We start from the raw sequence: 72,089 nt of genomic DNA, 5'->3' as shown, positions 1-72,089 counted from the left end.
CTCTGTCACACCACACTAACACACGCATGCAATTTCATCAATATTCTGTTGGTTGAGTGGGAAATGTTAATATGTTTGGAAACTTGCATTTTTTGGTTGACTCTCATTTTCATTTTGTTGCCTCTTCTTGGTACAGTACATCAAGTTAGGGCTCGCTGCTTGCTCTGCCCCCCTCCCCAATCCCGTAATGCCATTGCTATTTCACTCTTTTCCTTTCTTTATCCCTCTGCTGTTCCTTATTTTATTTGATGTTGCCTCCCTATTCATCCCCATCCTTCACAGGTTGCGCCCATGGTCCTGCGGATCATCACTGACCCTCCTCTGCCTTTTGTCTGTCCACTCTCCTGCTTTAATCCCCCTCCTTTTACCTGTTGGGCTCCTTGCCCATGACCTCCTACCCTCCCCTTTTGTTTCCTTTATTCTGTGTCCTAGCCCTCCTGGGACTGTTCTTGTTGTGTGTAGTCCTAGTGTCATTGCTTTTCCTGCCTGTTTGTCATTTTGCCTTTGACAAAGATTCTGCTAGGATCAAAAGCTCAGGCCCCTTTTGACTCCATTTTACTCCATTGGCTAGCAACTACTGGACAAGCAGTTTTCAGCAGCATTTTTTTCTTTTGGCTACACTTTATTCTGTCGGTGTCAAACACTGGGTTTTTGCCTGCACTGTTTAAAGTACATACCAATGTGAACTTAAGATATTCTGAAATGACAAAGATCCATGTCTTTTTCCTCTTCTAGGCTGATTCAACTGACATGTCTCACAATAGGGTTATCATCAAGTATCCACCAGTCCAGTCCACGCACATCCAATGACAACTTACTGACAAATACTAAGTAAAACCATTTTCCTGCCCAGATGCAAGGTGTAGAAATAAAACCCTAGACACCTACTCTGAATGATTTGCCCTTTGGTGTAGTACATAGATGCCAAGTTCAAAAAATTTTTATGAGTGAGATTTTCATGACTCGGCGTCTCGGCACGCATGCATGTGCATGAGCGAGGGAGTGAAGTGACTGATCGAGGGGAGGGTGTGGGAGGGGGGTGTCCGCCCTCCCACAGTAGGGAGCTTTTTCAATTTTGAGCTCTTAATGGTGCAAGCTGGAGCATACTTAACCCTAACGGGACTGGGGGGAATCCGCCCCCCCCCCCTTGACGTTTCGTGCTATAATTCTGTAACACGAGAAGACCTCGTCGCGAAGCTTCTTGACTTTCTTTGTTCAAATCTCGCGCAACTTTTGAGACCAAATTTGCAACGTCCGCGTATATTTTTACAAAGCCACACCCACTTTTGTAATGGCATGTCGCCCCCAAACGGGCACAATTTTGTGATTTTGTGTACATTTCCTATGGAAAACAGTGCTCTGTCATGAAAGTCATAAAAACCTGATTATTTTTACAATTGATCACTTTCATTGATTAATTAATTAATTATGGTAGAAAAGTGGTCAGTGACAATTTCCAATAAAAAAACAAAGAAAAAACAAAAGTTGAAAAACATAGAAATACATAAGAAATTATGAAAACAATAGAATACATAAGAATTGAAATGACTTTTGGAAGTTTTTGTAATGTACAATTGTTGAATATGCCAAAACAGATTTACAGACCAAAAAGTAGGCTCTAAATGCTTTTAATTAGGCTAAAATATGATCTTGAGCTTAAGGGGACTGTACAGTACTGGTTGAAATGAGGATTCATGTTTTGAACATTCCTAAGTGAGATAATGAAAAGCCTCTTATGAAATATGAAAGAGCATGTAATTTTAAGAAGGATTCAACGTTTATTTGATGAAAATTGGTTTTCAAATGGCTGAGATATCCAAAAAAGTGCTAATAATAAAAGGCGACATGCCCCAACTTTATTAGTATCTCTTTGTTTCACCCTGTTTTTGGATATCTCAGCTATTTCAAAACCGATTTTCATCAAATAAACTTTTGAAACCCCTTAGAACTGCATGCTCTTTCACATTTCATAGAGTGGTTTCTGAATATCTCACAAAACGTTAAAAGCTAGATCTCCACCTCGACCAGAACTGTACACACCCTTTAATTCATATAATTAATTAAAATAAAAAATTGACTGTTTCAAAAAATATTATGGCACAATCTTGTAGATTATGACGTGGGTGTCACGCATGCCAAACTTTGTCACGATTGCACCTTTGATGGCCGGATAGGGGGGGGGGGGGGGAATCCGCCCCCTCTGGTCTTAGCATAGCCAAACAAGCCCGGCCTGATTACGGTTAAATGACTTATTTTTTACTTATTTTGAAAGACAAAGGGAAATATGCCTTCAACTGCAACTCTCACTTTAATCCTTTAAGCTATGCTCACGATGCGTGAGAAAAATGGGTGCCATGCGTGAGATCGTGAGACGGACCCTAAATGCTTGAGTCTCACGAAGAATGCGTGAGACTTGGTAGCTCTGGTAGTATTGAGACTTTAATACTGGTATTTTGTTTTGGCAGGATCCCGTGATATTAGAATGAGGACAGAATTGTTCAATTGTTTCATCAATGGGTTAGTGTAGTACAATCCTTCCTAATCTGAATGCAAAGTGAGGGTGGATTTCTGGTGAGTTATTGATGTCTGCTCTTACCTAAGAGTCTCTTTCCTGTCAGGCTGTTTTTGAATGACCTTGGCCAGAGTGTCATACTCCTGTCTGTTTTTCCTCTCTCTCTTGGCATCTTGGAGCTCTGCCTTGCAGTCAGCAATCTGCCTGTGTGCATCTCGGATGTTTTGCTCTGTGTTTCAAGAATTTTAATGTATCTTAGTCAGTGGAGAATATTCACCTTTGGCAATGTAGAATTACAGTCAAACCATCCTGCCCTAGTGGCCATCAGTCTATACCTAGATAATGACCATCTGCCCATACTGAAATGGAAAATTCCTGGCAAAAAAAAAAAAAAATGAAAAAAAAAGTGTGATTTAGAAACCCTTAACCCGTTGAGGACGGACTGAATTTGGTACAACAAGCATTTCCCATAGACATTTGTCAGAGTATACTCGGGACTCGTCCTCAACAGGTTAAGGACCAACCACTCAACGAAACCAGCAACCACAAATTAAATTGGTTTCTGCCAAAAAGCTGAAATATGCACATAGCAACTGCCAATGGGGGCAACACATGCAGTGACACTGTGATAATCCCAATACAGCTTTGCTCACTGTTGCGTCACACAAATGCTGCTGGAGCATGCTGAGTTAAAGGCCAAGGCAACCAATGATCATTTCAAGGGGCAGGGTGTATACCAGCTAACACAAAGGCCCATCTACCCCTAATGTACACTGTAGTTTGAAAACATAACTGGAACCCATTCATTAATGAAACACTTGAATACTGACACAATGTTTTTCACTCAATGGCACTGTCAGATTCCAGCCATTGTGCATACTCAACAATAGACATAGCTATTCAAATTTGTCAATCAGTTGCAATATAGACAGAGCTGTTGACTATGTCATAGTAATCATGACATGTACAAAGTTGTACAATGTGAATGCAGTGGATTGTGAGCTTCAAGGGAATTTGGAAATTTGAACTGGAATTAGGTTAAGGTAGAGATAGAAAAAAAGACAGTTTGAATTTTGACTTTTCATAGGTGCATTATACAGTCAAACCTGTCTTAGTGGCCACCTGTCTATAGCAGCCACCTGCTTATAGCGGCCACTGAATAATCCCCAGCACGGAATTGCTGTATTAAAGACCCTTTATATAATGGTCACCTGCCTAACGCAGCCAGTGGCCACTCATTTTGTATCCTGTGGTGAATATCTAACTGCATACAATCTGTATAATGGCCAAAAAAATTTAGCTGAACTCGTTAAATCAGCCATGAATATGTTGGCTTTTACGTTCATTGTGTGAATTCTACCAAGTTCTAGCTCAGTCACAATCACACAGACTAGATTGACAAACGCAGCTCTTTGCCATGAAAAACCATCTTACCACTAACTTGACTAGATCTAGGCTTCAGTAATGCCGCCCTGAATAGATGCTACAAAGGCAAAGACAGCTCCTAATAACATCTTAGAATTTGACCAAAATGGTGACTACTTAGTGATTAAATTCTCCTTGAATGAGGGCAATGGGATACTTGTCTGGGTATTGCTTGTTGTTAATGTCAGCTTCCCACATCATCGATCCCCTCCAACTTGTTTGTGAACTCCATTCATGCAAAACTGGTACAAACCAGTTCCTGAGGCTCAAAATGATGTTTTAAAAATCAGGACAGATGTAGGATAAAAGAAAATTTAAAATTAAGTAAATTGTACAAAAATGCCCTATATTATAGCTGCTCATGCAAATTTATTAAATGCCAGATGTTTTTTTTTTTTTTTAATTAAGAATAACATGTAGTATTTTGTGCTAATATACAATGCAAGTGTTGAAATTCAAAATGGCCATTGACATGTCTATAGCACTTGGTCACTTAATTTCCCTTGGGTGGCCACTGTAAACAGGTTTGACTGTGTTTACATAACATTATGCCATAAATTTTGTGTTATCAAAATATCTATACAAAGTGGCTACAACACTGAACCACAGCTATACATTGACCATTGAGAGCCTTGAGAGCTCATTGAAGCCTATAGTCAGTAGGTGAAACTACCCTGTATTAATCCATACACTGTTGGTGACAACTTTGACTGTTGCATTATATGATGATGTTAACAGGTTTGTCACCAAGACAAATAATTGTCCCATATCTCGTGTCGCTAATCTGGATTTATGATTGTTTAAGGTTGAATGCAACAATATTGGGAGCACAACCTTTTTACAGTAGTGCCTATTAGGCTTCCATGAACAAATGCAAATCACAACTTAATTTTAACTTTCGGATTCAATCAAATTGTTGTTGTTTTTTACATTTCTGAGGACAACAATCAACCACTCCTTTCAGCTAAGAAACAAGTAATAAACTCAGTGGCATCACAACAGGGTAGAATCTTACCTATGCTGGAGTATAGCTCCTCGTAGTTTGACATTTCTTTGATGTTCATCTGGTGGATAAGCTGTGTCCTCTCCATAGCAAAGTCTACCTGAGCTAGCATCATCTGCATCTTCTGGTAAGTTACAGTGCTAAGATTTGAAAAGATTGAAGAAGAAGAAATGAATGAAAAGAAAAGTAAAATGATCAAATTAAGGATGGTTTAGTAAATTACTTCTTACGACCACATTACAACTTCTACATGTCACCAATTCCAGTACAAAATTTTTCAACAAATGATGGTAATGATATTGATTATAGCAAGATCAATAACTGTTAAGGCATCATGATAACAATAATGATAACAATAATGAGGAGAAAGAAAAAGAAAAAGGAACAAGATGCTTATGGTGATAATAATGATGATTTGGCAGAAAATGACCTGTAGCACAGAGGTAAATAACTAACCTTTCATCACTGGACTGATCTGTGTCACACCACTTGATGAATGTCTTCAGCAAGTTGCTAATTCGCCTGTCATCACCTCCACTTTCACCCTCGATCAACAACCTCTTCCGGATCACTTCCTCTGTAGGGTGAGAGCAAAATCAGTTGATATCACCTTTACAAATTTTCTGTGTACCCTTATTCCATCAGTAAAATTTTAGAGTGTATCAGCACCTGCCACTCAGTAACAAAAGCTCTAGAGAACAGAAACTGGGAGCATTTCCAAACTGGCTCTGACGGGTTTAGATCTAGATCTGATAATCTAAAAGAAAGGAAGAAAAGACATGAAAAAAAAATACTGTCAAACTGAAGAAACAGCTGAAGTGAAATACATTCTGTTCTTACAATGATGACATCTATACATATACATGTATAATCTTTGAGTGGTTACGCACTAAGATCTACCCTACTGCTAGAAGACTGAATTGCTGGTTTAGTTTATAAATGCTACATTCCAAAGAACGTGTGGGTACTTCTGTAGGGTTTGTTTGGGCATTGAAAAAGCACTCAAGTCAGAATGATGTTCATGCTCATTGATCACAAAAAAAATCACATGTTCATCAGTGAAAAAAGTGTATTGTACGGTGTACGTTATAATACCAAACTGGGTATACCAAGTAGCTTATCAACTGATATGGGAATAAGGTAATACACCTGGTTCCAAACATGTACACAAGAGTGTGTGTGTGTATTCATGGCCTAAATTCACATTCATTTGTCTAATACCGAGTAGAAAAATGACTTTGATGGAAAGACTAGTTTCTGCTATCGATATCTGTCCTCTTTCTGTCTCAGAATTGCAAGTATTTTGGTGTAATTTGAGTCTCCCAATATAGCAATGTGCTTGTTTGCTGCAAAACTTGTCTAAAAAGGGAAGATATACGTAGTAATTGAGGTTGAGCTCACTAGATTTTGACTGTCACTGACCCCATTTGGGTGCCCTTAAAATGCATAAGAAGGAATTTGAGAGCCCAGTGCAAGTACTATTCATCTCATAGGCTCACTTGAATTGAATGCTTTTGTACAGGTTGATTACAGAGCTCGGACTATGTTCGCAGACTGGCAAAAAGAATCTTGTTTGAGGGTATTGAACTTGAAGGTTCTTGGAGAATTACCCAAAGGAACAAGTTAAAAGAGGTTATACTAGAGCTACTGTCCCAGTAAGTTCATACACTGTCAGAGACTCCAACTCTCCCGTTTTCGACGGGAGATCTCCCGCCGAAAACCCATTTTTGCAAAATCTCCCGTTCTCCCGCTTGAGATTTAATTTCTCCCGCCCTGGCTCTGTGTCTCCTGTTGGAAAGGATTTCTTACTTATTGCCATTGTATGTTAAAAAAAAAGAAGCTTTAGATAGCACCAGAGAGCATCTAGAACCCTAGGAACTTCGCGCTTCGCACACATCAACTTGGAGTCTCCCGTTTGCTAGGGGTTTCTGGCGGGAGAATCTCCAGATCAGAAGGTGCTTTGGGTTGGAGTCTCTGCACTGTATATCACCTGCAGTAACATTGACATTGCAGACAAATTTGAGTTTTGAAGATGGTGAAAATCAAGAAAAGGTTCATTTAAGTTAATAAATTTCAGTCTGACATTTGTTCATTTAGAGAAAGCAAGTCATCCATAATCAACCATTAATGCCATCCAAAATTTGACTAACGACCACGTGTGAAACCTAGATGCTTTTGCATGTGGTTGAGTTTTGGCATGGGTGGTTGAAACTTGGTTTGGTTTTTTTTTTTTTTTTAGTTCCACAGAATCTTTCTTTTCTAAACATACAAATCCAAAGTATCTATGACCACATCTTCAGTACGGTAAGAAGTTACACTGTAGTAGTACAAGACGTACCCTGTACAGTGCACATACTGTACAATTATGCACATGCTACTGGAGATTACATCGTATACAGAAGAAGAAAAAATAGTCCCAGAGTTGAAGGACTGTTAGAGTGCTATGTATACAAGTAATTGAATACCCTTATATTGGCATGATACACTGTAACATTAGTAACAGGAAGGACCCATGGTATAAATGACTCAATTTCTTTGAACATGATACAAGTTGTACATAATATGTATGTATTATTTTGACAAGATCAGTTCCGACATCACCATTATTGCCTGGATCTTCCGATACGATGCTATTGCTTGCTCCTATCAAGAATTCATTCAAGATTAAGGTTCAATCACTCTTTTTAAATGACGTCTACAAATAGAAAAAAAAAACACACACACACAAAAAAAAAAACAACAACAACCATGAAATACACTTTGTAGTGCTCCTAGATCTCTATTTTGAGACTGAGAGAGCCTAGGAAGTTGGAAGTTGGACAGATAGATGTTGGGGAAAAGAAGAAGAATGGTTAGGTAATAAGGTAGACCTACATATGTACAATGTACATGTACAACTAAAACACTACCTGTACATGGCCATGGAGATGTAGCCTACATGTAGGTGGCCCAATTACTAGTATTACTATTAGTACACTTTACAGTAGGTACTTACTACTTGGACTCTAGTTCTGGAAGACTTGGAATGCCAAACTGAAATACTGTAAAAGTGGAAATTTTTGCCCATTTTGCCCAACCAGAAACTAACGCGAAAATAAAAGCACGCAAATATTTTTGCTTGCCATATGTTCCTGTACGTTTAGTCTTGATTCCGCGGAATTAAAAACACGCGAAACTCTTCTTACCTGGCCAAGCACGAAAACTTAGTCGCGCAAAAATATCCACTTTTACAGTAGATCAAAGCAAGATCTACAATTTAGGTTTATCAAAATAAATGAATGTTTATAGGCCTACCAACTGGTATGATCGTGATTAGAACAAGGTCTAGTCCCCACCGCTGCGTGTCCGTACTGCGTGCATCGTTAGGTTTAACATTAGGGTTAGGTAGGGTTGTATTTAGTACGAACACATAGCGGTGGGGACTATATCACCATTATGCCTACCAACTCTGGTTACAAATACAATTAGTAGTCAAGGCGCAGGGACCCAGAAAAAGTGACTTCGTTCAACCCACCCCGCAGAAAAGGTTTGACTGCATGGGGTGGTCGGTTGGACCCTCTGGAACACCCCTAGGTAGTATGTGGTTCCAAATTGTGGTATCAATAAAATTTTACAGGCCACTATAGTTGCGACAAGACCTTATCATACGAAAAGGAGTCTGCGCACGCTAAGACTACTACACGCACCACTAGCACTGCTATGGGCGCCAGTGCCAGTGGTGCGTGAAGTAGTGTTAGTGCATGCAGGCTTTTTCTTCGACAAACAAGGGTTTTTGTCTGCAAACTAACTTTTCATGCCAAGCTGGGGTCGGTGTAGTGTAGTTTCTAGCCGTCTTTATTTTGTCTTTATTTCTCCGAGTTGCAGCAAGCCGAGTGAGAGCGCATACCCAGTGATTGCGACGCCCGAACAGTTTTTTTTTTTGTCGCAATCACTAGGTATGCGCCCTCACTCGGCTTAGCACAATACAGCGGGCTTCTGCACAATACACAAGCTGCAACTCACAGAAATAAAGACTAAATAAAAACGGCTAGAAATTAGACTAGGGATGTTGATGCTTGTCGCTAATGGGGCACTGAAAATGACAAAATTATCACAGTTTTTGCATTTATTTCATGAAGAATTCATCAAAACTCCATAAAACTATTATATACAGTACATGTTGCTAGAGATGTCAGCGATACAATGGGATACATTGTAAGGTACGGTACAGTTCGACCTCGATTATCCGGTCATGTCGGGACCGGCGCTCATCTGGATAAGCGAATTGGCCGGATATGGGAGACACAATGTTAATGTATATAGCTGCCGTCCAAGCTGCCGTCCCAGTGCACTGGCAGCTAGGCAGGTAGTGTACCCCGCAACGGTGGTGTAATCTATGCCAGCCTGTGCAAAATTGTAGTCCCTTCTTCACAAAAATAAAGTATATCTTTCTGTGAAAATCATGCATCTTTTACCTCATTAGATATTGAGAAACCTATCATGCATATCTTATGAAACTAGTGAAATAGATCCATGAAAAGATGTTAGAGTCACTGTTTTTTCTCAATGTTTGGATGAAAAAAAAAAGTCCTTCACTGCGTGAACGTGTCCGGATAATAGAGATTTCCGGATAAAAGGAGGCCGGATAATCGAGGTCAGACTGTATAATATTGTGCATGGTTACCATGGTAACCGGATGCCTACAGGTGATTGGTAACCCCCCAAAAATATCTGGAATCTAGACAGGTTTGTTTCTTTTGCCTTTCGTGCACATCACCCATTGTAGATCGGATCTTAAAGTACCTACCTCAACACTATTCTATAAAATTAGCCTGGATGAAAGGACCCCCAAGATTTTTCCCTCATTCTCTCCTTAGCATCAATTCATTACTGCACATTTTGATACAAATGTACATATCATCCGAATGATTTTTCATTTTATTCTATTATTTTTTTACAATAGCTAATGAACACAAAAGTATGCTTTTAATTCTTTGATGGATAATACAGTGTACGTGTATATTCCTTCTTTCCAGGATTGTTTCGAATAACCATCGCTCAGTAAATACTCAGAAGAGCTAACATTAGAATATAATTGGCTTTGCTCCCTGTATTCACCTATATTTTTAAGGGAAATTTGTGTCCATACATTGCTAAAAACTACATTTGCCTGTACTTTGAAGTCAAATTTGTGTTGAAACTATGACGGATGCAACTTTTTCATGCATTTTACTATTCGAAAATGAAATCTTTCTTTCAATGGCCGTTTATTAAGCCTTTGTTTACAAATTTTGCTGTAACATGAGAATGCTTCAATATTTTCTTCGCATAAAATATGGTGGTACACTTATGCAGAAGGAAGGACATGCTTATTGAGCTTTTTGAAATTATGGGCTTTAGTTTTTAAGTTATTGACAGCTGAATCCTGATTGGATAATACTGGTTGCCATGGCAGTAGGAGAAAACTTTTTTTAAAACAATAATCAAAAAAAGTTTTTTTTTTTTTATAGCATCCATAAAACAAAAAAATATCAAAGTTAGTTTGCAGCAGTAGGAGGCATTTTGGGGGTTACCAATCACCTGTAGGCATCCGGTTACCATGGTAACCATGCATATTATTATACCTTACAATATATCCCATTGTATTACTGACATCTCTAGCAACATGTACATATATAGTTTTATGGAGTTGTAATGAATTCTTCATGAAATAAATGCAAAAACTGTTATGATTTTGTCATTTTCAGTGCCCCATTAGCGCCAAGCCGTTTTTATTTCGTCTTTATTTCGCTGAGTTGCAGATTGTATATTGTGCAGAAGCCTGCTGTATTGCGCTAAGCCGAGCGATAGCGCATACCAAGTGCTTGCGACAAAAAACTGTTCGGGCATCGCAATCACTGGGTATGCGCTCTCACTCGGCTTGCTGCAACTCGGAGATATAAAGACGAAATAAAAACGGCTAGAAACTATACCACGTAGAAGATATGCACAGGCAAGCCGCGCATGCGCGATTCGCTACTGCCCTCGCTCGTGTTAGCATGACGTCATTTTTCATTCATGAATCGGGAGCTACACCAAAGCTGCATCATCATTGGCTCTTTACCCCCGTCATTTACATATTTTCCCACAACGTTATAACATGTGTGTGCGACGATTTCCAGCGCGATTGGCCGAACAGTTTGATACCAAACTCGGCATTTTTACATCAAGTCTTCGATTTTTGGCAAAATGTTTTCCTCCTTCGGTGTAACCATGTATTCAGCGAAGCTATCGTTGTGTTTGAAATTTGATAAGTCATATTTTTACATGATTTTAAAGGGTGTGTACAGTTCTGGTAGAGGTGAGGATTTAGCTTTTAACGTTTTGCGAGATATTCAGAAACCACTCTATGAGATGTCAAAGAGCATGCAATTCTAAGGGGTATCAAAAGTTTATTCGATGAAAATCGGTTTTGAAATGGCTGAGATATCCCAAAACAAGGTGAAACACAGAGATCCTGATAAAAAGCGTGGCCTGTCGCCTTTTATTATTATCACTTTTTCGATATCTCAGCCATTTGAAAACCAATTTTCATCAAATAAACGTTGAATCCTTCTTAGAATTACATGCTCTTTCTATTTCATAAGAGGTTTCTCATCATCTCACTTAGGAATGTTCAAAACATGAATCCCCACCTCAACCAGTACTGCACAGTCCCCTTAAGGTAATTTGTGAAGTAGCTCGATGTGTTTGTTGGCGTGTGTGTATCAATACATGCGATTTGTATGGTAGCGACATGTACGGGTTGGACCTACACACATAAGAAGCTCAACACCACCAGGATGGAAATTAGTCGCCATATTGTGTGGTTGGTGTAGCGTTGTGTACTGATGGGAGCTCTTCAGTCGAGCTCGCCGCCATGGCCGCTACATAACACGATGGCAAGCACGCATGTTGATTGCAGCGCATTGTGTATACCACACCGATCCACGGGAGTAGTGAATCTCGCACACCACGCAGTGCGGTAAAGCGGACGGCTGGGCAATCAGGCGCCCCGCTATCTTTCTATTGCTGTCTATGGGGAATTGTCTGCGTGTACACTACAATGTACACCGACCCCAACTTGGTGTGAAAAGTTAGTTTGCAGGCAAGAACCCTTGCTTGTCGAAGAAAAAGTCTGCGCGCGCTAAGACTACTACACGCACCACTGGCACTGGTGCCTGTAGCAGTGCTAGTGGTGCATGTACATGTACTAGTCTTGGCATGTGCAGATTTTTTTCACATTTGTTCTAACAATAACGATGAAAAGTGGCCTGTAAAATTTTACTGATACCACAAAAAGGCACAATTTGGAATCACATACTACCTGGGGATGGATGTTCATGAAGGTCCCATCTGCCACCCTGTCTGGTCAAACCTCTTCTGTGGAGTGGGTTGAACGAATTCCTTAATTAAGCCCCTGACAGGAATTAGCACCTTGACTAACGTTATACAAACTGTTGGGCATAAACCGCAGCAGCGACCCCATACAGACAAATATGTACTTTTACTATGTTCTTACAGCGCCCCGCGACGGGGTTAACAAACTGTAGGTCTAACGTTAGATAATCTAGCGAGACCTTCAGTTTTAACATGTAACGCTACACACACAGACAAATCAGCACAAACGACGCGACCGACAAGTGACATCATGATCAAGCAATTTCTTTCAGAGAGGAAAAAAAGAAACTGTGGAAACAGAATTTCTAACTTGCTCGTCATCTATCACGTGACCATACAATGCAGGTATCAATACGTCTAACGTTACCTGTACGTATGTTCAATTCATAGTAGCAAATTAGTCTATACGGTACAATTTTATATATAACGTTAGAATAATCTAGGCTTAATGTAGACATGTATTCGAAAAAACAAACAAACACCAAGAATCTCTCAATATGTGGGACTGAGGTATAAAAAAGGCAAGCACACATTGATCCAGTCTATCAATTAGTTGGATTTTTGTTTAACCTCAGTAACGAGTTTGAACAATTGTTCCTCTTATCTTACCATCTGTCGCCATGCTCAATTTGTTATCCGTCCGCTTGCGCTTTCCGTTTTTATCGCAATCAGTCGAAATCGGCGAGCTAGCTCAGCTTCAGTCCTCCGATCCCTGCTCATAAAGATCCTACATACACACGTCCACTATCGAAAAGTGAAACGCTGCCGAGGAGTGCGCCAACTAGCGTTGAGCGGGTAAAATTTCCAGGTGAGCTGTACTTTCCCGATATGTTTGTGTGAGCAAGACACGCTAAGACAGTTAGAAAGAAGGAATTTTCTGTAAAGAATCATGAGTAAATCTAAGAACCGGTGCAGTGCACCAGTAGCTACACCAAACCATCAACAGGTTTATCGTTATTTCGATTTCCAAAAGATCCAGGAAAGTAAGAAATGTGTTTCATCATTCACGTTGGATGTAGATTTATATACTAGTAATGTGCATCGTATATCCTGTACTTTGTATTTCCATCATTGTATCTGACTTGTGCCTCGCCCGGGTGATCACGTCACTCCCTATATTATAGAAGTTGTGTGCTGCGGACATTCGTTTTTTTTTTTTTATTCTTTGACGTCTGTATTTCTCTACTTCATAAATTGTCATTCTTTCAATTGTAAATTTCATGTAAGAATTAATCTCATATCAGTATCTGGGAATCTACACCCTACACCCTTACACGCAATTGTAGATTCCTCATATTTCACATGTGCAATGAAGAGCTTGTTAGCTGATGAAACCCGGAAGTGGGGAAGTCTGAAGTACCCCCCCCCCCCCCCACTTTTGAAAACGTGGCCCAGGCCATTTATTCGACAAATCACCCATTCAAATTTGGTATTTCTTTTTGGTATTTCTATGGTTTATTTGTTGAAACGTGGAATATGGAACAATAAAAACAACAAACATTGTCTGTACGAAGCAGGGCGCGATGTCAGAATTGCTTTGTGCGGGATGTCACAATTGTTTTGTAAGAAGTTGGTACATTTCACAGCATGGTTCGAAGCAGCGCGCGATGTCAGAATTGCTTTGGTAGGACATCATTTCACAAATAGTGGATCAGTGTCAAGAGAAACAGACCGACCTGATTCTGAAATAGTTGAAAATGCATATGATCACCAGAAAGTCTTTCAACCAATCACTGGAGGATATCTTTTGATCGAAAATTATAATACCCTCTATACCACTGGAGTGTAAGTGAATCCATGCACTACATGATTGTATCCGAGTGAAAAGTATAACATTGGGCCAGTTATGTGGAATTCCCTGCCTGCATCGCTACGCAATGTCCAATTCCTGAATTCATTTAAAACCACGTGAAAGTTTCATCTCTTATTTTTATATGTTTAACTCAACTTTCTGTTTTAACATAATTTCTACACACACACACTAACACCCATGCACAATCAAGCACAGGGATCAGGTATACTATAGATTCATTGCTCACACAGGTTAACACTCCTTACGGTGTTACAGCCAATCAAACAGATAACATAATTATTCATTTCCGGAATATCTTTAATCAGATTATGTACAAATTAACATAAATACGGCATATTGCATATATATATATATATATATATATATATATATATATACAATATATATATATATTATGAAGTTTGAAAAAAAAAGACAGTAGTCTGATTTCAGATTTATCAACAAACACTTGTTTGAATTAAGATAAATAAACAAACAGCAATCTGATTTCAAAAAGAGCAACCAACAAGAAGTAGTCTGATTTTAGACAATTCAACAAGCAGTGATCTGATTTCAAATGACATAAAACAGAAGTCTGATTTCGTTAGTCTGATATATACCAACAAACTAATTCAACCAGCAGTAGTCTGATTTTTAGACATATAGTCTGATTTCACTATCAAATTATATGAATGTTTGTTATACCTTTTTTTTTACCTGAAGAATGAAATGAAAACGAATGAATGAAGTGAACTAATGAACAAACACAAAGGAACGTCTGAGTGGAAAGAATATTCAAGATAGAAGACACTCATCGTAATTTGCGTGGGTCTTAAAGAAATTGGCAAAATATTTTACCTTAACAAACATTATCAAAGTTTTATACAGATATATATGACTTCCAGCTGAGAAGAATCAAGATTGGATGATTATCGTAATTATTTATAATTGTTTTTTTTTGTTCTCTCTCCCTCTCTCTTCCGTCACCCACTGAAGTGTGTATCATTAGTCCGTTGATTCGGTTTTGTGACTAAACAGTTGCTATGTGTAGTAAGCTGTGATCCTTATGGAATTGTCATTCTTTGAATAATAATCATCACTAATACAATTCACATCTCGAGCATTTCATAAAAATTATCTCTGGTGCATTATTGTCATTTTGCTTGTTTCTTCTTGTTCGGATGGCAGGGATGGATTTATCTCGTCATTATCATGATCATCATGATCATCGTCATCATCATAATATCAACATTATCAATCTCAGAGTAATATTCTTCGAAGAGGGCCTTTGGGGAATAGCAGGAATCTTCAGCTTCATTTAAACTTTCTGTCGGTGATTAGAGAACTAAATTCAAGAATTTTCATCATCAATAATCATGATTACTACTATCATTCTATAGAAGTTGTTATTCCGTTTCACAGTTAACAAGTTATATACTCTCTTAAAAAAGATCGAGTGAAAATTTTCACTCTTAAAGGAGTGAATACAAAAAAAGAGTGAATTTAGAGTGAAATTGGAGTGAATTTTGAGTGAAAATGTTCATTTTCACTCGTTTTAGAGTGACGTCAGGGATCACTCCAAAATCTTCGAGTGATCCCTGAGGTCACTCCAAAATGAGTGAATATGAACATTTTCACTCGAAATTCACTCCAATTTCACTCTAAATTCACTCTTTTTTGTATTCACTCCTTCAAGAGTGAATATTTTCACTCTATTTTTTTTAGAGAGTAGGAGCCTATACTTTTATTTCATCATCACAATCATCATCATGACTATTCATTGTCACATTGATCACCATCATCAATAAGTGCCTTATGCCATATTGCCATTACATATAGCGTTATCGCTGTCAATATCATCATTAACGTATAGAAAACTCAATAAGTTCATGCATGCATGCGTGTTTGTGTTTGTATCTTCATAGGAGAAATGGTTATGATAATGTGTAATGTCAGCCATAGGCGCCGGAAGTGGGGGGGGCAGGGGGGGCGGCCGCCCCCCCAATCCAAAAAGTGGGGGGGGCAAAACGCATTTTTGCCCCCCCAAAAAGCCCCCCCCCCAAAAAAAAAAAAATTATAATAATGATAATAAAAATAAATGAATAAACAAAGAAAAGAAAATAAATATGTATATATATGAATAAAAGGGAAAAAATATGGCTACAAACGGCAGCTTTTTGACTGTAAAATGTCAAAATTTTCAAGCTCGCTCGCTTCGCTCGCTCGCATCCAGCAGTTGAGCCCGGTGCGCCTCCCCCTTAATTTCTAAAGCGAAAAACATAGCTACGACGGCAGTTGTTGGACTCTAGAATGTCAAAATTTTCAAGCTCGCTCGCTTCGCTCGCTCGCTTTGAATCGTTATGCCATTCTCCTAATGTTGCTGACAGTAATTGCCAGTAGTTGCGCCCGATGCCCCCACCCCTTAATTTCCAAAGCGAAAGATAAATATAGCCACAAACGGGAGTTTTGGGACTGTGAAATGTCAAAATTTTCAAGCTCGCTCGCTTCGCTCGCTCGCATTGAATCGTTATGCCACTCTCCTAATGTTGCTGCCAGTATTTGCCAGCAGTTGCGTCCGATGCCCCCCCCCTTAATTTCCAAAGCGAAAGATATAGCTACAAACGGGAGTTTTTTGACTCTAAAATGTCAAAATTCTCAAGCTCGCTCGCTTTGCTCGCTCGCATTGAATCGTTATGCCATTCTCCTAATGTTGCTGCCAGTAATTGCCAGCAGTTGCGTCCGATGCCCCCCCCCCCTTAATTTCCAAAGCGAAAGATATAGCTACAAACGGGAGTTTTTGGACTCTAAAATGTCAAAATTCTCAAGCTCGCTCGCTTTGCTCGCTCGCATTGAATCGTTATGCCATTCTCCCAATGTTGCTGCCGATAATTGCCAGCAGTTGCGCCCGATGCGCCCCCATTTATTTCAAAGCGAAATATGTAGCTACAATTAAAACTCCAGTTTTGGAACTGTAGAATATCAAAATTTTCAAGCTCGCTCGCTTCGCTCGCTCGCATTCTATTGTTATGTCATTCACCTTATGTTGCTGACAGTATATAATTTGTAAGGAAATCTTACAATGTTCCTCAATGACTGCATGTTGAATGTATCACATTCCGTAATGTATAGTAGTCCCATTATTGCTCACGCACACACGCACAAGCATACAGACAGTCAAAATTATTTTATGGTTCCCCCCATGTTTCGACCCACCGTACGCCACTTTACATATATATACATATATATATATATATATATATATATATATATACATATATATATAAATAATAGATGTGTGTGCGTGTGTGTGTGTGTGTGTGTGTGTGTGTGTATATTGTGTAACATATGCATAGTCTAATCTTGAGCCCCCTCCAATGTTTGCCCCCCCAATCCAAAACTGCTTCCGGCGCGCCTGATGTCAGCAGTATAGTTAGAGCAGCTTCCATTGCACCAAACGACCCTAAACATCAAAGATGATTACTTGTTTTTTCACGGAAGGATCGATGATTAGCAATCCGTAATCAAAATATAAAAACAATGATCTTCCATAACTAACTATTAATTATATAAGGTGAAAGAAATTACAACGTGAATTATGTGGCGTTCTAAAGATATCTATAGTTGGCAATCGTTAACTTCAATCTGTAAATGGCCTGATGCTTGTAAACAGAACGAACTTTCCCCAGCCTCATAACATTATCCAACCAGACTGGAGTGGAGACTGCCCAGATCGAATTTATTTAACTTTATCTCAGGCCTATTTGTTATTTCTTATCGTATATCTCACGCTTTAGGTGTTTAACCTTGCAGGGGCGGATCCAGGAATTCCGTAAAGGGGGGGGGGGGGGTTTACAAAATTGAGGGGGGGGGGGCGGACGCACCCCTCCCCCATTTTTCTTTTTATTTCTTTTGCTTCAACCAAAAGAAATAAAAAAGGGGGGGGGGCTTGCGCAGGTTGCGGTCCTCCCTGGATCCGCCACTGCCTTGCACCAAGTCGCATTGAGCACCCTTGTAATGATGATGAGGATGTGGTTCAATGTAATGAGATGTATATGCGCATGTAGTTGCTTATAACGATAAAAAGTCAAAATGTATGCCTTTAAGGTGCATATCCTTAAAGGGGTTCATCACAGAGTTAGCAATGAATCCATATTTCGAAGGGCTGAACGTGAACATGCAGGGATGAGTCCCACAGCCGGCTTGCATGCCCAAGGAACAGAAAATTGTGACATCAATTAGAAAGTTGATTAGCCTACACAAGTAGGCATGGTATAAGAGGGAGTGGGCATGGGGGAGGGACGGCAACACGGAAGGCCGTATCATTAATGACCGTATCATCTGCAGTACGCAGAAACCGGGGGGGGGGGGGGCGGGGGGCGGGGGGGGGGAGCACAGAAGGTTGTGGGAGTCTCCCCCTCCCGTACGGCGGAGCTATAATGTTATTAGAAATGAAATTCAGCTATAGTACAATCTAAACTCTTGTGGAATTATAAAAAAAATCAATGAAAAGGTAAGAAAAATAGATATTAAATTTGGGGGGCAATGTGAATGGATAACTCGTGGTATGTAGTAGATATTTGGAAAAATTTCAAGTAAAAAAAAAATTATATTACGTTAAAGGGTGTGTACAGTTCTGGTCGAGGTGAAGATTTAGCTTTTAACGTTTTGTGAGATATTCAGAAACCACTCTATGAGATGTCAAAGAGCATGCAGTTCTAAGGGGTATCAAAAGTTTATTCGATGAAAATCGGTTCTGAAATGGCTGAGATATCCAAAAACAAAGTGAAACAAAGAGATACTAATAAAGTTGGGGCATGTCGCCTTTTATTATTAGCACTCTTTTGGATATCTCAGCCATTTGAAAACCAATTTTCATCAAATAAACGTTGAATCCTTCTTAAAATGACATGCTCTTTCATATTTCATAAGAGGCTTTTCATTATCTCACTTAGGAATGTTCAAAACATGAATCCCTACCTCAACCAGTACTGTACAGTCCCTTTAACCTTTTAGACGTTGGCAGATGCAAAATCCGTCACGAATGCTAACAACTAGACAAATAATTAAGGAGATCACCCCCCCCCCCCCATCGCCCTCTGACAGCAGGGTGTACATAATTTTCTGAAATCGTACGGAACACCGCTACATGGCGGTGCAGAGGCCTTGTGTAGGCCACTATGATGGCAGTGATGGTGATCATGATAAGACAGTATTATTACAAATGACAGGCGGCATCAACTATATGATGATTATGATCTCATGTTTCATAGTTGACCGAAAGATCGGTCTGTGTTGATCGTCGTTGGGGATATGGTTCCGCGGGACTACATCTGGCTTCACGGAATTCCCTCGGAAGAGCCGTAAAAGTGAAAAAAAGAAAAGAAAAACAAATTATAAAAAGCTCCTCCGGACAGACGGATTTTTCTGTCTAATTTCATAGGTACTTCTTCCTTATGTGTCACGGCGCCACTTACAATATTACAGGGATCTCTAACTAGCCCACCAGGTTTTTGCCTGTGGTGATTTCTTCTTTTTTGTGGGGGGGGGGGGAGATAGACAGTCTATGTATTTCTCTTACACGATTTTACACCAATGATCTTGATTGGCATCAGAAAACTATTTACATACTTATTAGCATTGGCGCGACAGACCGCTTCATGATTGGCTATTCGATAAATGGTTTGTGCGCCAGCGCGCGTTGTTAGCACGTGTGAAATGAATGAAGTTTCACCATACACATCGCATGTGTACAATATGTCCGATCTGTACCATTATGCACACACAACAGTTTATCGTATGGCTGAGCTGCTAGCTGCATGCATGTATGCTACTTTACATACAACACACAGACAGTCTGCACACATATTACTGCAGCTGCTAGCAGTTCCGAGCTCCAAGTGTTGTGTCTGGCCGCGGAGGAGAAAACCTGCATTTCTTTAGTTTTACATCCGAATTCTCGTAGAAAATGTCGAAACCACTGGTAAATGGTGAGATGGACCCTGGAATCGAAGGCCAAGACGGGCTATCTGGACAACAGCTGTTTGGTTGCGGTGATGGTCTTACATACAAGTTAGTTGCAAAATGTTGGCAACTTTGTTTTCATGATGAATCGTATCTATTAGTATTATTACTAACGACTACCGGTACGCGGTAGAGAGATCACGTTCGAACCACGATAGCACGATGTCAATGATGTTTGTCAAATGAGTTCGTTTTTTTTTTGCTTCCAGCATGTTCTGCTGCTTTTGTTTCATGACATGAAGTTTACTGAATAGGCCCTATACGGATATTGGAACATTAACAGTTGCAATTTGTAAAAGAAATAACGTTAAAGGTCAGGGAATTAAACTGCACCGCCGTAGACAGGGTCAACAGCATTTATAGCAGTTGTGTGATGCTTTTGATGGCAGTGATGTTCGTGCACCTGTCTGTACATGATGCGATTTTCAATTTTGGTACCCTCGAATACCAATTAAAAATCAAATGCCCCTAGTTGCATTAAAATTTATAGTCTAATTATTTTTTTTTTCAGCCTTGTAACCTGGGTTATCTGAAAAATGAGGGCAAAATGAGTGACAGTGATTTTTAGTGCTTTTGAAATAGAACTTTGTTGCAACTAAACTCGGCATTGTGATTGTGTAGCACTAGCAGCATCGATGAGTGCTCATCACACTGCATCAGTGCGGTGCCCCATCTCAGCATATAAACTAGTACAGTCTACACAGCCCTGTCGCTGTAAAAACACGACAGGGCTGTACCACTGCACAACAACAAAGCGAATTCAAAGCGAACATGTCGATCGCATTGAGCCCGAGTTTTGATACTTGACATCATTTCTGTCACCTCAAACTCATTAAAAGACAACCTTCATTAATTCAACTTCATGTCTATGTTATCGATATTGACATATATACACAATTCACATCTTACCGAAAACGCAGATTATATGCAGTGTGTGTGTGTGCAAATGGCACATCGTCTTTCACTCCACTGGCAGCCATTTTGAATAATCTGGAGTTCATGAGATCGGAGCTGCACTTTTAGCTTTTAAAGGTCATGAAGTGCAGCTCCGATCGCGCGATCAAATTTTGACATTGATTCAGATAACCGTCTGGATCCAGGATACTTTTTAAAATTTTATGAAGGATTGTCATTTTGGCAAACAGGACCACAAACGAGAGAGTACTGTAAAAGTGGTTTCTTTCGCGTACAGAAACCTTCGCGGTTTCCATCGGTGCGGACTTTTTCGCGTGTGTTTAAATTCGCGGTCAGTAATGCTAGCGTTGTACAAGCGACGAGTTCAAAACATTTTCGCGTGATGTTAAATTCGCGGTTTAACCTCACAGCGCGAAAAGCGCGAAAATAAAACCACCGTGAAAGAAACCACTTTTACAGTACAAGCTGTGCATATTTAAAATGTGCTTATGGCCATTGGGACTGTCATTGTAGCATGCTCAAGGCACAGCATGCAAGCAGGAACATGACAAAGTAGATTCTGAGACACTAGAAAGGCTTCTTTATCCCTGGAAATACAACTGTTTGGCAATTTTCAGTTTTTGTATGGATGGAAATGGGTTGCTTGGTGGAGGTCTGCACTCTCCAAGTGCTTTTGTACAGCTGTGTTGTATTATGGCTTAAAGAAGCCATAAACAGGGCTAAATTGGCATCGGGATTATTATATTGCAGACTACTAAAATTTTGCCACCATAATGGCCATAGCAGTGTGCTCCTTGGTGTAACTGTGCATCTTACTGAATGTATGAACACAAGATGAGGCACTGCACAATGCCGTCTCCAGGGGTATGACGGTACCTCAGGAATTTCTGGAGTTATGATATAATGCTTCAATTCGTCTTTTATTTGTGTACTACTCAGAGCTTGCAACACCCTTTTAATTTGCCATATCTACTGAGGCTGATTTATACAATTTGACGAAACTTCTGATTAGTTTAATTATTATTTCTCTCTTTCAATTGTACAGTGATTTTCTGATCCTACCAGGCTACATAGATTTCACATCAGATGAAGTGGTAAGTTGATTACCTTTTATGTGACTGAAGTCATAGGGAGATTCACACGGATCCAAATTAGCGGGATACAAATCTTGAAATTTGCATTGCGATCGCAATCTCAAGATTTTTGTATGTGTGGACAAAAAACAACAACAAATTAGTGTGATCAACCCCAAAATTTTGGGCTTATTTTTGAATTAGCATGCTAATTACCCCCACCTCCCCGTGACGGTGTGAATGCTGGACCAAGTAATCTCGAGATTTGAATATATCCTATCATTCAAAGTGCATAATATCCCAACAGTGTGTGCACTAAACCACTGTAAGTTGTAAGATCAAGTAGTTAGATCTATAGACTGGCAATTAGCGGGCTATTTCAGACCCTGTTATGTTTGCAAAAAATTTTGAGATTTGGAGTGTGATCACTTTCCCGCTATTTCTGAGCATGTGAATGTTTGCAAGAAACCTCGAGATAAGGAGCGCGATCATCATCCCGCTACTGAGTATTTTGTATGTCTATGTCTGAATGCTGCTAATGTATGAATACAGCATCTCGCTAGAAAAGAAAAAATATTGTGTAAAATAACAAATTGAATATGAACAATATGCTTAATGTATGTGTTCATGATTGTAGTATGATTTTCATGATGATCACCCTCACCATCATCTTGGTACCATACAAACACACTCTTTATAGCCTCTGAAATGAATTTCTTTACAATGTACAGTATGCATCATTATTATCCTCAACTGAAGTTTTATGGAAGCTTTATTGACGTGTTTTGTTTCATTTTTGCATGCTTACAACCAATAGCAGTCACATTCAGTTATTTGCAAATCAGTAACATCTTTCACCATTGAATAGCTAGGGAGAAGGATTCTTGGAATGACTTGTGTCTGGTTATCTCCCAATCTGCTTGTACATTGTATCTTTCATAATTGACTAAATATGAGAGTGAAAATGAAAGAATGATGCATAATACATTAAAGTGTATCAAATAAAGTTGAGTGATGGTGTGGAGTAGGGCATTTGAGCAACATGAAATAGAATGTGTATAACATGCAAGATGAGCTGTAAGTTGGGGCAAAATCCAAGATTACAATACTAAAAATTCGTCATTTTTGTATTTTAACTCTGAAGTACACTGTATCTAATGTAATCTGTCTGCACACAAAAATTCAGTAGCAGAATGAGTTACATACATTGACCCCGTTTACAGTGCGAGGCTCGGCCGCGGCCGTGCCCAGCCCCGCTTCAGTGTAAACGCGCAAAAGGCCAAATGCGAGGCCAAAATTGGCCTCGCATTTGGCCTCGCTCTGGAGGTGGTCTCGGCCGCGGCCGAGCCGAGCCCGGCCTTTTCTTGGTGTAAACGCAAACTGGGCCAAATGCGCGGCCAATTGCGCGGCCAATTTTAGTCTGGCTTCCAAACCCTCAGCCTGTATCTTTCGCTATTCAGGATATCAACCCCCTCAACGTCGAAAACTGGTATAGTTTAAGGTGGTTTTGTCATGCAAAGGATTCTTTCCTTTGGCAAAGGCCTTTGCCCGAACGGCGACTTCGTCGCCACAGAATTCAGTTGGCAAAGGGTCTGAAAACCAGACAATACCAAATTGCATTTGTTTGCAAGCAGAGCGCCACTACGACAAAATATTGAAAGGTTTGAATTAAAAGCGCGGCCGAGCCCAGCAGTGTAAACGGACAAAATTGCGAGGCTCGGCCGCGCAATTGAGGCCGGCCGAGCCGCGGCCGAGCCCAGCCCCGCACTGTAAACGGGATCTTAGTCATACATACATTGTACATGTCTGTAAGTGTATGAAAATTATAAACACAGTGTATTGTGAAAATAAAAGGTAAGGAGAAGGCTGAGCTGACACATAAACCTATATTTTGTGGCACAGTGGTTTCATTACTATCAGATAATTCCAAAACTGAACTACATACATCTACTGGTATGTAAATTGTATCAGTTGTACTGGCTGCTACAAATGTGTTAGCATTCCAGGAATGACATCTTGAAATACCCAGTTGACAAGTCAGCTACACCATTGTACTGGTAACGCGGCATAATGCATGCTTGATCAGTAGTACATGTACATTGTACATGTAGGCACACCGCTATCCATGCTGCCACTGAGCCCGTCTCTTTGCTGTCCAGCATTTGATTTACTATGCAGAATCAAATTAATTTGAAGGACGGCCTTCCAAGGAAGAAGTTATGAGCTAACTTCAATGGGAATGTCCAACTCTAGTATTAAGGGTAGAAATTGATAAACAAACGGTGTGCTTGCCTGAAATTGCGTGGAGAGGTCAAAGTTCAAGGCCAAATGGCAGCAAATTTACAAACCTACAATTAATTGTAAATGTCCTACCAGATAGGAACTGTTCTTTTTACAGGGGAATCCAGTCCAAATATGAGTTACAGGTAGTCTGAAAAGAAAGAGTAAAATATTACAAGTTCAACAATAAACTACTCAAATTCGGATGAAAAATAAGGAAGTTATGACATTTTGAAGATTCGCTAATTTTTCAGGAAACAGTTCTTGAACGGTCAATATGATGCAAATGGCAAAGTGAGAATGTTATACCCTCACAACTTGCCATATACATGTAGTTTGCACATAAAATTGTGAAATTTCCAGATTTTCATCCAAACACAATTATGCCCGAGGCTCAAAGCCTGGTACACTTTCCTGAAGTCATTCAATTAGGAATAACATCATGTTTCCGACTTCAATGACAGAAACATTGAACTTTTGCCTTTTTTTTTTCTTTTTTTTTACAGGACCAATGGAAATTTGTGAGGTTATCAATAACATGGTTAGCTCACATTGTACAAGAACTGTTTTGCAGAAATTAGCAAAACTTTTTCATCCGATTTCAATCAAATTTTTTTCCATTGAACTCGTAATATGTACTTGGACTGGATTTCCCCTTTAAGTAATTGATAGAAAGTTGATTTGGAACTACACTTTTATGTATTTCCTTTGTGTGAAGAGAGTCTATCCTCAATGATCAAGAGCAGTAAACCTTATCCAGTTCATATAAGGGACCATGCCCTTTTACAGCAGTATATGATGACATAAATGGTATCCCGGGGTACCAAATGAAAATCAGCCATTTTGTTGAATTATTTATTTTTTTTAAAAGGTTGTACCCTGGTTGCCAAAAAGTGGAAATTATTTTGGTGCTGGAGCTAGCAGCGCTACTAAGCCACTACACTGCATGGGAGTGATTATGTAGGCCTGAAATTGTGTACTCGGGTGTATGATGGTCAATCTAAACTCCTGTTGTTTTGGGTGTTCAGTGTTCCTTCCTTTTATAAAAATTGTCTTACTTAATATTTCATGACTAGATCAGAAGGTGCAGCTGTAGTCTGATATTTATTCATTAGTGTGAAGGTCAGATTGGGAGGAGAAGGACTAGTGTTCGGTTAAATGAAAAAAGACATTGTATAATCCTACAGGTGACGGATCCATGTATTCAGAGGCAGAGGGTTGTTTTCATTCTGCCTTTTTGATTGACCTTCTACCATTTGAGAGAAGAATACTTTGCTTCAGTCATTGTATCCAGCTGTCAGCTGTGATGATCATCCCACCATGGTATAGTGTGAAAATAATGGCTCAAGGCTCAAGGGAGGCCAGAGAATCAATATCATAAAGTTATATCCATCTCTGTGGTGTGTACATGTGACAGCTAAATTTTTTGTTTAAAAAATGTATCAAATCTCATTTAGAGATGAGTAAAAATACAAAATTGTACAGTGAGAATATCATTCCCCCCTTTGTGTATTAATGTAGCAGTCGTAAATAAGATACCAATATTCCCAGAGAATATTTTGAAAGGAATGACAATAGATCTAAATCAATGGTTTCTCCAGTCATTATGAAAGAAAATTCCCAGAAAATCTTACAGGTCATGTGTCTGTATCTAGTACTACATTGTACAATGTACACTGAAGGTTGAATTCCATGCATGGATGGGAATCATGGGATGGTAAATATTTTAGTACAAGATGTACATCACATGTTCATTGATGTACACAAGTTATTATTATCAGCATATATCAGCAAGTCCAATAAGCATTGAATTATACACTGTAGGACTTCAAATTGGATATATCAAATCATCAATGAACATTTCCCCTTTTAAAGGCATTTTCATACAATTGTATCTTTTATCAAGATGTGGACTCATAAACCATTATAGACTTTGTTAAAATGGAAATAATTACCTTGAAATCCATTACAGGTTTCATATCCTTTTCAAGGAAGAAGAGATTCAGAAAGGAATCGAGAAGGAATTTACCACCTCTGATACACTGTAGGCTATACACTGTATATTACAATGTATCTCTCAAGCATGCTTTCTTGCTATCTCTCTTCTCACTCCATTTTCATGGAGAAAAGAGTCAGCTTTCCTACTTTATAGTCATGGTGCTATGAGGGGTGTTGTGCAGCTAAATGCCAGCGCACATAATTTTGCAGTTGATTGGGCGCTCACAGAAGCGTGGTTTCCCCATATTTCTAAGGTGCATTTATGTGTCTCACAGATGCCAAATGTCCATGCACAAGTCTCCCTACCAAATATACAGTGTATCAAGAACATTGACATCAATGTACAAGCCGAGGACGTCTCCTGCTTGAGGAGAGAAGCAGAGTAGCCTCTGACTAAGATGTGGACGTAATTTATGTTGCCTTTACAGTCACTTGCTCAGATACAAAACCTGCTTAGAAAAGGCATACACAGTGTGTGCTGGTGACGTGAATTCAACATGGGGATGGGAGTAAGGCATCTCTTTGAGTACCTTAATTTAATTAACAGATCGGCCGTGGACCCGATGTTTGGGTTTGGAGAGTGAGTTATGACACTTCTGTGACGGCCACTGAAATGTCAGAAGTGCTTCCTTTTCTGATGGTAGGCCTAAGGTTTTCTCTTTCATGCTGTCTTCATCCAGAATTCTCTCTTCTAATTCCAATCCATGGTTCTTTTGGTATGTACTGGGGACACACAGTCAAATATGACTTGTGTTTATAAGGTTTTCTAATAATACACTTTGTACATGTTACTATTTCATGTCTATTAAAAAGTGTCAAGCCCTGTTGTATGGCTTCCCCCCCCCCCCCCCCCCCCCCAGGATTTTCAGATCTATACTCAAATGGCCTTGCCTGGCACTCTGCCCAATGAGATCTCTGCATTTGCACAAATTAATATTTCAAACTGCAATAATTGTAGTTACCCGAGCAACAACTTGCATTGTAAATATTGAAAATTGAAATTGACTGATTATTTCATGTCTGCTGTTATAATTCAGCAATGATTGCAGTTTACATACCTAAATATCTATACATTTAACAGGCTCCTGATGATATTACTGTAGCATTTGATAACATCTCATTAACAGGAAGTAGTTAAAGAGACAAAATAAATTTGTTGCAATCGAATACATCTGTATGAGCACATCTGTGATTTTGATGTACATAAACACAGTGTATTACAGCCATAGATGTGTGCATGAGTGTGTTTACATTGTATGTGGTATGTGTGTGTGTGTGTGTGTGTGTGTGTTTGTGTGTTTGTGTACATGTATATTTGTGTGTGGGCATGCATCACATTTTGTAACTTGTCAGTGTACATTTGTAGCTGTAATTGAGTTACACAATCCATGTTGATATGTACATACAGGTGTGAGTCATCTTTCTAGATCATGTACATTTTAAATCATACGTAATTCAACTGTGTGTTGCAAAGCATGTGGTGAGTAGAGGCCATTATTTAAATTTCAGTGTTGAATTTAATTAAGATGTTATATGTGAAAATATGAGTCCCCAGTAAAGCTTACACTGTTTCCATGCACTCTGTATTTATTCATTCATTTTTATTTTTTTGTTTCATTTTATTTTATTTTATTTTACTTTATTTTATTATTATTATTATCTCTTTTTTATGAGGACAGTGAGACATTGTGTGTGATATTTGTAAATATAATTTGATGGTGTGATTTTTCTTTTTTCTCTCTCTTGACAGGATCTGCAGTCCAAACTGACAAAGAATATCACACTGAAGGCACCTCTGGTCTCGTCTCCCATGGATACCGTGACAGAGTCATCCATGGCGATTGCGATGGCTGTGAGCATTCACCTATGAAAACTATAATAACAATAACATCTACAATGTATGGAGCCCTAGTTATTTATTTGATAAAAGTTGCCAGGAAGAAAAAGATTGGAAAATTGTGTTTTGCTTTATAAATCATACGTACAAAATTTATATTTAAAGCTGTACAAAACTATATTACACTGTATAGTCATTTGATCTACAGAAGTTACTTTGTAAATGGATTTTTTTTTCTTGGCTAAACCATATTTGCGCTGATATGATTTGAACACATAATCATTTTTTTTTATGCCTCCGCCACGAAGTGGTGCCGGAGGCATTATGTTTTCGGGTTGTCCGTCCGTCCGTCCGTCCTTCTGTCCGTCCGTCCTTCCGTCCGTCTGTCCGTCCGTAATGAATTTTGTGGACAAGGTAACTATCAAAACTTTTTGAGGTATCCTAATGAAACTTTGCACGTATGTGTATTAGGGGGTGAAGTTGTGCCTATCAACTTTTGGGTGCACATGCTCAAGGTCAAAGGTCAAAAGGTCAAGGTCAAATACATAAAATTTTACTATTTCCACCATATCTATGCAATGCCTGAAGATATTTTCATGAAACTTAATGTATACATGTATTACCCAATTAAGATTCTCTGGTGAAAGTTTGGGTCATGAGGTCAAAGGTCAAAAGGTCAAGTAAAAATATTAAAACTTCTCCTTTTTTTTTCTGTACCTTGGAAATTGTTCAAGGTATCTTTATGGAACATAGTATATATACATGTACTGACTGGCAGTGATTATCTAGAGAATTAAGGATTCATGGGGTCAAAGGTCAAGGGCAACACTTCAAAATTTTATTATTTCTGTCATGTTTATGCAACACTTGGTGTATGCATGTATAACCTAATAGAGATTCTCTGGAAAGTTTTTTTTTTCTTTTGTTTCTGCCTCAAAGGTCAAAAGGTCAAAGATCAAGTGAAAGTGCTGAACTGATTTTTTCCTCCATATCTCAGAAGTGGCTCAAGTTATCTTGAAATGTACTACATCTATTGTATTTATGCATGTTCTAGTGATTATCTTATTAATTTTAGGGTCAAAGGCCAGATGAAACTGGTAACAATTTACCATTCAATACAGAAATTGCACTTTTTCTCCATACCTTGAAAATAACTAAATGCATAAACATATTAATTTGTCAAAGTCAAGTTAAAGTCCTTAAATCCCAAATACATGCTCTCGTATTCATCCAATTAAACCTAGGTCAAGGAAGGTGAACATTCAACACATTTGTGACAAACTTGTCATTTTAATATTTTGCCAATTTTGTGAAAATGTAATCACACATTGTCCACATGTACTATCCAGACCTATTAGGAGAATCATGCATTATGGCGGAGGCATACCAGTCGCCATAGCGACATTTCTAGTTTCATATGGTTTCCTAGAGCTATACAGTAGCTTATAACAGTTTGCCAAAAAAAGAAAAAAAAAAGAATATCTGACAAAATGCTTCATGAAATGCCCCTCTGATATCAGGCCACTTTTAATAGTGCTTTGTTTTTAGGATTTTTAAAGATTCTTTGTGTTTTGTACTTTTACAAGCTGTCAACAAAGTCATATTCAGGGGACATCCTGTTTGATTGGCTTAATTTGTGTACTCTCTTATTTTTGTTGTTTCCTTTAATGCTTCCCATCATCGTAAGTTGTATAGTGTCAGAAAATTGCAAATTATTTATGGATGGAAGAGCACAGAACTACACATAACCACAGCAAACTTGTCACACTATGTTCAGTCCCTTTTCAGCTATAGTCAGTGCAGTGGAAAACTACATGTGTACTAAAACAGTGCTATTGCCAAATGTTTTTTTTTTTTTTTATACATAGATCTCTCAGATACAATAAAACAAGCGCATGTTGCACTTCACTTCCCTTGTTTTGGTTGGAGGACTACCGTAGTTTATCTCTTAAATGTGCATAAAGGACTACCGTAGTTTATCTCTTAAATGTGCATAAAGGACTACCGTAGTTTATCTCTTAAATGTGCATAACTACAGTCCTGCTATTTTCCCTTATCAGTCCCTAGCTGCTGCAGTTTTGTCCTAGCCATGCATGATGTCTTTGGAATGCCCATACAGTAGTTTGGTTCACATCCTGGCGCTTCTGTATGCTAATGAGCTTTTTTAGCTGTCGGGGAGAAAAACAATTCATGCTAGAATACTGTTGCTATGGGAAACAGCAGTGACCGTAGAAGCTCTCCACATGAGCTTGCCTGGAGACAGGAGAGTGGGAGAATACAGTGGAGATAATTTGCTGTGCAAAATTTGCAGTTGTTATATTGTTAAACTTCTAACTGCAATGCTGTTATTTAAAGGGACATATCATTGATGCCTTGACAGACAAATGTAGTGATTGAAACTACCATTAAAACCAAATTAAAGAGGCTTGACATTGAAGCAAGTTGGGATTTTGTGAAGGCATGAAATATTTAAAGAAACCTTGTAATGAAATTACTTTACAAACAATGAAAAATAAAATGCAGATTACATTTTCTGTGATATCATGTAGCTGATGTACAGCATGCAAACGTCTGTACTGTATGTGATTGAGAGATGGTAACAAGACTTTAAATCGATAGATGAGCTTGAAAGTAAAAAGAGAATCAAATGAGACAGCCATTTCTCTTGTTTGATGTTTGCCATTCTTTCTTTTCAAGGAGAGTTCATATTTCATTAGACTTGTTTCATTGAGCAGGAACTATTCAATATTAATAGTCTCCAAATATAGAATGTATTTGATGTTTAAAAGCAGATGTTGCTATGCTCACATTTCTCAGCATCACTGCAGGAATTATTCAATGTTCATGCCATCTGATTGTACGTACATGTCCCTAAAGTAAGGCAATGTGTAGTGTGATATACACTGTAGCTCATATTCCAGATAAATCAAAGTTTTCATTGAGGAAATTCTTTTGGTTTACAGCCACTTCTGAGATTCTTACTCGGATGAATGTGCAGAGTTACATTGTACCAAGTCTCCATGACTCTGTAGGAGACTTTCTGAAACTTCAGTGTTTCTGATATTTTTCATGAGGAGAATATTTGTAAATATAGATCTCCCTGATTCAACACACAACTCTGTTTAATCTCACTGATTTTTTATGAGAGAGTGCTGATATAACTGATTTGGTCCTATAAAGGACCAATGTAATACCTAGGTACATGTATTCTTCTGATATTTTGTCCAGTATAGCCCCATCTTCTATGTTCTGCAGTGTATTTTAAGCTTAATTCTACATCCATGTTATTTCTTTGAACAGTTATGTGGAGGTATTGGTATAATTCATCACAACTGCACTCCAGAATTCCAGGCAAATGAAGTCAGAAAGGTCAAGGTGAGAATCCAGATAAATAATGATACATGTAATAATGATGAGGATGATAATAATAATAATAATAATAATAATAATAATAATAATGATAATAATAATAATGATAATAATAATAATGCTAATAATGATAATAATAATAATGCTAATAATGATAATTATACATTACAATGTGCTTAATACAGTGTTTCTAAGCACAAGATGAGAAATAGATTTTTGTTTCCTTTTGTTTTGGTTTTTATTAACATATATCTATATTATTTTCTATTTGATTGGAAAAAAATACCTGTAACAAAATTTGAAGGATTACAGTATATTACAGGCAAGTAGTCTGCCCTTTTATCATTTGATGTCATAGTGAAATTTTCATGTGCACACAATGATCAGGCTATATTCTGCATTCCTCACATTCACTCATAAAGACATCTTATCCAAAATGACCATTGAAAGAGACATAGTGCTAATATTTCAGAAGTTCTAAGTAACTACTATAAAATGTCCCTTTCAAATTGCTGAAATGTTGATTTTTTTTTCTTTTGTTGGATTTTTTTTTTTGAGGGGGAATGAAGTCAACTGTAACTTTGAAATAAATCAAATAAAAACAAATACGCAATTAAGCTTTGCCCTTTTTGTGGATTTATATCTATTGCACTGTATAAGGATATATGAAAATCAGGCAAGCAGCTTTGATATTGACTTCTAACAAATTTGCACACTGTTGTAATCTCCCAGAAGAAATCATCTTTTTTATTCACTCAATTTTGTTTCCAGTTTTGTTTTTCATTGAAGAAAGGAACACATTTTTAAAGCTAGTGGCAGCTGAGTATTAGGTATTGTGGGGAAAAAAGTAAGCCATGTAGTGCAAAAGTTGAGGACAAATCCCTCCAAACCTCACATGTTAATTGGAGAATTCATGATGACTGATGCTTTGTGGATTGCCTTTCTGTGAATATTCCCATTTAACCTCTGTGTGATATTATTCACTATGTGACACAGTATCTTCTCTCTATTTTAATTCCAATCTCTTTCCCATTTTCTCTCCTCTATCTGTCTGCCTGTCTCTTTATCTCTCTGTCCATCTGCCATTGTATATATCTCTCTCTAATCTGTCCTTGCTTCCCACACAGAAATATGAACAAGGATTCATCATGGATCCTGTGGTGTTGGGTCCAGATGCCACAGTTGGTGATGTGTTTGAGTCAAAAGCAAGGCATGGCTTTTCAGGTAATCAAATGTCCCTGTATCATCATGTACTACTGGTCATATTCTCATAGAACTGTACCATACTCTCTGCGATTATTATTCTCGTCATCATCTTTTGTTTTTCTTGCTGCAGTAAAGGTCCAGTTTGTCTTCATTACAAATCATTGAAGTCCTTTCCAAGGGATTTCTCAGTTCATGGAGTCGTGTTCTATCAAGGCATCTGTTGTGTGCAACCATCATTAATAATCCTGCCATAATTACTGTCAGTGCTGCTTTGCTAGATCAGTATTTACACCCACCTGCCTCCCATATTCTTGCATGCCACATGGTTTCACAAATTATAATTTTACTGGCTTTCTCCATCTTTGAAGTGGGTAAGCTGTACTGCAATCATGAAATACAAATGAACTTCGATATTGAACTACAGAGACATGTACATTGTAAATGGGCAGGGTAAAGTTGTTGAACTACCGGTATTTCTCTTTGACCCTCATGTAAAGACAGTGTACACACACACACACACATGCTAAAAAGACTGCTATATAAATTGTGCACTGGTACACAACCTGCTCGACAGGACCTGATGAACTACATGGTGCCCCATGTTACAGTTATGTTTCATTACATACTATGTCCAGAATGTGTGTTACTTTTCCTATTTCTGCATTCTTGTTTATTGCAAGCTTATATCACCTTGTAGATAAAGATTGCCTCCTTTTCTAATGTACATCGTAGAAGAGTGAGAATACCCTTTAAGAGTCAAGCGTTAGCATGTCAACCTTTGTTTGCTCAGATACTCTTTATTTCTTGAGTTGTAATTTGGAATAATTGTAGGAAACCCTCTACTTGCAGTAAAAGTTGGCACTAGTCATGAAGTTATTATGATCTGCTGTAGCCAACATGTACTTCCCAATAGAGAATTTACCTCAATGGTAAAGCTGTTTTATAGGAAATAAAAAAAATTGTGAAAATCTTTTGATGTCAAAATATCTGTTTGAAATTAGATAATATTTTTGTTCAAATGGCCAAATGACCAAGATGTGATGATCTTGGTATCATTTCTTGTTTTTAATGTGTGTGTGTCTAGACCAATATGTGGTCCATTTTATTTGATAGGAATCCCTGTTTTATTTGTTGTAAGTGGTGTTTTAACTCAAACAGCTTGGTGTATCTTCAGCGCAGTCATGAGGAAAATGTATCAAGAATTGACTTGTGAGGAAATATAGAAATAATGGTACTTTTACATGCATAGAAAAGGTAGAATTTCAGACACGTCCTGTCAGTGTGAGAAAACTGATGTATACTGTCAAAGCTACATTGTATGCTGGTAATAGAGAAAGACATGCTGATTGTTATTACCAGTACTTTATATTTATATGATGGTGAGTAAACATTGTTTACATTTTTTGAATTTTACATATTGTGACTCAAGGGGAGGGAATTCTAAATGTAATTTTAGGAATTTGAGTTCCGGATGGCAGTATGTAGGGTTTTGGTTCTAAGATTTCTAGTCTTTGCATATAATGTGCCAGTCAACATGTAGAATTTTTATTTTGCCTGCAATTCATGTCTTGGAATGTTTGTGTGATCACAGTGCAGATTTCTCATGTAATGCCGCATGCTGTAACCTGGGAGTACTGTCATACTCCGGGTTACGGCATTGTTTAGCGCCACCTTGTTGGACCCTGTTTACAGTGCGGGGCTGGGTTTGGCCGCGGCTTGGCCGCGGCCGAGCCTCGCAATTTTGTCTGTTTACACTGCCGGGCTCGGCCGCGCTTTTGATTCAAACCTTTCATTATTTGGTCGTAGTGGCGCTCTGCTTGTAAACTAACGCATTTTGGTATTGTCTGGTTTTCAGACCCTTTGCCAACTGAATTCTGTGGCGACAAAGTCGCCGTTCGGGCAAAGGCTTTTGCCGAAGGAAAAAATCCTTTTCAGGACAAAACCACCTTAAACTATACTAGTTTTCGACGTTGAGGGGGTTAATATCTTGAATATCGAAAGATACAGGCGCAATTGGCCGCGCATTTGGCCCAGTTTGCGTTTACACCAAGAAAAGGCCGAGACCACCTCCAGAGCGAGGCCAAATGCGAGGCCAATTTTGGCCTCGCATTTGGCCTTTTGCGCGTTTACACTGAAGCGGGGCTGGGCACGGCCGTGGCCGAGCCTCGCACTGTAAACGGGGTCTTACTTACACATTATTATGGAGGCCAGATTTTAACAACTGGCAGTAACAATCGCAGTACCATAGAATCATCTCCGTTATGATGCTTGTAACGAAATTGTTGTAAGAAACCTTTTTTTATTTTTTATTTTTTGCGTGATGACATTTTTGCCCCAAGCGGCTCAAAAAATATTTGCAGGTTCTTGAATTCGTGCTGCGCAATTGTTAACCCATTTCAGATGTGCAGAGAAGATATTTCGTGAAGTTATCTTGCTGGTTTTAGAATTTGCACAAGCTTGAAGTAGCGCAAAATATGTGGAAATTAATGTACCGCAAAAATTTCTGCATTTACAGTATAGGATTCATTCGATGAATTGGCTTTCATTTATTGTTATGTTGAGATTACTAACACAACAAAATATTGAAAGTGATTGACAAATTGCCCTACATTGATGTACACAGTGTAGATAAGCACTGGATTAATCAGTGTATAGTACAACGGAGTCGTGATAGAAAATCATGGGCATACTGTACATACTTGGGCAGGATTTGAACCTACACTTGTACCACCTCCTGATTACCAAAGAGGTACATGTATCTTATCCACTAGACCACCCAGCTTCTGCCCAACAGCCAGTGCTGGTTCTAGTCCTTATAGCATGCAGCAGGTACATGTACTGCATATTTATTCAAATAAATGAATTGTTTTTATTGTGACTGATTAAGTAATAAAACACTTGAGACAAGAATATAATTCATTCGAATAGTCTATGCAGTCATTTCAAGACATCAGTATGGTATTAATGATGGCAGGGAATTCAATCACAATGAAACTAATTTCCTATAGTTTTCTACCTTGGAAAATGTGGTTTATGCAGGGAATATGTACATGTATTTTGATGCGATGTAGTCTGTGTAAGTATCACATGTTATTCATGAGGAGTTGGTAAACAAACTCACTGAAATCTAATGGATTAATGGAATTGACACACAAGAGTAACAATGAAATCTTCCTTAAAGCCATCAATACAACATTTGCAATTTACATTACATATCATGTAGTTCACATTTTGAGGACCTAAGTCAGTATATAACTGATGTTGCAATTTTCAAATGTGTTTTCATCATTCTCCATGAATTTTCTTTTGAATATAGGCATTTTCTTTCACCTAGATGTATGCTATTTCTGGTTGTGAATCTTTTTTTTTTTCATATAACTTCCTGTTGAGCTGTCCTATTCATTTTATCCACCTTTTTAGTTTCCTTTGTTATTTATTTCATTTTTTATGTACCATCATTCTTGTAGGAATCCCAGCTACTGCAGATCTGCCGCACAAGATTCTTGGTATAAGTTTTAGAATTCTCTCCTTGCTTCTGTTCAAAACTCTTTTGAAGTCACTTGCAGGCCTGTGTGATTATTCATTTTTCCATTTATTCATGTATCTATATTGGTTATAACCCTGAGTGTTTTCTCATCATCTTCATCCAACCACTGACATCTTTTCACATCTGGAGGATGGACAAATCACTAATCTAAGTTTCTGTGTCTGAACTTTCAAATTTGTGTCTATCTTTATTTTGTACCTTTGCAGTGAATTCCCCACTAACTAAGGGTGTGAAAGTGACGTTTCCATGGAGATTTAACTGACTTTTTCCCCAGTTTGCTTTCATTTCATCAGAGTTTGAGACTTAAGTAAATTACTTTGATTTCATGGCATCTGTCCTGCATTGTCTACATTTAGATAAATTATGTGTGGGTATGGATATAATTTCCTTGAAGATATTCCAGATCAACCAGAATAAAGATAATTTTCAGTTTTTATGTCTCTTCCACAAAGTGTCGCCAAAGGCATGTTTTGAGGTTGTCCATCCATATAATGTCCACCCAAAATACATTTTGTGGACAATGTATTTTGAGTACCATTTGAAGTTTCCAAAGAAAAATTGGCATGGTGTGGACCAATCTGTGCCTATCAACTTGTGGGTGCACACATCAAGGTCAAACTTTTAAGTCGATGTCAAATTCTGAAATTCCATTTTTTACCCTGTCTCTCTGCAATTCCTAAAGGTATGTTCATGAAATCTAGGTATGTGTGTACACTTTATTGCCAGATAAAGATTTTTTGAGGAAGCGATTTGTACCATGAGGTTATAGATCAACTGAAAATCCAACAATTTCACAAACTTTTCCATGTTTTGAAAATGGCTCAACATCTTTGATAAAAATTGATGTATATTTTCACATGATAATTATTTTCTTCGTGAAGCTTAGTACATGTATTGCAGTTTGGGGTCATTGGGTCAAAGGTCAAGGGTTGAATGTCGGGTGAAAATGCTAAAATTACATTATTTAATGCTGAAATTTCACTTTTGCAATTCAACGGCAACACTTGATCGGACCAAGTTTGTTACTGTTTGCGTGTGCGAATCAATGGTGCTGTTTCTTCAAGTGATTTAAGCCCTTGACTTACAGGAGTTTTTTGTTCACATGATTTTCTATAATATTCCTTATCTTTGGCTTTCTGTTTGGGCAAGTAAAATTAATGTTCGTGCAAGTGTTTTGCAGCAAATTTAAAAATCTGCTTGTCTGACCGGGCAAGTGGTAAAATAAAGTTATGTAGCACCCTGAAGTTCACAAATTTTTCAATGTTTTGAAAATGGCTCAACATATTGTCATGAAAATTGGTGTTTCTTTTCACATCAGTATTAGTAATCATTTGCAGGAAGTTATGAGCCATGGGGTCAAAGGTCAAGGGTCAATGGTTAAATGAAACTTTGTTCAAGGACTGAATGATATAACCACTCAACACAGTTGGGGTTGTACCATCAAATTTTCAAACATGTCAATATCTTGGTGGTGATGTAAAACTGTCATGTAATGTTCATATATATTGAGAGAGTAATGCGATTTAGCGAAGGCATACCATTTGCCGCCATAGCGACATTTCTGGTTTCATATTTCTTCCAAAACTGAGAACATTGAGTTCATAGCACTATGTAGAATACGTGCCTTTGTCGGTTAGTGAAAATGTGGATGTGTTTTTTTTTTTCATTGTATTTAAGGGAACTCGTACAAATTCTAAATGATTAGTTCATTGTCACATTACATGTACCTTGCCGAGATTTTCATGTGAAAGGTCAAGTGAAAAAGGATATTCTATGGATGTCTTTACAAGTTTCAGGGCCATTTGCTAAACCTTCTTTAGGAAATGCATACACAGGGCTTTCTAACAAAATAATGTCAGATTCAACAGAAATTCACAGGATAACATTTTGGTCTATCACCTTTCAGAAGAGTGCAAACAGTTTGACATTTAGTACTACAGTTCAACCTCGATTATCCGGCCATGTCGGGACCAGCGCTCATCCGGATAAGCGAATTGGCCGGATATGGGAGACACAATGTTAATGTATATAGCTGCCGTCCCAGTGCACTGGCAGCTAGGCAGGTAGCGTACCCTGCAACGGTGGTGTAATCTATGCTAGCCTGCGCAAAAATTGTAATCCCTTCTTCACAAAAATAAAGTGTATCTTGTAGGTAAATTGTATGAGTTTTGTAGAAATTTTAATTGAGTTTAAAGTCACTGTTTTTTCTCAATTTTTGGATGAAGAAAAAAGTCCTTCACTGCGTGAACGTGTTCAGATAATAGAGATTTCCGGATAAAAGGAGGCCGGATAATTGAGGTCGAACTGTATGAAAAAAACAGCTACTGTACACTTCGGTGTGCAGCTTCCAGGCAAAGGCTTTCTGCCTGCTTTCATGATATACATGTATCAGTATGTTAATACACTTGAATTTGAAGTTTTATCTCATTTTGTGGCATGATATGGTGTGTAAAAACCTTCATTGTAGGTTTTATCATGTAATGATTCATGAATATAATACAATCCATATGAATTAGACTTTGGTGAAGACATGTCTAAATGTGCTGCATTCTACATTTATTGTTTGGGTGAAAAGAGATACAGAAAAAGTTATATTGCTTTGATTTTAGTCAATGATTTTGTCATTACGCATATCATTGTTCCATTCAAAAATGCAATTTTATTACAAATTATATTCAAGGTGTTTAATGCAAATTATATGCAGAATGCATGTACTATCATTCACAAATGAAAGTTGTAGCCCTTCCCCTGACACTTAATTAATATAAAATAGGGCATGATGTAACCACCTTATGCTAATCAATTCAGTGTTTTACATATCAGAGACATTGTATACTTTATCAAAGGTTTGAAACTTCTGAGCTAATGGTGATGTGATTATGGTAAAGACAGTAAATGTTATATTAAACCAAAGTGATGGTAATAATGATAATGATAATGATAATGACAGTTGCAGTGACAGTGACAGTGACAGTCTTGTTTTTCATGGCTGCTGACATCATCATGGATTTGCCTTTGAAATGCAAGAGTTCAGGAAAGGAATTCCTTTAAGAAGAGATGAAGGAGAGGGAGATCATTTCTTTTGTTCAGATTTAAAAACTCCTCGTAGAATTTGACTCATTTTACTGCTACTGTATGTGTGTCTGCAAACTCACATGAAGTTCTTCTGGTTTGTATAGTGGTACAATCATTCACTATTTCTGTAATAAATGTTTTCACTGATTGAATGCACAAGAACTTGTGAACCAATACACCACAATTTTATTTTGTTATCACTGTGATGAATATCCAGAACAATTTTTTGTTTTTTGCTTCATGCTTGCCAACATTTAGTCCAGTCTTGGACAAATGGGAGTGAAATTGATAGAATGAAATATATCCAGGTTCTCCCAATGCAATGCCAGCAGCAGGTTGAAATAAGTAAAAGTGTGATGTGTTTTGTATTTAATACTGATACATCAGCTGAGTAGCAGTGCCTGTATGGTTATGGTTTCTTTTTCTTCATCCAAATTAATTGCTGCAGTGCTTTTCTAAAATGTTAACATTTCTTTGAGTCTTGAGAAAGTTGAGTGTTACCTCAAAAACTTTTACTCAGATTGATTAAAAATAACGTCAGGCTGTAATACCCCCCCCCCCCCCCCCCCCCCGCCAATATGCTTCATATCACATCCATCGCTGTTGCTGTGAGTGGTTGTATTCTCACAAGTTGATATCAACACACATATTAACAACCTGGGCAGCATTGATGTGAACCATTTTAATTACATGTACATGGAAGAGGTAGATTTGCTGACTGAAGGAATCAGTTCAGTCATTTACATATCCTATTGATATACACTACAAAATGTAGAACCAACAAACTGCCCATGACATCTGTTGTTTAAAAGGTTGCAAGGAAACATTTACTAAAAGATTTTATATACATTCATTGCTAGGAAGGTGTATTCCCAGTGATGAATTGCTCCCCATAATGGGAAGAAGAGGCATGCTTGAATAGTTTTTCATTAGGTATTCATTTCTTCATCATCAGTTGGTTTAAGTACAATTCAAGGCTATTGATACCAAAATGTGGAAAAACTTTAAATCTTGTTATATGAATACCTGTAAAAGTGAGGAGGTGTGATCCAAAATATGATATGCAGTATTCAAAATTCACAGTTTTTTAAAAATGATCCAAGCATATCTTGCCTCAATGTCACAATTATATTTTATGCAAGAAAATTGTATTGTATGTTTCTGCCCCAACATGTACACACTAAAGAGAGGGGATATTGATAGATTATTTGTGATCATGCATGTTGTATGTTGTAGCAAATATGTAAAAATGAAACAGAAAGTTGATGCTTGTATTTATCCAAGAAAAGTATCCAAACCATCAGTATCTATTCTCTCAAAGCATTTTATTTTATAGATCACTGCAGTAGGCCTAAATTTTATTCATCAATTATTGTTCATGTATTATGAATTTATTTAGATTTACTTTCACTTTGATTCAAAATGTATGTTGTAAAAATGAGAAAGTAAAATAGCAAGCTGTTTCTATTGTGGTGAAGGTTACCTTCATCATATTGCATTGCATTGCATTGCCTTAATGAAAACATGTACTACATGTTTTCATTTACAAGGCAATGCAAAGAGATTATTCATGTAATAGGTGATCTAGCTTTGTGATAGTAAGACATACATGTACAACAATAGGTTGGCTCTGACAAGTGGATACAAGGGCAACCTCCTGTGCCTGATAGATATATTGTATGGATTGGAAATTGCTGTAGATCTGTAACACTGACAATGATTCACTTTAGAAAATTCAAGAAATACAACTAAATTTTCAGTGATTACTGAGAAATCCTGTCTTTGAGTTGTAATATCTATTTAGTGCCTATCTGGTACTGAGTATTGAGGCTAGGGTAAAATAAAAGGATATTTATTGATATCCTGTTATATACATATGTTATTTTCTTTCATTTTAAACCAGTTACACTGTATTATGTCAAGAAGTGCTGTAAATCAAAAATTTCTGTGACTTTTCATGTTTTGGCTATAAATCATATCGATCAGTCAAAATCACACTTGATATTATTGCCTTCATCAGCTTAACAAGCTTCATTTATTGAAAGTGAACCTGATGTTCATGGAGAATTTACCTCCAGTGAGTGTTCTGTTTCTCCAGACCTAACTGACAGGATATGAAACTGTGTTGATCCCTGTTGCAAAAATTTACCCAGGTCAGTGTACTTGTGCTTGGTAACAAATCTGTCTCCATTCTTTCGTCGATTGAATCTCTTTTTATTTTATTTTTTCTGAAGAAATTGCACTTTGTAAGCTCTCTGCAGTTGATTAAGTACTGGTAATCATCAAATATCATTAAGTGCTTGTAGAAGTGATTGAAACTCTTTGGTTCTTATCACAGGTGGTGATTTAAGTCAAAACTATGCTCTAAATTTACTGCATGGGCTAAAAGACTTTCAAAAATTTTCTTTCAAACAGTTATGGCAAATTAGTTTCACAACATTCTTTTCCTGTTTTATTTCTTAACAGCTGAAAATATTTTTATAGATATACCAAAAGGCAATTGTCAAAACAAATCTACTTCAGTCTCCTTTAATAAGGGCTTTTAACAAGATGCATTCCTGTTATCTCAAAATCGACATTGTTTGATTATAACTGTTAGATCCGAATTTTTTTTTTTTTTTACACTCAATAAATGCATGCAGATTATCTTCATCTACACTGCAATGCTGACATTTTCCTTCTCTTGATATACCATCTATACAAATTCTTTTTTACTTGTAGTAAATTATACATAATCTTAAAAATTAAATTTTTCATTTTATTTCTTTGCAATGAAATAAGTTTCTTTTGAATATATTCATCCAATCCAATGATGAGTTGAATACCTTTTCCTAATAAATCAACATCTGTTACTATCAGGACAATGTGTAGACAAAAGTATGTAAAACTGTTTAGTTGGAACATCTGGAATACATCTTTTCTGATTTCTTGTTCCTATTCTTATCTTAGGAATTCCTGATGATCTACTATCAAACTTTATACATGATTCCATTGCTTTTCCATGACTCTGGGATAACTTGGCATAATATAATATAATAAAAAAAAATTAAATTGAGCCAGAATTTCTGTAATAGATACAATTGCCATTCTTGAAAATGTCTTTGAAAAATACAATTCCGCTTTGATACCAACCATCAAAAATTAAAGTATTTTTTATGAAAAGTTATATTTTTATTATGCCATAAAGTTTTGTATTGTACTCAATGCACCATGGGTTGATATTTTAAACAAATATTATTCTTTATCATTAACTGAGCTTGTAATATTTCAATATTAAAGAGAGGAAGTTTATTTTTACTTATCTCTTTCATATTTAGACAATGAAGACAATTGACTTTAAGATAGTAGCATGCTGTGGTCTCAATGAAATCTTTAGCAATAATGAGAATAGGCTTATCAATTATGAACCCTCACATTGGCCATGCTGCTGGGATATCATATGTTATCAAAGGGTTCAATATTCCATTTTGAGAAGTGAAATCAATTAGTCTGTTTTCAGAGCACTCGTTTGAAATTCATAGTCATTGCAATTTAAATGCCTGGAGAAAGAATGTCAGTCATGACATGCCGAGTTAACTTTGAAAACTGATTGAGAATGCAGATGGCAATGAGCCAATAACAAGTTACTGAAGTTTTGCTGTGTACTAGTCTTGATGAATACCTTCAAAATATCCTTGTTTTCTTTGATGTGTCTAACTCTCACTTTTCCACACTCACAGTTTAGCACCATTAATATTCACAGGTTTGTGTAGGAACAATAATTGTCTTCTCGTTTAAAAGGGTTTTCAGTTTAATAGTTTAAAGGATCTGTCAGATTTATATTTCTATGTATCATCTGAAAGAGTCCTTACTTGTAGAATTTTGAATGACAATTTCTGTCATAAAGTCAGACTGGAGTCATAATGAATACTTTAAAGAAAATACCATCTTTATTTCATCCCTACCATCTTCTGGTACATGTGTAGATGTACTTTTCAGCACTTTAATGGAAATCCTTTTACTAGAACTGTGAATACTGGATTTCTGTGAATATTAAAACCTGACAGTAGCTGGAGATGAAAGTTTGTGAAAAGTGTGAAAGCTTGCTGTTGAAATGTCTTCCAAAGTTCTTGTTCTCATCTCTATGTGTGTGTGTGTTTAAGGTTGTAGTTCTGGTAATTTAATGGATGATATGTGATGTCTTCTTTGACCATGACAGGCATACCAATCACAGACTCAGGCAGGCTTATGGGAAAGCTGCTTGGTATTGTCACTGCCAGAGATATTGATTTCCTGAAGCCAGAGAGTTATAGCAAGCCTCTGAGTACTGTCATGACAAGGAGGGAGGACCTCGTGGTTGCCAATGCCAACGTCACCCTGAAGGAGGCTAATGATCTTCTTCAGAAAGCAAAGAAAGGTATCTTTTAACAGTGTATGAAATATGGTGTTAACATTCTTTTTGCAGTAATGCTTTCAATTGTAAGGCAAGATCATAGCCTTTATTTGAAGTTTCCTAGATGATACTATTGAATAATGTTACCTTGTGTGAAAAGTTTTAGCTACACGTTCTGTTTGCCTGATTGTTGTCATACCTTGTTTGATTTCATGTAATGACCAAACCAAACTTTGAGATTTCTGTTTAAAATGGTAGAAGGGTAAAATGCTTTTAGGTCAGTAAGTGATACCATTTACAGAGGAGAAAATAGATTTCTTTGAATTTCCCTTGTTCTATTTTTATTTTGGAATTTGCCATTGTAGGTTGAAGCCTTCCAGTAAAGTCCGAGGCTTCCTCTGAGTGGGGATATCCAGTACTGTAGATAAAGAAAGTACTGTACATAAGTATGTGTATCGTATCACACAGAAGATCACGGTTTTAGAATCAGAAAAACTTGCTAGGTAACTTGTAGCATTACATATTAGTATGTCTTGCAGAGGTATGTATAGAGGAATAACAGTGAGAACAAATGAAATGACTTATTGGAACTGCTTCCTCTAAAACAAGAGTAATGAGGAAAAAATGAAACAAATCTATTTCTCACATGTTAGATTGTGAGTTAGTAAAGACTCTGTAGTGCACTGGCACTATACTTTTTTTTTTAAAGCTGGAAATTGTTTGCGTGTGAACATTTTGATTACCAGAGGAAGTTTTTTACTTTCATAGTGGGTATTTGCTTTCATTAATAGCGGGATGGAAAGATGATCAAACGGCATAAAATGACCTCATGGTGTTAGCAAGATATACAGCTTGTGATCCGAATAAACTGGCCTGTTGGCATGCTAATGTGCTCATGTTATACATTGTGTAATTATCGAGGACTTATGTGTTTGAACCCTCCTATTTTCATGTTCTCATCAACTTTAGGCAAACTTCCCATCGTGAATGAAAAAGATGAGCTGGTGTCACTCATTTCACGCACTGATTTAAAGAAGCACAGGGAGTTCCCCCTAGCATCCAAAGACTCCAAGAAGCAGCTGCTGTGTGGGGCAGCCATAGGCACCAGAGAAGAGGACAAACATCGATTGGAGCTCTTGGTCCAAGCTGGGGTTGACGTGGTGATCCTTGTAAGTGTCTCCGGCTCAACAAATATCTGATTCATCCTAACCTCATGAGAGATAGCTTGTAATAATGATACCGCTCATGGCATGTACAAACATTTATGTTTCTATCTTCTCTGTTTTATTCATGCAATGTAGTCATCGATGCAAAATCTAAGATCAAGCAGTACTTTTCTCTCCAGTAAGCTGGTTCCCCTTATTCGCATTCCTCTCTACATATTGTCACCTTTAATGCTTATCGACTTTGATAGTGATGGTGCCATCAGATTTTTGTGGGAAATATGGTACTTACTCCATATATTGTCAAAAGCTAAAAGAAGTTAGTAATAACTGGTATAAATGGTAACAGATAACAGTTTGCTCTTGAAAAATAAAGGGATATTGAATGAATTCATCTTTCTGGATGTTGCCTCATACTATCGGTTGACAGAGCGAAAGAAAGCCCAAGGAATAGTCATATTTTGTGTTATATTCCACATACTAAGAATCTTGCTTTAGGATTGGTCAAGAGCTGATCACGTGATAAAGCGTAGTTTTGCCCATCACATCACCTGAGAAGAAAAGTGCGTTACACTCTATGATGATAGTCATTTTGTTTCACTGATCTCTTAGTCCACACAGCCCCAACGCGTGATATAACTTACAATTTTGAGTACGCACGAAATAAAAGTGTGTTGCTCTGTGGTCTATCATTTGACCTGGGTCAAGTGATAGACCACAGTGCAATGCACTTTTATTTTGGTGCCATGCGCGGGGGCGGAGCAAATTCGTTGTTTTGTCATCTATATGGGCATATGTCTACAGTAAACTACGTATAGCCGGGCAAGCCCTGAGGATACCTAAAGACAGCTAAAACGGTTTCAGATGTGGAATAAAATGGGAATATCTAGGACCCTAGATGTAGGATATAAAGCAAATAATCAACTTTTGGTTTCAGGAAATGAGACAAACTATCACTTCCTTGGTGATCTGAATGTGTTCGCTATCTTTCCTCAGCTGCGCTTTGGAAAGATAGCTACATCCAGATCGCCTCGGAAGTGATAGTTTGTCCTTTCACCTTCACCAACGTTGATTATTTGCTTAATAATGTCCTTCTATACATCCAGGAGTTGATAGCAGCTGTGTGCTGTGAACACTTGTTCATCCCATAGTGCACCCAGGGTTCTAGTTTGTGTGTTAACCCGTTCCTTACGGGAACCTGGTTTACCAGGTTCCCGTGGGAGCAACTGATATACGGGAACCTGGTTTACCAGGTTCCCAAAATGAAGACAAGGGTGCCTGCTTCAGTGGCCTAAATTCATGTTTCTTTGTGTTAAAATGCTCAGAAAAGTGGGTTTGATAAAAAGATCAGAGTTTATTCTATCAGGATTTGTTCTCCTGCTGTTTAAAAAAGGGGGTTTTACAGTATTATGTACCTTTTCTTGATTTAGTTTTTTTGCTTGTTCTGCTGTAAACTCGTACGAACATGTACATAATGATCAAGGCTAAGATCAGTTAGAAATGCGGGTTCGCTGACCCCAGTCACCTCATTCAGGTACCTGGTTTTGTGTAGAACAAAAGATTCTGAGAGCTCATCAGCGCACGCTCTATTCATACCTCGCACCCGATCGATATTTCCATTGTTCACGGGCACATGTAGTTGACCGTAGAAAGGGGGACACAATGAACCGCTCGACTGCCTTCACACAGCTGGATTACCAACCTGTGTGCCTCTCTGTCGACGGGCGAAAAGAATCTCGTTTGGGGGCATTAAAGGCACTCAGAGAATTGCGGAAGGAACGGATTAAAACTGTTGACCTAACCTTTAAATCATCAAAAAGTCACCAGAAAGTAATTTTAACATCAATTATCCTGGCTCTGAAATAGTCTTCTTGCCAAATGAAGAAGCTCCTGAAAACTCTGCACATGGAGATTGAAAGTCTAGGGATTATCAAGTCTGTCATGACACCACAAATACTATCAGATTTTACCCAAAATAAGTGAATTTAGAAATCTCTACCATGTTACATCCTGAATCACAGCATATTATTTCTTGGCAGGATGTAGGTTGTCTGAGTGTTCAACTCCAGAATACCAGTTTGTGCTCCGTGCTGATTCAGGACTCTGTTTGAAAATCCCTACTTCCATCACTGTGTACAGTTCCTGAAACTTGTATATCTTGACTCTCTCCTCTGCCTCTCAGGATTCTTCACAAGGCAACTCAATATTCCAGGTCAACATGATCAAGTACATGAAGGAAAAATATCCTTCTCTCCAGGTTGTTGGTGGTAATGGTAAGTAACCATGCATAATCGATATCTTCTTAAATTTGGTAGTTAGAATAATTTCATGCATGTCATATGAGGTTGAGAAATCAGTGTAATCCATTCAGTAGCTGTAGGTGACTGTTGTTCACACAGGATGTTTCCCTAAATCTTCACATGAAGCTTTTTGAGGATGTTCAGTTGGTGATATAGACTGAGTGAAACATCCAGTCAAAAGTTCTGTATTCTTTGTCAATCAGATCTTTAGAAAAACAACTTAATTTATTTGATTGCTCATTGTACAGTTACAAAATTTTTGATCAGTGCATATGTTTTGACTCTATACGTTAGTCTATTATTCATTTGCAGAGGTAGGCAGCCCCGAAATCTGCATTGTCAGTTTTGTTGCCTGCTTTTATTTTGTGAAAAAGTCAATCATGATTTTTCAATAAAGAAATATGAATTGAGATTAGGCAGCAGGCAGAGATTGACCTTCTTTCTGTCATAGTCATATTGTCCTTGTCGCCATCATGAACTCGTTCATGTGTCTGCCCCAATTTTCCCCGTGTTAATGTAAGATCCATCTTGTGTTTTTCTTCAGTTGTAACTGTAGCCCAGTCAAAAAGCTTGATTCTGGCTGGAGTGGATGCTCTCAGGGTTGGCATGGGGAGTGGCTCAATCTGTATTACACAAGAAGGTAAGAAGATATGTACCACAGGTTGTGGGTAGATTATATCATATTCACCATTTCTTAAAGATAAAAAGCCTTGTTTGTGGAACATTTCAAGGAGGACAGAAATGTTCTCTTTCAAGCATGCAATGTAACAAGCACACCATGACATTTCAACTGAAACTAGCAAAGCACTCCTAGAATGCAGACCTCTGCCAAGGAGCTCATTTCCACCCATTATAAATGCATGCTTAAAATCGCCCAATTTCCTAATATAAAGGCCTTTTGTTTATGTCATAAGCTTCCAGCTAAGTGGCGCCTTTCCCAAGCAGAGCACATGCTTTAGAGCATGTATGCAAACCTCAAATATGTGCAGCTTGAACTCCCAAGTTCATTTACTCTATCTGCCAAAATAAAAAATACTTCAAAAATTCATAAAAATTCCCAGATCACTACTAAAATTTAATCATCTGTTCCTTGTGTCATCAAATTTTTCTGCAAGTTTCATTCAAATCTGTTCACAACTTTGTGAGTTATTTTGCAAAGAGGCAAACCACCGCTGATGAAAAATAATCTTCCTTGGCGAGGGTAATAATGATTTAACTCACACTAGTCACATCTCTTTTGCACAACAGGGTCTAGAAGAGGCAATAAAAAAACAAAAACAAAACAAAGAATGTCAAAGAAAATTCTAGTGATGCCTTTTTTTGATTAGGTACTTTGTGTGTAATGCAAGCTACGTGCCACACTATTTTTTTTTTCCAAGTTCCACTGTCATTCAGCATAAGGGCTATGTACAAGTGGAGTAATACCTGTAGTAATATTGATATCATTGTACATCATGGCTTTGATATGTCTTCCATGGCATGATTAGATTATTGCATGGAGCTATTATGTAGGCCTCTCAACTTGTACCATCATTCCAAAGCATATCGCATGGTCAATTAAAACACATATTTATACCCCCGCCAAACGAAGTTTGAAGGGGGTATATAGGAATCAGCGGACGGTCGGGTGGTCGGGCGGTCGGGCGGTCGGGCGGTCGGTCCGTTGCAAATCTTGCGTCGCGAACTACTTCCTCAGTTTTCAACCGATTCCCATAAAACTTGGCACAGATGTGTGCCTTGGGTTGTAGATGTGCAAGACGTATTTTTTGACAGTACCCAAAAGTACGTTGCCATGGTAACGGCATATTATGGGCAAAAATGGGTACAAATCTTGCGTCGCGAACTCCTCCCACAGTTTTTGATCAATTTTTATGAAATAAGGTACAGATGTTCATCTGAATATGTTAATGTGCAAGACACATATTTCCGCAGTGGCAAAAAGTGCGTTGCCATGGTAACGGCATGTTATTGGTAAAATATAGGGCAAAATGCTTCATGGCAAAACTGCTTCATCAGTGTTCTTCCAATTCTCATGGAATTCATATTGAATGTTTGTCTTAGGATATAGGTCAGCATGACACATTTCTTGACAGTGACAAAAAGTATGTTGCCATGGTAACAGCTTACATATTATCAGCCAAAATGATGGAAAATTTTGTGTTGCAAACTACTTCCTCAGTTTTTGCCCAATTTCCATGAAACTTGGTACAGATGTGTGCCTTTGGTTGTAGATGTGCAAGATGCATTTTTCGACAGTACCCGAAAGTACGTTGCCATGGTAACGGCATATTAATGGCAGAAGATCAAGGAAAGATCTTGCGGATTTAACTACTTCCTCAGTTTTTTGACCAAAGCTTATGAAATGTTGTTTTGACCAAAGCTTATGAAATGTTGTTTGGTCGGGGGTATAACCAGTCGCTGTAGCGACATTTCTAGTTTGGGTTATTTAGGTCAAAATTAGCCCTGAGCTGCATCTGTTCTCCTGTTTTTGTTCTCGTTTGGATGTGATATTATTTACAAAGGCGTATATCATTTTCATCATAGTGAATGTGATATCTTAAATTTCAGTGAACATGTGAGCAACATTGAGAAAGGGATTATTCATCTTGTTAACTTCATGTAGGAATAGGAGATCAAGCATGTGCACATGAGAACTCCCTTGTAGTGAAGGTCGTGTCACACTGTGCAAGGGCAGTTTAAGGCATCCTGTATACCAGTATGTGCAAAGGATATTCCTATTGCATTTTGTATGGTCCTGCCACTATGCCACCAATTATGTGTGGTGAGTTGCATATAAGAGGAACTGCATTGGAACATTGTTGGACTATTGTTACTAGTGCAAGCTAAGTTGAGATTTTGGAATCAGCCTAAAGCAGCAACAGGGAAACAAAAACGACAAACTTAGATGAGTATCCAGCCAAATTTTGGATATTATTTCAAATTCTTCTGAAGGTAACATTATGGGCGGAGCTACTTGTAACCTGTGCTTCTCTTGTACTTTAGGGATTACTACTATCTGTTTTCTGTGTCTTTTTTTTTTGTGTGTGTCAGTGTGTTTATTTGCATCTTATGTGTATCTCTCTCTCTCTCTCTCTCTCTCTCTCTGTATGATGTTCAGTGTGTTGGCAGTGAAAGAAATCAAGACAGCCCCAATTGAAAGCAAGAGATTATTAGACATTACCCACATGAGACAAGTTTATGTAGAGCCTATTGAAAACATCTTTGTCAGTAATTTATTTGTACCAATTTTTAGTTGTTGTCTTTTTTTTTGTGATGCTGCCCCCAGTATTCTACCTTTTACAGTGAAAGAGCATATTTTGGTTGGTGTCTTGTGTCTGGCCTGTTCAGCTGCATTTCTGGACAGATTTTGTTCAAATTTGATGTGGAATTGCATTATCAATTAATCTAGCTGTCTGTAACTTTTGGTGTTGTGCACCATACAGGTTACATTTTGTGACAGGTGTTGTTGAAATTTTGTTTGTGGGTCTATGACGGTCAAATCTAGACACGTCTTGTTTTTGGTGACGCTGCCCTCAGTGTTCCGTCTTTTATAGGATGAAAGGTCATATTTACAGTAGGTGGCTGATTTGTATGTACTCTGCTGGCCACACTTTTTGACTTTTTTTTCCCTTTGGTATGCAGGTCCATCATGGATCTCTTACATTGTAAATCTCTTAGTCCCTAATGTTTAATGAGATGGGGGATTCATTTCTGGGGATTTTGTTGCTTGGCAACAGATATTTCTAGTTCTCATTTGTCATGCTTTTCATGTACATTATACATGTACCACTAATGGCAATGCAGAGAGCCATCTGTTTACTCATACATCAGTGTCATCATGCACCAATGTACTCATCTAAACATACGCATACAATTTACAAGCATGTTTACTGCACATTAGTGAGTTTATGTTTTGCTACAGCTCCTTACCATACATATAAATCATGTCTGCACAGTGCATCAAATATGGCGTATCTCAAGTTTCTTTCTTTTCTCTCTTTTTTTTTTTTTTTTTGGTGCGTATGTGTTTGATGGCATGGACAAATTTTCAACAACTTTTTTTTTTTTAAATCTTAAAGAGGAACATCTATCACATGTGAAATTAAGATTTGAAAGTATTATGTGGAATTGCATGTTTTCAGTGCAAGAGAAAATTTATTCCTGCCTACAGACTTCCTTTTTTATTGTAATGAAAATGATGTTCAATCAGTAGTGCAACAGAACTTAATTAGGGTCGTGTCATTGGCAAGAGCTGGGGGGCATTTCATGAAGCATTTTGTCCGACATATTTGTCGGACAAATTTGCTGTCAGCCAATCAGATGCATTGATTTCTGTAGCTTTTAACAGTTTGTCAGACAAAATATCTGACAAAACGCTTCCCGAAATGCCCCCCCAGGTGTCCACTAGAGCCCCGACAATAAGGAGATGATGTAGAAGCAAATTATGTCATCATTCTTTCTGCATGGTTTCCTGGGACATTACTATGATTAGATGTCTATGTATTGACTGCAAACAAACTTGGGAGTGTCCAAGGAATCATTCAAGAAGGGAGTGAAATTCTGCGGAATATGGCTGATTGTAGCAGCATATCATGGACACATTTAGGATCACACCAGGGCCCCACTTTATAAAAAGTTAATATGATAACAACTCTTGCTGGAATGGCAATTGTCGTTGTAATGACAAAAATCCAGCTTCCTGATTGGCTGTTACTATGTAAGTTGCCATTCCACCAAGAGTTGCTATCCTAACATCTTTTATGAAATGGGGCCCAGGAGTGGTAAAATGAAATGGGGCCCAGGAGTGGTGAAATCATGGACTAGGACAATCAAGATGACTTTCCAACAACCATTTAGTTACATGGACAATGTGAGGAAATACTTTGGAAATACTTTGGGGTTCTCTTCTTAAATGCCTGCTAGCCATCATGTCTGGATCCTCCTCCTCCTCCTTCTCCTGCTCCTCCCAAATTCTTACTCCTGGGCACTGCTACCAACCTGGGATGAATCGGGCTGTGGGACATCTGTCACCTCCGTGGAATCACCTCATTCAGAGCTGATGTTGTTGGTTGCTACATCTCACTAGTGACTTTAACATGCCAAGAAGTTTATTTCCGTGTCCACATTTTTTGTCTTGATCAAAATTTAGTGATGGAAATTTTGCCCTCTCCTGAAGGTGTGTAAATGCTCTTAAGTATTTCAGAATGATAAAGAGGGTAAACAGAATCTGTAAAGGACATCGTGAGAGGTTGTGGAATGAATGAGTTTTTGGCAAATCTACATTGTCCATGCCCTAGTGGATGCCAGATTGAAGCAAGCAATTAGCAGGGACTCAAAAAAAAAAAAGCTGTCAAATCAAGGATGGTTTATTTATTTATTTGTTATTTGTTATTTTCCTTTTTGCATATCCTCTTTGCCCCCAAACTACATTCTTTTTATGATACTGAAGTCTTGGATGTTTAAACAATGTAAACAATGTTCTGTCATAAAGGAATGATGTAGAAGGCAACCGACTTACAAGTAGTGTAATGTGTGTGACTTTTACTGTTTACTTATCATGTCACTTGTGTGCTGCTGGTTACACCCATCATTACATGGTCCCACCCACTCTCAATGGTCTGTCATTGTGTGAATGTTTGACGGTGCCATTCAGTTGTTCCAGGAAATGCCATGTACAGACTAATAATTCTCTGATGTAGAAACTAATACTTCCCTCCTTTCCGTCCCTCCCTCTTACCAATCTTATTCTCACTCTTCACTTTTCTTCATTTTTTTTTCCTCTAACATTTTGTGTAATCGCTAACACACGTTTCCCAAATAACAAACCACTCATGGACCCCTTCCTCTACCTTTGCGACGGAAGCGTCCGCATCCCAAAACCAGTCCACATCTCGTGGCTTGGAGGGCGGTCTAACATCTACCTGTAAGTCTGTTGCCTTTCATCATATTGTGATAGTGCAATGTCCATACAACAAAGTAGAGCATATGTGTTGTATTGATGTCACTGCTTTGTTGTATTTGTTTTTATTTTTGTTAGTAGTTATCATCTGCCACATATCATAGCTGTACACCTGTTTGCCATTCCCATGTCTGTCTATTTTTCTTTTCAAGTCTTTAAGTTCAGTTGTTTGAATTTTTACCCTCATTTCTTAGGTTCATTTTTATATTGGGGGATTAGGGTGGATCACACACACACACACACACACACACACACACACACACACACACACACACACACACACATATAGCAAAGCCAGGTTCAGCAAGCATACTGTCCCAGGTAACCAATTCTTTCCCTCAGACAAGGAAACTGAAAGAGCATGACAGTGTAGAGAGTAGTGGATGCTTTTTTTTTTCTCTGTGCGTCCCCGTGTAACCACAAAGAGAATATCTGCTTCTTTAAGTACTTTGGCAATGAGCACAGTTCTTTGTAGTTCTGGCAATTACAATTTTCATTGTCATGCATCGTCACATAATCTTTTCATTGTCATGCATCATCACAATACTACTATCTTTTCATGCCAGCTCCTCTTCCTAGTTATTTACTTCATTTTTACTATACTCTACTACATGCTTCTTGATGAATCGATTGACATCTTTGGTTACACAGTGTGCTCCCTGAGTAATTTACATATTTGTCCATTCTTTACATTCTTTACATTCTTTACATTGATTTGCCAGAAAACATACAAGAAGTATGGTTGACACTGAAGTGAGTCAACTGATTGAACTCTGAAAACTTAACTCTTTCCCTTTGATAGGCAGGTAAAGACAGGAACAAAAGTGAGAGAGAGTTTTCTCCAATGTAGGCAGGAGACATGGTGTATGTTCATTTGGTTGCAGTGAAGGGGAATATTGATGCAGAATTTAAGCATTTAACATGAGGAGCAAGTAAATATGAGAGATGCAAAACTGCACAAAACACACACTTACTGCCTTCACACATTTAGATTTATATTCCTGCCAGAATTTTTGTTTTTCTGTATATTTCAAAGCATGTGATCACAGTTTAGAGCATTATTTCTTTTGTTTCTTTCTGCCTCATTCTGTTTCAGTTTCAATCAAGAGAAGGAAAGCATGAAAATCTTACAAAAATAGTCATGAGTTTCAATTCATTCCCTATGTGTCTTTGTGATATTCATTTAAATCAAAATGTAACCTGTAGCATATGACAAATGGTAGCCATAATGTTAATAGGCATTTGTGAAGGTTTGATGTACACTCAAACGTGTCTTAGCGACCAACTGTCTATAGCAGCCACCTGCCGTATATGACCACTAAAAACAATTCCCTCTGAGTCTATAAAGGTCACTTTTTTTTGTCTCTCCGGGTGGCCGTTATAGACAGCTTTGTCTGTATCACTTAATTTCTCAGAATTGTGCTTGATTTTTTTTTTTTTAACAGAACTGTGGTTTTCTTCATGAAATTATATTTTGCTAAGAAAATATTTTGCCTATTTGCCTGTTTAATGTTGTAACCTCTTTTGTGAGATATCTTTATCCAAGCTTCATGAATAAAGAGGAGCGTGTCTATTGTAATAACTTGGCTGAAAAGGTTTTGTTCTTCAATATGTAGTTTTATGTGCCATGCCTGTTCAGTGTGTAGGAAAAAACAAAAAACAAACAATGTATGATTTATTTTTGCTGCTCATTTGCAAGCGCTGAGTTCATTGCGAAAAAATTGGAATGCCTAATAGCACCTTTCTGAGCACAAAATCACTTCATGTTGTAACAGCACTTTCCAGATCACAAGGCAAAGACTTTTAACTTACCTGAGCCAAAGTCTCAAGTGAGCTATTGCAATCATTCTGGTGTCCAGCGTCCTTCATGCATTGTGACAATGTAAACTTTGAAAGCCCATGACAGATTTTCACCAAACTTCGCAGGTAGCATCCCTTGTGAGGGGGGGGGGGGGGGGGGTGATAGGATTTCACCCCTCCCCCTCCACTATTAAGGAATCTTTTAAAATAGTCTTCTCTAGAAGCAGAAGTGATAGAGCTATGAGTAAGTACCAGGATGAACGTAGCTTCAAGTTTGTTCATAGCTAATAGAGGGGTTCCAAAGTGGAGCTCAAATGTTACATTTTCAGTTCTTTTTGAAAATGCATTGGATCAAATTTTAACCAGACTTGACAGGTACTATATTGCTTGAGTAAAAGAATACATGTTCATACAAATGGATACCAATAACCTCTTGAGGGCCCCTTGGGTACAGTGCTGGGGTGGGGGAAGCACCAAATCTTTACAAATCTTCTCCAAACTGCTAAATGACAAGCTAAGTTGGAACTGCAAGTAAGTATTTTGGTTACTGGCAAATTGGAAGATAGGCATGGGGGGGGGGGGGGGGGCAGTATTGATACCCAGTTCTAACACGTTTATCTTTTGTAAAACACATGGTCAAGTTTTCCCAAAACTTGGCAAACTTGCTGGCTTGATAGAATATGTATCTGCACAGATGGGCACCATTCCCCACTTTAGGGACTTCCAGGGGTACAATGCCTTGGAAGGGGGGGGGGGGGGGTGGGGAGGCAAGACAAAGCCCCTAAATTCAGAAATCTTTTCAAATCATATGTTGTAGAACCAGAAGTGATTCAAAATGCATTGTCAAATCTTAAGCAGATATGTCCACCAGTTTGAGACAACATGCCCCCGGGAGGCATCATAGCTGCCCCCTGTTTTCAATGTTTAATAGTCTGAAAGAATGTGCAAAAGATGAAGTTGCCATACTAGGATGAGGGGATGATCGTGAGACCCCCCTAGTCTCTTATTACATATGAGAGGCTTTGACTTTGCCATAGCAATACCAGGTCCATTGAAGCTTTCTACATGTGTTTGCAGCTGCACTAATACACAGTAATATCAGTGTCTTTATGCTCAAATTACAAGCAAATCATGAGAACACTTACGGTGTAGCTGATGAAAAAGTTAATCAGAGCATAAAAAACAAAAAGAACGCTTTAGTGGGATATTCTGGATATTCCATGTAGGAGAAATGATCCACAAACTTCCTTTTTGTACATCCCAAATTTGACTGATTGAACAGTGAGTGATTCATGATAGATCTACCAGACTGAGATTTGAAGAGGAAGACTTCCCACCAAACCAGTTTGTGCCATCATTTATACACAGCTTAGTGATTGACAGTGGATGGCTGCATGATCATGGCATAACTAATGATTAATAATTGGCAGTGCTTATGTAGCGCATAACACATAGTGCATAATGTGTGCAATCATGATAGTTTTGATGTTTTTTTCTGTGGTATTAATATCCCAAGCATGTTACTTTCCAATGTTTTACCCGTGCCCTCATCTTATCAATGTATTTGTAGTGTAAGGAGTAATCATGGCATGAGAATGATTCAGTCATCATTGGACCAGGGTGGCAAAACAAAACAAAAAAAAAGTGAGAGAAAAAGAAAAACACTATATATGAAATTTGTGTGCATTTTTTCCTATCGTGATCTTTTTATCGGAGTGATTGCATATTTCCTTATTGTTTTGTTTTTGTCAGTGTTGTGGTTTTGGTTGTTGTCTAGTCAGCCTAAGCCATGATGTCGAGACAGACGAAGTGTTGTGCTTTGTTTTCTTGTTGTTTTTGCTTTTAATGAAAGCTGCAAATTAAAAAGCATTTACTTGGCTATTGTGACAATTTTTTTCTTTTGTTGTTGCTGCAACGTACATGTAACAATGTGATCGTTTCCTTTCTTTTTGTTTGCAGTGATGGCTGTGGGGCGCCCTCAGGGCACGGCAGTATACAGGGTTGCCCAGTTTGCACGCACCTATGGCATTCCCATCATTGCAGATGGAGGTATCACAACTGTGGGTCACATCACGAAGGCCTTATCTCTAGGGGCGTCTACAGGTTGGTACTCAAGATTTATGACATCACTTATTCTTATGTGTTTTGTTTGGTTTGGTTTTATTCTGTTTCATCCTGCAGGGGGCCTGTACAGGTCTGAGTATATGCACCTTTTGACTACTGTATGAGATAGGCAAAACAGATGTCACCGAGTTGATTTCTAATAGAAGTTTTCAAATTGCCCTCTTGTAATGAAACACATGTCATTGCCCACAGGCCTTTGGATCTCATTCCTTGAAACGTCCTCGAACAATAACTCATTTAAGGAAGATATGGGTTAGGGTGCAACTTACCCCCTGTTCGGACGACAAGCCAGTTCATACCAAAACTCGATAAAGAAACAACGTATAAAGACTATCGTATAGCCGACAGACCATTCAGACTCTAATTTCGACCATTCTGGAAAATATCGTATAGATGTGCAGTTTCTCTTTGCGCATGCTGTTATGGTCATGAGTGACAGGTATAGGGTCACCTTTCGCACGCGCTCCCATTAAGCCCTGCCCAGTTATACTGTTCTATGGTCGCCATACATTCAGACGCACAATGGACACGATGGAATGCTGATTCGTTTCAAGTTGTAGTTCGAAACAATGCTCTGACAGTCGTTTCGCTATACGTACGTCGTTTTGTTAGTCAGCATTCAGATGTATAAATTCATTGTATAGCCATACCATTTTGGTATAGCTATACCTTTCTAGTATAGATTTTTTGCGTTTGAACACCCTGAATGGCCAGCCAGAGAGACCACTGACAATAACTTTCTCTTGCAGTTATGATGGGAAGTCTTCTGGCAGGAACCACAGAAGCTCCAGGTGAATACTTCTTCTCAGACGGCGTCCGACTGAAAAAGTACAGAGGCATGGGCTCTCTGGATGCAATGGAGCAAAACAGTTCTTCAGCAAGCAGATACTTCAGGTGAGCCAAATTCTAGTCACTTGTTGATATGTAACTTACATTTTCACATGTTTCATTGAACTTATTCTTTTTACAGGGATTCCACATACACACACATTGACATATTAAAGAAAATGCATGGTACACATTAGACAAGTTTAGTCTTGTACATTTTACTCTCCCCTGATTTTGATATGATAGGCATTGACAACCATTTTAGAATTCTGAATAGGTAATCTTCAAAAGATGAAATAGAATTTTGAACATATTGGGTGCCAGTTTTCACATTTTCATCTCCTTCTTGAAAAGGCATTGGTGACCATTGGTCAAATGTATTTTTGCTAGGGTGATAGAATATGTATTTTACAAATGGGCGCCATGCTCCAGTTTGGGGTTTCCCAGGGGGCCCAGAACCTTCAAATTAGAATTTTGTATGCCTCCGCCAACGAAGTGGCCGGAGGCATTATGTTTTCGGGTCGTCCGTCCGTCCGTCCGTCCGTCCATCCGTCCGTCCGTCCGTACGTACGTAGGTACGTCCGTCCCGTTTTGTTTTTGGAGATATCTCAAGAACCGTGTGGTGGTTTTACATCAAACTTGGTATGAGGGTATATCCTGGGGGGTTAATACTTTGTTTGGATTTTAGGGTCACGGGGTCAAAGGTCAAAGGTCACAGGTTATTTTGTGAAAAAAAGGTTGAAAATTCATGTTTTTCTCCATATCTCGCAAATGGTTCAAGGTATCTTCATGGAACTTAGTATATATGCTTGTTCCAATGGGCAGTGATTATCTAGGGAAGTTGGGGGTCATGGTGCAAAGGTCAGGGGTCAAAGGTCAAGGTCAACTCCTCAAAATATCACTACTTTTCTTATATTTATGCAATGCCTGAAGGTTTTTTTTTTTTAACTTGATGTATACATATATTACCCAATATACATTCTGTGGGAAGTTTCTTGCCAAAAGGTCGAAGGTCTAAAGGTCAAAGGTCAAGTGAAAGTGCTGAATTGCACTTTTTCCTCCATATCTCAAAAGTAACTCAAGGTATCATGAAACTTACATATTTACGCATGTTCAATCTAACAGTGATTCTCTTTGGAACTGTGAGGTCAAAGGTCAAAGGCCAGGTTTAGATAATGCTATTTTCCCATTTGATACTGAAATTATACTTTTTATGCCTCCGCCACGAAGTGGTGCCGGAGGCATTATGTTTTCGGGTTGTCCGTCCGTCCGTCCGTCCTTCCGTCCGTCCGTCCGTCCTTCCGTCCGTCCTTCCGTCCGTCCGTAATGAATTTTGTGGACAAGGTAACTATCAAAACCTGTTGAGGTATCCTAATGAAACTTGGCATGTATGTGTATTAGGGGGTGAAGTTGTGCCTATCAACTTTTGGGTGCACATGCTCAACGTCAAAGGTCAAAAGGTCAAGGTCAAATACATAAAATTTCACTATTTCCACCATATCTATTGAATGCCTGAAGATATTTTCTTGAAACTTAGTGTATACATGTATTACCCAATTAAGATTCTCTGGTGAAAGTTTGGGTCATGAGGTCAAAGGTCAAAGGTCAAAAGGTCAGGGTCAAATACATAAAATTTCACTATTTCCACCATATCTATTGAATACCTGAAGATATTTTCTTGAAACTTAGTGTATACATGTATTACCCAATTAAGATTCTCTGGTGAAAGTTTGGGTCATGAGGTCAAAGGTCAAAGGTCAAAAGGTCAAGTAAAAATATTAAAACTTTTTTTTTCTCCATACCTTGGAAAATTGTTCAAGGTATCTTCATGGAACATAGTATATACATATACTGACTGGAAGTGATTATCTAGAGAATGTAGGGTTCATGGGGTCAAAGGTCAGGGGTCAAAGGTCAAGTGCAACACTTCAAAATTTTACTATTTCCCTCCTATCATGCAATGCCAGCAGGGTTATTATTTTTTTTTTACACTTGGTGTATGCATACATGTGTAACCTAATAGAAATTCTCTGGAAAGTTTTTTTTTTTCTTCTTTTTTTGCCTCAAAGGTCAAAAGGTCAAAGATCAAGTGAAAGTGCTGAACTAACTTTTTCCTCCATATCTCGGAAGTGGCTCAAGTTATCTTGAAACATAGTACATATTATGCATGTTCTGCCTGAAAGTGATTATCTTATGAATTTTAGGGTCAAGGAACAGATGAAAATGGTAACAATTTACTATTCAATTCAGAAATTGCACTTTTTCTCCACACCTGTACCTTGAAAATTACTCAATGCCTAAATGTATGAATGGGTCAAAGTCGAGTTAAAGTCCTTAAATCCCTAGATACATGCTCTCCTATTCATCCAATTAAACCTAGGTCAAGGAAGATGAACATTCAACACATTTGTGACAAACTTGTCATTTCAATATTTTGCCAATTTGTGAAAATGTAATCACACATTGTCCACATGTACTATCTAGACCTATTGGGAAAATCATGCATTATGGCGGAGGCATACCAGTCGCCAAAGCGACATTTCTAGTTCTCAATACCTTGAAAATTACTCAATGCATAAACTTATAAAAGGGTCAAAAGTCAAGTAAAAATCATCAGTTCCCAAAATACCTGCACTCTGACATTTTAATCATTCATCCAATTGAACCTAGTTCTAGGAAAGTGAACATTCAGCACATTTGTGTCAAACCTGTCATTTTAATATTTTGCCAATTGTGTGAAACTGTCATCACACATTGGCAAGACATTGTACTATAGACCTATTAGGAGAACCATGCATTATGGCGGAGGCATATCAGGCGCTGTAGCGATATATCTAGTTTTTTTTTATAGATTATTATTCTATAGAACCAGAAATGATTGAGCTAAAATGCTGTAAGTAATCATTTTGTTTTATTTTTTTTTTAGTGCATGATCATGTTCATTTTTTTTTTCACATCCTTGGGTTCCCCTGTTCTTAAAGACGCGGGGGGAAGGGTGAAAACCGGGGAAATCTTCACATTCATCTTTAACTTGAAAATGCATGGTCAAATTTGTCACTCGTTTGGCAGTTATTGTTGCTAGACTGATAAAATACTAGTGTGTATTAGTACAAATGGGCACCATGCCTCTTTTGGAGGCCCCAGGGGATGTAGGGACCTTGTTATAGCAGATCCAGGGGTGACCTGTTTGGGCCCAGTACCAAATTAGGGTCCAATTTTCTTTTTGAAAATGCATAATCACACTTCCTACTAACAAACTTGAAGGTATTATCAACAGTGTGATAGAATATACAAATAGACACCGTACCTCCCTGGCCTTCCAAAGTTTGCCATGTTCTTCATAGGTAATTGTAAGAATATGTGGAAGGTGAAACATGATACTCAAGTGAGCGCTAGACCTGCTAGGTCTCTTGATGAGTAAAGTGATAGGAATAACTGAAATAACTGACATAAAGGAAACAACATACTGTCCCTATTGTAGACCCATTCGGTTTGGGTACTGTTTTGTATGTTAATGTCTATTTCAGCCGTAACTTGAGGATTTAGTATGTCTTACAAAAGTTGATTTATGCACTGACATAGCATTGCACGATTTGCACCTGACTCATTGCATAACCAATTGAATCATCTTTTCTGATTTTGGAAGCCCCCGTTATGGCTGACACAGTGTCACAGTGTTTTTGTACCAAATAGGGTTAGGGTTAGTTTTATGATTTGATAAAATTGATTAAACTCGCAGCAAATTGATAGAATTATTGAGATGATTGTTTGTTGTGCAAGTGTTGAAAAATGTTGTTACTATTACATTGGAATGTGTAAGAAATAAGATGAAAGTGTCACAGAGATAACCACGTGGGCTTGTAATTTTCAGTCAGTAGCAAAGATACCAAGCGCTCAAACTACAAAGTAGTATGATATATCTGCAACTAACTTCCAGGTGATAGCTGCTAATGTTCAGTTTATTCCCTCATGGTGGCAGTGACCGGGACAAGCTGAAGGTGGCTCAAGGAGTCTCTGGTTCTATCGTAGACAAAGGATCCATCCAGAAGTTTGTTCCCTATCTCATCGCTGGTATCCAACATGGCTGCCAAGATATTGGGGCTCGCAGTCTCATAAAGCTCAGGTGAGAACCATGTGATCATGCACCTTCTTGCTGTTGCCAATGTTTGCATGTTAATCATGTGTCTGTTTGCTGGTCTCGTCTTTTCCTGCTGGCAACCTCTTTTTATCTCACTTTCTGGTATTACACTATTACCTTTAAACCTTGTCATTATAGAGTGATTCTTTGTGTCATCACACGACAAGGTGTTTTATAAGGCTTTCCATTGAATATCTTGTTTTCACAAATGTCTTGAAGGTAAAGTCAGCAAACTTGAAGTATAATACCCCTTTCATATTGGCCAAAAACACGGCACGTCCTCCGGAGGACGTGCCATGTTCATCCCAGACCACTGTCAATATGAAAGCTCGACTCGGCGTGACCACAGCACGAACAGTGGATGAACGCGGCGTGAAGTCCGTGCTAGACGCTGCCAATATGAACGGACACAGCATACAACTGGAACCGGAAATCTTGGATAAATACAATTGCGAGCGCGCTAGTATGCATACAGTTACACGTGTGTGCTTTGTCAACGTACAATGATCGTTTATTCATCGTATATTGCATGCCATTGCAAATTGTTTACCGACTTGCAGAGGTATCAAATGTGTAAGAACAACGAATTATTGAATTTAAAAAAAAAAAAGATATGTGTTGACTGCAAAATAATATAGTTTATGTTTTATTTATGTCTAAACAATTTTTACACTCATTTCACGTGTAAAATTGGAAGGCAATTAGGTGCACCTGCTTAGAATTGGGTCAGTCTGCGCTAGTAATTAACATGAATACTGACGACTACCGTCAGTGGCTATACATACACTGTACTGATTGCTGTCAGCTGTAAAATGTATGTATTGTTGTAACGCATTTGGAAAAATTCGTGGATTCGGCATTTTGGTGGACAGCCAGACTGTCACTTTCATGAAAAAAGCGCGGGAAGCTGTCCGCAAGTAATCATGGGACCGTGTCCCGAGCGGGTTGCTATGGAAACGTGTGCCGAGTTTGTGCCGTGTTTGAGTCAATATGAAAGGGTATTACGGGCTGTACCTCGTGTTTACATAGGGATTTGGGAGGGCAGTCACGCCGTGTTCATCCCAGACTCGAGTCTGGCATGACATCCGAGGATGCCAATATGAAAGGGGTATAACAGAAATTACCTGGTTAGACAATGAAATATATTGTTTGAAATACATGACGTTTCAGAATTCAGACTTTTGCAGATGCTGTTTTATGGAAAAGTGAAGAGACATTTTTGTGGCCATTGAAGTGTGCCATATCGTTCTTTGCACAATAAATGAAATCATAACAGCATAGCAACCATCATGAAGAATTATTCAGATAAATCTCACAGTTTGCCTGCTCTTGAAGTTCATCTGCTTTTTCATTTTCTTTTCAGTCTGGAAGAGTTACAAGTTCTTTAAGAGCATTAATTTTGGACAAACACATTCACAACAAACCAATCAGTTGTTCAACTTGTTAATCATTTCAGTTTTTGTTTTTGATTTTTTTTTCCAGGTCATATTAGAAATGGTTCAATATGGAGTTTATACAAGACTTTATGTGAAGTAGCAATAATTGCTTCGATATCTATCTTGGAAATATCTGCATGTCAATAGCAGCAACAGGAAAGTGTAATAGATACTAATAGCGAAATATTTTTGTAATCCATGAAAAGGCAGGTTGGGTTCTAAAGTATTATGATGGAATGTCTAACATTCCTTTATGCTCTAATTCCATGCTTGGCACTGCTTTTTCTCCAGGACAATATTTATAAGACAAAGAAAAAGTGTCATATTTCATTGAATAACAAGCTGTACTTTAACATAAACTTTTGAATGAAATACTAGAATTTGTTGCTAACAGTTTAGGAAAGAATTCAGAGTTATGGTTCTGTTATAGTGTGTCGTGAAATGAAATGAAAATTAGGTCCTCTTAAAAACGTAATATTTTTCCATAGTATGCACATTTTCGCATTCTAGTTTGCTCTTTTTATGCCTCTGCCAAGAAGTGTCGCCAGAGGCATTATGTTTTCTGGTTGTCCGTCCGTCTGTCCGTCCGTCCGTCCGTCCGTCCTTCTGTCCGTAATCAATTTTGTGGACAGCGTAACTAAAAAACTGTTCGAGGTGTCCTAATGAAACTTGGCATGTATATGTATAAGTAAGCGAGGTTGTGCCTATCAACATTTGGGTGCACATGCTCAAGGTCAAAGGTCAAAAGGTCGAACACTATGGGTTTTGTGACTACTTAACGCCCTTATCATTCTCAACCGACGATATATGCATGTACTGAATGGCAGTGATTATGAAGGGAATTTGGCTTGAAAGTTTCTTGCTAAAAGGTCAAGTGAAAGTGCTAAATTTCACTTCACTGAAAGTGACTCAAGGTATCATCATGGAACTTAGTACATATCTATGCATATTCTACTTGAAAGTGATTCTCTTGGGAATTTTAGGGTTATAGGGTCAAAGGTCAAGGGTCAAAGGCCAGGTTAAAATGCTAAAATTTTGCTATTCAATACTGAAATTACACTTTTTCTCCATACCTTGAAAATTACTCGATGCATAAACTTATCAAAGGGTCAAAGGTCAAGTAAAAATCCTCAAATCCCAAAATACCTGCACTCTTAAGCAATAGTAAAGCATTCTTCCAGTTAAAACTAGTTCAATGAAAGTGAACATTCAACACATTTGTTACAAACCTGTCATTTTAATATTCAGTCAGTTTATGTGAAACTGTCATCACACATTGCCAAGACATTGGACTATAGACCTATTAGGAGAACAATGCATTATGGCGAGGCATACCAGTCGCCATAGCAACATTTCTAGTTTTAAGTCTGACATATTTGATCTTTCAAATAAAGTACTGTGATTAAGCATGTTCTAGCATGGATGTCTAATTTTTACCACCTGTAATAAAGCACATAACTCTTTGGCAGTGTGAAGAATGACATCAAAGGGGAGCAGTTACTTTTACTCCTCCTGAAAGCAGTTTGCTGATGAGTGATTGAAAGTGTCCTCTACTGTCTTTACGTTTTGTTTTTTACTTCACAGAGAGAAGATGTATGCCGGAGAAGTACGCTTTGAGAGAAGATCTCCTTCAGCTCAAGTGGAAGGTGGTGTTCACAGCCTCCATTCATTTGAAAAGCGCTTATTTTAGGATTGGACATGACCCGCTTTCCACTGAGGGGTGCTTGACTGACTTTGTGTTTGATTTTTTTTTTTTACCTGTTTCCAAACAAGTGTGAATTGCAATGTTTTTAGACTATTTATTGTGTTTGTATGTCTGCATTGCATAAGAATTCTTTTGTTACTTTGGTGCAAGGAATACGAAGTATACATTCTGGGATACAAACTTTGCGCACAAAGCTATGTGTTTTCTTCACTTTGTTCTAATCACCTAGTCTTGCATTTACTGTGTATGCCCATTTTTAGCGATTTTTCTCACAGTGTAATTTGACCAAAAACAGTACAGAATTCCAGTCTGTTGTGTAACATTAAGTGGTCCAAAGAGAACAGACTGCTGGTATTTTGTGAAACTGAGACCATTCTCTCTTAGTATTCACTTGTTTCAAAGAGCTCTATGGTTGGCTACTTGAAATAATCACCTTAATCTTTCTGTTCCCCATAAATGCAAGTTGAGAGCTTTGAAGTTTCTGTTGATCTGACCAAAATGATTGCAAATTTGCTGCTATCAACAGTGCTTAGTGTATGTCATTTGCAGGTGGCATAAAACGTAGTTGTATGCTGTGTTGGCCAGCTTACCCTACTGTCCATGTTGTCTGAAGTTCCAACAAGTACCAAGGAGTCAACGTTATGTGTGCCTGGGCAGAAGTTGAATTGAGTGGCCTCTATTAATCAAGCTTACTGCCATACACAAATTAGTTAATGGTATCATCTTGAGTAATGTGTACGCCAGAAAGTATTTCTCTAATCATCATAACTTGGCTTTTGGTGGCCAGTATGTATGCAAACAATTCGTTATGTTTCATGACATTTCTTCCCCTACCTGATAGGCATGTTATATCTTAATTGATGACATTTAACACTGAAGTGTTTTTGTCATCAGATTATTTCTGTTTGATCACACTGATATCTGTGGAGTTTTCTGCTCACTATTCTAGAGTCAAATGTACAATATCTTTGTAAGGAAAAGTAAAGAAGAACAATGGTGATATTCGTCTACCAGTTTATGACTCTTCGTTTCAAAACTAGACAGGATGTCAGGAACAGAAAATAAAGGTGTATACAATATGTATTTGCTTATGTGTAAATATGATGTTATGACATATCCCCTCCCCCCCCCCCCCAAAAAAAAAAAAGAGAAGAAGAAGAAGAAAAAAAAGACTTGTATTTCTGTATGTTGTATCAGACACTAGATACCTATGAGAGGATGTGTTTTTCTAGTTCTGCCTTTGCCAGTATTGGACACTTTATAAGTCAAATTCAACAAAATCTTGTGGATACTCTTATGTCTTTGACTGTGATGGAGTGAAGGATTTGTAACACAAGTTGTCTAGTATAAAAATTGTCACACACATCCTTACACCCTTACTGTGCTTTGTTTGCCAATTGGTACAGATTTCTGGAAAACTAAGTGACAGTATATAGGGATTACCTAATCCCCTAATTCCTTAATCCTATGTGTCTGAATGGCCTTCCTGTTGGATTGAGGCACACCTGAGTGGGCTTTAAAATCTACAACTACAATGTGTAGGTCTGATTTTGATGGAAAACAAAATGCAGGTGAAAAGGCTGGACAGGTAAAGCTATTTAAGGTGCCTTGGAACATAAAGGATTAAATTATTATTATTATCTTTTAATATTTCTGTTTGTCATTTGGCAGCTCTGTCAAATTTGATTTTATAAAGCTTTTCCAACACACTCATCAATAGTCAGTATGAAATGGATCATTTTGTCTATTTATGGAGTTTTGTTTGTATTTTACAGTCTTTGTGTTTTGTTGTGTGTTCTTTTGTTTCCTTTATTTATGAAGGTTACATTAAGTATACTATGTTGTGTTTGCAAATAAATGCATCAATGTATCATTACATATTTTAAAGTGGTCCTGTCTAAGAAATGTGTGCTTGCAATGCATAAAAAAATTTCTGCTGAAATATGTAGGTCAGTAACTTTGTTGTATGTTACTGCAGTGTATAGCAATGTGTGTTGATATCCATTGCATAGTGCACACTGATATCTCCTCGTAGACAACTCTATGCTACAGATGAATATGCCATAGATCATAGAGGAGAATATTTTCTCCGTACTCTGTTTAGTTTTACATATTTAGGTATACCGTAGCTTCCAGATGACAGAACATTATGCATTGAATTCACTTGACATGATATGTGTACAAAATGCTCTTTAAACTTAGACTTGCTCTCAGACTACAAGATTAAGAAGGGAATTTGACATTATCATACAGAAATGTGTGGGAACATGTTTTTAAAAAGTTTGATATATTTTAATGACATGTGAAAATGATATCTGTTAGCAAATTGGATTACTTTTAAGAGGTTTGCTTGAGATATTCCTTTACTTTGTTTGCTCATATTTCAAATAATTTCAATTGAAAAATAACTATCCTAAAAGGTGATGTTTCTTGCTATGTGAGGATACATTCTTTTACTTGTGCAAATAGGATGTCTCAACATTTAAATTCTTCATTACTTTGGACTACTTCTTTTTTCTTCATTTTAGTCCAATTAATGATCTGTAAGTGATTGGTGTTTGACTGTCGTAGACTTAAGAAGAATTTGTCATTGTGTCCTTATATTTCTGTTTAATACACATTCATCTCTTTGTTGTTTTTGCTTTGCTTTTTAAAAAGCCTTAATCTTGTGCTTTGTACACATTCATTTGCAGTAATATTTTCTGCCATGATGGTATTGGAAAATGAATTGTGCTGCATAAAATCATGCAGTTGACAGCTGTAAGCATTCAACAACATTCAAATAATAATTTTGGAGAAGTCACTTTGGGGGATTTGCAAGGTTTATGAGGGCTTGTACAGAGTACCACATTTCAGTGTAGGTACCTGCATGACCCAAGAGGGATATGAGATATTCAGTGAAATTTGATAAGTTCACAATTGTCTACACAAGAGTGAATTGAGTCAATTATTATAACTCAGTAAGGCTAAGGCCAAGATAGAAAATTTGTACAGTTCAAGTGATAAAGCATAAAATATGTCCTACTTGAAACGAGGCATAGTTACAACAGGGTTTGTATTATACAGGGGAGTGCCATTGTAGCAAGGTCAAATATGTTTAATGAGGTGAATTGTTGGGTCTCACCTAACCTGTACCTGTTAACTTAGAGAATTGAAAGTTTCTATTTTTACAAGATAAATTTTGGGGCAAAAAAAAAAAAATGAAACAAAAATGAATTTGTGCAAATGTAATGAGGAAAATTGTTAATTTAGGTCCAAACAGTGGGCAAAATCTTGCACCATGTCAAAACTTACCATGCTACATTTACTGATTTGAATAACCACTCTCAATACATGTCTCCATTAGTAATACTGTGTGCCTACAGTAAGTATTACACCCAGTGAGGAGTGCTACATACATGTGTGCTCAGTATTATCTGAGCTTTGATTGGGTAAGTCTATGGTAACGCAACAAAGGGATAATCATATGTGTGTCATGAATAACTTCTTTTTTTTTAAAGAATACTCTTGGCACTTTCCCATTGCATTTCTTATTTCTTGTTTTGCTTTATTGCGATGTGAACATGCTCATATAGTGTGCAGTCGTGGGTGTGTTCCAAGTTTACCTGTACAAAGAGGGTCCAGATGTATCAAGGTAAATAGGCTGGACCTGAAGGTCCCATTATCGACCAATTCCATTTTGCTTTTTGGAAATATCTAAGGAAGTTCATAAGGTCATCAAATCAAAGAGCATTCAAAGATATTCAACTCAAAGTTGGCTTTGATAAAGGTATTACATGTATTCAGTTTACATGCTAGTGTGCTTTTGATACAGGTCTAGTGAAGCATAAGGTCAAATGCAAATCGTGTTATGTATTGGCGTTAGGAGCTTTTAAAACGTTTTGGACAAGTCAGAATAAGCTAGGACATAAAAGATCATATCAATGTGCCTTGGATATGCTGTGGAGTACATTGTATATTGGGCATATTATTTTCGTAGGAGTACTTGTGTATATCAAATTATATCAAATGTGTGTCAAACAACCATTCTAATTGGACTTGCTTCAAGTATCAAGGGAAAAAGCAGTAATAATTGTTTGAAGTTGGTGATCTTGATTTTGAAGCAGATTGTCTCAGAGTTCAGTAACTAATAGTTATGGTGAAGCAGTTGAAACAATTTCACTGACTACCTGAATATGATTTTGTAATTTGGTCATAGGTATACGTAAAAAGGTAGATAAGACTTGCGGATGTATATTGTGAAATATGAGACAGTGATATTTGTTTTCCTGCCAATCCATCTAAATCGAAGACGAGCAGAAATATTGAAAATAATTACATCCTTTGCAGATATTCCCGAGCATAATGACAGTATGTAAGTTATCATTTTTTGTGTAGTGGTATTTTTCTATGAATACATAATGATAGTACTGCACAAAGATGAGTGTGCAACGGACTTGTTTTTTGCTATTGCATGCCTGATGAGAGGAAATGGTCATTCTTACCTAAGGGACTACTATATAGTGATAATTTGAAGTTAACTGCCTCATAGATAATAAATCTTCTTGTGCAAGCTTTGCTTAAACTTTTACACGTTAAAAGAGGTGCGTGTATTCTGCAGTCATTCTAAAGACAGTTTATTGGTAAAATGGCTGGAATCCGTGTAAGTTAATACTCTTTTGTACAATCAGTTCCTATATATTAGGAAAGGTAAGACAAGAATACTCTGGAGTAAAAGCCTACTCATATTAATTTATCATTATGATAAACACCATCCCTGATACTATTTTCAAAACAAGAGGTCATTTTCTAATGTCTGTTCTTTCTAGTACATAAGCTAATTTCATGTTACATCACTGGCATAAGAGGGCGGGGATTGATGGCTAAAAGACTAACAAATGATTGTAATAAGTAATAAGTGACTGCAGTATGTCAAGATGGCCTTATCCCTCCACTGCTATAAAAAAAAAAAACTATACACAAAACTGGATTTTCTTTCAATGATGCACGCAGGTTTCTGCTGAATTATGATATTGCCAACATGAGGCAAGGAAGCTACATACATATTTTACTTGTGCAAGAGTACTGTGTACATACAAAATTCTTACATGGTGTTTTATTGTTGAAATTGTTTGCTGTAATATGTGTCTTACTTTGTTTAAAAAGAAAAAAAAATCGGAAGGCATTAATTATTTAAGTGACAGGGCAAGTACTAAAACTAGTGCACAAGTTAATCATGTGCAAGGATGTGAAATATATTGAGAGATTACATAGTACAGTGTTTTGTGTAAAGAACAAATACAGATGTAGAGTCTTGGTGTGTTTGTGTTCTTTTTTTTTGAAGCTATGTATGAGATATGAAGAGTTGCATATTTTTCACTGAGAGTGATATATCATTACAGTGCATGAAAGTATTGTCTCTGTCAGTGAATTGAACTTGTTGTAATGCAAATAAAATGGAACTGTGTCCACTGATGAAACATGTATACCTGTGTTTCATGTCCTTTGCAGATAATGCATTTTTATGCTTCTACCTTGTAGTATTCCACAGCCAGTACAGGGCTCTGTTTCATGAAGAGTTATAATTGATTATATACATGTATTTAATTTCTATCATAAGTCTATGGCAGCCTGTGTGGTAAGGGAATTTACAATCGATTATATCTTTTGATAAAACGGGGCCCAGGTTCATTTTGTCATCTTGTAATAACAATTTAGGTTGAAGTCACTCTCTATGGAAAATGTTTTCATGATTTTACTTTTCGCCGTCCCTACTTACGATTAGCGGTATTTTATGCCTCCGCCACAAAGTGTCGCCAGAGGCATAATGTTTTTGGGCTGTCAGTCCATTCGTGGTTCCTTCTGTCTGTTCTTCTATCTGCCAGTACTGAATTTTGTGGCCTGCCTAATTTAAAAACTGTTCGAGGAATCCTTATGAAATTTGGTATACAGTGTATGTTTGAGTGGACTATTAAAGTTGTGCCTATCAACTTGTGAGGGTGATCGTTCATAGCGTTAACGATCGCAACGTCACTGTACAGGCATGCTAACCTGGAAACATTGAACTGCACATTACTTGAATATGAGACCATTCTGAAGCGAATAATTTTCACACAACAATAGATATATAATGTACTCTTAAATAAACCCCACAAGGATTGGAACAATCATCCCCCAGCATTCCCACTGATTCCCACTGATCGGTTACTGGACATCCCCTCTAATGGTCAAGGAAAATGTTAAAAAGTCACAATTTTCCCCATATTTTGAAATTAGCTCAAAGTATTTTCATGAAAATGGATGTTGCACATACCAGTTTAGTCAGAGTTCATTTGAAGAATTCTTGGTGGGGGGGGGGGGGGGGGGGGGGGGGATGGGTGTCAAAGGGCTAGGGTCAAAGGTCAAGTAAAAAAATGCTCAAATCCCCGAATAACTCACGACTTAGCCATCCGTCCAAATGAAACCTAGTTCAAGGAAAGTAAACACTCGACACATTCGAGACAAACATGTAATTCTTATTTCATTTTATTTATTTATTTATTTTTATTTTTTTTTTTTGCCAATGAAGTGAAAATGTAGCTATATAGCTGTCGTCTCAACATTGCTAAGACATACTATACAGCTATTTGGAGAACCATGCATTATGGCGGAGGCACATTAGTCGCCATAGCGACATTTCTATTAAGATACTTTATGATAAAGACAGGGGGATGCGCGAAGGGAGATTGCGCAAAGATTGATGAAATAAAACGCAAAACTTCTCGACTGATGGGCGCGTCTGGAAGTTAATCTATATCATATTGATGTATACACAACCATTTGAAGATCATAATA

The 72,089-nt window shown here is 37.8% G+C and overlaps 2 protein-coding genes across 3 annotated transcripts; one reads left to right on the top strand and one right to left on the bottom strand.

Moving 5' to 3' along the window:
• Positions 1 to 2,522: 2,522 nt before the first annotated feature.
• On the bottom strand, positions 2,523 to 13,055 carry LOC139719181 (THO complex subunit 7 homolog). Its single transcript, XM_071630614.1, has 4 exons — positions 12,948 to 13,055; positions 5,397 to 5,517; positions 4,953 to 5,080; positions 2,523 to 2,741 (listed from the first exon to the last, which is right to left on the bottom strand). Exons 1-4 carry the CDS (start codon positions 12,958 to 12,960, stop codon positions 2,593 to 2,595), a joined length of 411 nt encoding a protein of 136 aa, XP_071486715.1. The 5' UTR covers positions 12,961 to 13,055; the 3' UTR covers positions 2,523 to 2,592.
• A 6,999-nt stretch (positions 13,056 to 20,054) lies between these two features.
• Positions 20,055 to 65,982, top strand: LOC139719180 (inosine-5'-monophosphate dehydrogenase 1b-like). 2 transcript variants are annotated; one of them, XM_071630612.1, is made up of 14 exons: positions 20,055 to 20,199; positions 22,112 to 22,160; positions 28,168 to 28,269; positions 31,555 to 31,629; positions 32,751 to 32,847; positions 43,650 to 43,847; positions 44,793 to 44,992; positions 47,169 to 47,259; positions 47,831 to 47,926; positions 53,150 to 53,209; positions 57,005 to 57,148; positions 57,919 to 58,063; positions 61,977 to 62,120; positions 65,156 to 65,982. In XM_071630612.1, the coding sequence occupies exons 1-14, from the start codon at positions 20,096 to 20,098 to the stop codon at positions 65,259 to 65,261; spliced, it is 1,611 nt and encodes a 536-aa protein (XP_071486713.1). In that variant the 5' UTR covers positions 20,055 to 20,095; the 3' UTR covers positions 65,262 to 65,982. The 2 variants fall into 2 exon arrangements, with proteins under 2 accessions (XP_071486713.1, XP_071486714.1); XM_071630613.1 differs by lacking the exon at positions 53,150 to 53,209.
• Positions 65,983 to 72,089: the final 6,107 nt, after the last annotated feature.

The sequence above is a fragment of the Diadema antillarum genome, unplaced genomic scaffold, assembly GCF_040938485.1.
Source record: "Diadema antillarum isolate AM-2024a unplaced genomic scaffold, OU_Dant_1.0 scf00000107, whole genome shotgun sequence".
NCBI lineage: Eukaryota > Metazoa > Echinodermata > Echinoidea > Diadematoida > Diadematidae > Diadema > Diadema antillarum.
This window is presented reverse-complemented; position numbering and strand designations above follow the sequence as displayed.

What these genes read in the sequence shown, in the direction of transcription:
- LOC139719180 (XM_071630612.1), top strand. Translation starts at nt 20,096, where the DNA reads ATGTCGAAACCACTGGTAAATGGTGAGATGGACCCTGGAATCGAAGGC. An exon ending in ATTTCACATCAGATGAAGTG is followed by an intron (nt 22,161 to 28,167) that starts GTAAGTTGATTA and finishes CTCTCTTGACAG; the next exon opens with GATCTGCAGTCCAAACTGAC. An exon ending in CGCAGTCTCATAAAGCTCAG is followed by an intron (nt 62,121 to 65,155) that starts GTGAGAACCATG and finishes TTTACTTCACAG; the next exon opens with AGAGAAGATGTATGCCGGAG.
- LOC139719181 (XM_071630614.1), bottom strand. An exon ending in GATCAGTCCAGTGATGAAAG is followed by an intron (nt 5,081 to 5,396) that starts GTTAGTTATTTA and finishes TTCAAATCTTAG; the next exon opens with CACTGTAACTTACCAGAAGA. An exon ending in GGAGCTATACTCCAGCATAG is followed by an intron (nt 2,742 to 4,952) that starts GTAAGATTCTAC and finishes CTTGAAACACAG; the next exon opens with AGCAAAACATCCGAGATGCA.